This window comes from Phoxinus phoxinus (genome assembly GCF_949152265.1).
Source record: "Phoxinus phoxinus genome assembly, chromosome: 8".
Classification (NCBI taxonomy): Eukaryota; Metazoa; Chordata; class Actinopteri; order Cypriniformes; family Leuciscidae; genus Phoxinus; species Phoxinus phoxinus.
In genome coordinates, this window is record NC_136883.1 from 22,597,832 (window position 1) to 22,669,920 (window position 72,089).

Genomic DNA, 72,089 nt, shown 5'->3' on the forward strand with positions numbered 1-72,089 from the left:
TTGCACTCATCAATTGACTTCATTGTAGGTGTGTACCGTTATGAAAAGGAGTCAAGTCGAGCAGATGCCCCAAACACCAGCTCTCTATCTCCATATCTGCACTTTGGGCAGCTGAGTGCACGCCACCTATTATGGGACGCCCGTGGAGCTCGCTGCAGATCTCCCAAATTCCAGCGCAAACTGGCCTGGAGGGACCTGGCGTACTGGCAGCTGTGCCTTTTCCCAGACCTGCCCTGGGAGTCCATCAGGCCACCGTATAAGGCAAGATTCCCATTTATTATTCCCACTCAATGCTTGTGCTTGTATGGAAAGAGCAAAATCATGTCTAGCCAGTATCATTGCAGTTAGGACGGGATTTTGGTGTCAAATCAATCATGTTACTTGAGGAGATATTTATATTGCGCTTTATACTAGATTGTTTCAAAGCAGTTTTTCAGCGATGAACAGGAAAATAAAGATCAATGATGCAAACAGAATTCAAATCTGCTGTAAAGCAGCTCTAAGGCAATAGTGTCATTATTCAGCTGAAGTCAGTTCAGTGTTGATTCAGTTCAGTTTAAAAACTGCATAAACTTCATCAATTAAGAAATTAGTTCAATTACGCTATAAAACAGCTAAAAACAGTGATGTTATCATCCAGCTCAATTCAGTTCAAGTTTTGTTTTCATCCAATACAGTATTGTATTGACAGTCAGTGCAGTCAACTAAATAATACTACTAAAGTGCCGGAGCGGACAGTATAAAGGAACCTAAACTCCATCAGATGGAGAAATGGAGAAAAAAACCTTGGGAGACAGTAGGCCCAATGAATGAACATGGTGTGATTATGATTCCAGGCTGCATCACAAGTCAGATCATTCAGATTTTATTAATGCACTCTCAGAAAAAATGGTACCCTTTAAAAGGGTTATAATATGTACCATTTAGGTAGGCTACTAATATGTACACTTTTGATACCAGTATGTACGTTTGAGGTACTATTATGCACTCTTTAGGTACAAAGGCATACATTTTGAAAGGGTACCGCCCCAGTGACAGCTTTTGTACCTTTTTTTCTGAGAGTGCAACCATCGGCAACATCCTAGAATCTTGGTGGCGACTTTTGCATTGACAATCATCAGAATTTGTGCGTCTAGTAATGCGATTATCATCATTGTATACTCAAAATGTTTTACCCAATGCAGGTTTTGCGCTGGAGTTCAGACCGTGCCCATCTGAAGGCCTGGCAGCGTGGATTCACAGGGTACCCGCTGGTAGATGCAGCAATGAGACAGCTGTGGCAAACTGGCTGGATGAACAACTACATGAGACATGTGGTGGCCTCCTTCCTCATTGCTTATTTGCATTTTCCCTGGCAAGAAGGATACCGCTGGTTTCAGGTGACGCATACAGAACACACCAAATTTATTCTCATAATTCTTTTGATTTCGAGCTGACTATGTAATGTTATGCTACAGCTAATGTAAAACCCCCTAACTATAAGTATTTGAGTTCACCAAAAAATAAAAATTCTGTCAGTAATTACCCTCATGTTGTTCCAACCCCGTAAGACTTTCGTTCATCTCCGGAACACAAATTAAGATATTTTTGATGAAATCTGAGAGCTGTCTCACTCCTCCATAGGCTGCTAGGTAATTACATCTGATCTGTATCTACTAACTACAGAAAGTTAGTAAAGACAATGTTTAAAATAGTCCAAGTGACTACAGTGGCTCAACCTTTGCTCAACCAGTGGCTCAAAGTTTATCAAGCGACGAGAATACGTTTTGTGCACAAAAACAAAACAAAAATAATTACTTTATTCCACTATTCATTTTATTCTGTGTGGGCCTCTGAGTGAGTTCACGAGAGCGCCACGACGCATGCGCGAGAACTGAGAAGATGACGCAGATGGGTCTCGATGTAGTGTTTCAAATGGTTCTAAAGTGTGCATTTCCTGGATATCCGAATCGTGAGAAACCAACGAGATAACGTAAAAGTGCCTTACCAATGCCGCAAAATGAATGGCTTACCCTTCACACTTTCCCATTAAATGATCGGGAGCGTCATCTTCTCAGTTCTCGCGCATGCGTTGTGGCGCTCTCGTGAACTCATGTCAGAAGCCCACACAGAATAAAATGAATAGTTGAATAAAGTCGTTATTTAAGGTTTTTTTGCACACAAAAAGTATTCTCGTCGCTTGATAAACTTAAGGTTGAGCCACTGTAGTCACTTGAACTATTTTAATGATGTCTTACTAACTTTTCTGGGCCGGCAGATCAGATGCAATTACCTAGCAGCCTATGAAGGAGTGAGCCAGCTCTCAGATTTCATCAAAAATATCTTAATTTGTGTTCCGGAGATGTTCCAGAGACATTTATGAGTACTACCTGTAATGGACCATTGAACACAGAATCTCAACAGCATTTCTCCATTTTATAGGACACGCTTTTAGATGCTGATGTTGCCATAGATGCCATGATGTGGCAGAATGGAGGAATGTGTGGACTGGATCATTGGAACTTCGTCATGCACCCTGTTGATGCAGCGCTGACCTGTGACCCCTATGGCACCTATGTGCGGCAGTGGTGTCCTGAACTGAAGGCCCTTCCTGATGACCTCATCCATAAGCCCTGGAAGTGTCCAGCGTCAATGCTGCGTAGGGCAGGTGTGTTATGCTAATCTGCTCACGGTTATCTCAAACTGAGACAGATTAAATGAGATATACTGTTAATATCACATATAAATTGGTCACATAAAATGCATAAGGATGTAATGACGCCCAGTTCCAGGAATGCACTAATATTTTGTTGATAGTACCAGTTTGCAACAATTATTATTTAACACCAAGTTGTCAAAACTTCGAGAAAAAAAAAGAATCCGTCATTACACTACATCCTTATGCATCGCTTTCTGCCAGGACTTTTACGTGCTTTTCCCAAATCACGGAAGTGACGTCGACGTCCGGGTTAGCAGTAGCTTGAGCCGTCAGGCAAGTGTTATTTAAATAAACTCCTGATGTACTTACAAACTTTCCAATCCCCCGTTTTATGAGTACATAACCTATTTGTACTACTGTAGAAGTTTGGTACCATTCCGGGCATTATTAGTGGGGTAATTTACGAGATACAAATTTGGATCCGTTAGGGCCTGCACTAAGCCATTCGGCTGATATCTCTGAATAAGCTCTAACTTTAATAATGTTCGACCAAGGGAAAAAAGGCTTCTGGGGGGGGGGTGTTTGGCTCGAGGTCATGGTGCAAAGGCCCCTAGGTTGATTTTACTCCAAACCATCCCTTTAAGTTTGATCTCTAAATCATTAAAGATTTATGACAGTTTAAGTCAGGTCTGCTCAAGAAGTGAAAAAATCGAGTATAACTACTGCATAAATATAATTTAGTACCATAAAATCCCTTAAAAATACAAATACAAAAAAAAGTACATTAATTTCATAAAAAAAAAATTCAAATACATTTTTGACCATCATGTGAAGAGCAGCAGACACATTAGAGCGATTTTAAACCACTTAACCCTCAGACGGTCCTCGGTCGGTTCTGACCGAAATATTTTCTGTTTTGATTTTTTTTAAATCACAGCTTCATCTGAATGTTATGAAACTTGGTGACTTTTATGGCATTAGGTATGTGAATACAAAAAAAAATTGAGGTCATGATCCGAGCATGCTAAGTGGTCGTGAAAAAATAGTCACACTTGTGGTCTTCGGTCAAAAATGACCGACCCATAGGAAATGAATGGGAAATTTACAAAAATTCAAAAATTCTCCGCATTTTTGTGTGTACAATCTACAAATCGGACACAATCCTAAAAAAAAGTACACCGCAGGAAAGGGGTGAAACTCTACAACATCAAAAGTGCAATTCAGACACACCCAACCACACACACACACATACAAACACACTTTTATACACATACACACCAATAAATTCAGATTACAAAAAATATGTTTTGAATTTTTAAAAATCACAGCTTCATCGGAATGTTACGAAACTGACTTTTATGGCATTATGTATGTGAACACACAAAAAAATTGAGGTCATGATCCGAGCATGTTAAGTGGTCATAAAAAAAATAGATACACTTGTGGTCTTTGGTCAAAAATGACCCCCATAGGAAATGAATGGGAAATTGACAAAAACACAAAAATTCACCAACATTTTTTTTTTAAGTACACAGCAGTAAAGGGGTGACACTCTAAAACATCTAGAGAGAAAAAAAAAAAAAAAAACTTTTTTTATATTTATTAAAAATATATATATTTATATTTATATTAAACATCATTATATCACTAAGCCATGATGACATATTATGTGGATTGTGTGATTTCCACTCTAGGATAATTTTTCTAGGCTTTCTAACACAATGTTTAGGTTTGACTAATCATAATGCAAAAACTAACACTTTAAATCACTATTTCTAAAAATATATATATTTAAAACTTGATAAGAAATAGTTTTTGAGATTGTTTAAATATATATTCAAATCCACAAAAAAAAAAAAAAAAGTAAATGTGTCCATTCACCCAAAAATGAAAATAATGTCATTAATGACTCACCCTCATGTCGTTCTAAGCCCGTAAGACCTCCGTTCATCTTCGGAACACAGTTTAAGATATTTTAGATTTAGTCCGAGAGCTTTCTGTCCCTCCATTGAAGCTGTATATACAGTATACTGTCCATGTCCATAAAGGTAATAAAAACACCATCAAAGTAGTCCATGTGACATCAGTGGGTTAGTTAGAAGTTTTTGAAGCATCGAAAATACTTTTTGGTCCAAAAATAACACAAAATAAGACTTTATTCAGCATTGTATTCTCTCCCGGGTCTGTTGTGAATCTGCGTTCAGGACTCCGCAGTGACGCTGCTGACGGAAGACGCTGATGGCGTGTTATCTGGTGCGCCCGAGCTTCGTTTACAGTCTGAGGAAGACGCACGCTATATTCAAGCTATTCTACATTGTTTGCGTGGATATCATTTTTTTAATGGTGCGTAAATGTGCATGTCGCGGATGAGACACTTTTACAGCGTGCGTTTCCCTCAGTCTATAAATGAAGCTCGGGCGCACCAGATAACACGTCATCAGCGTCTTACGCCATCAGCGTAACTGTGAAGGATTGACAACAGACCCGGGAGAGAATACAATGCTGAATAAAGTCTTATTTTGTGTTATTTTTGGACCAAAAAGTATTTTCGATGCTTCAAAAACTTCTAACTAACCCACTGATGTCACATGGACTACTGTGATGATGTTTTTATTACCTTTATGGACATGGACAGTATACTGTATATACAGCTTCAATGGACGGACAGAAAGCTCTCGGACTAAATCTAAAATATCTTAAACTGTGTTCCGAAGATGAACGGAGGTCTTACGGGCTTAGAACGACATGAGGGTGAGTCATTAATGACATTATTTTCATTTTTGGGTGAACTAACCCTTTAAACTGCTGGGGAAGTCACATGCCTCTCCATAGAGTGCTGTTTATGCCATCTAGTGGTTACAACATGGTTCTACGCTTTCTCTCATACTCTCACCAGATGGCGCTAATCTGCTTCAACCATTTTTTTTTTGGAGGCCTAGACTCTATATTAAACTAAAATACTGCATAAAAAAATTTAAAAAAATTTTTTTTTAAATTATTATTATTTTTTTTTTTTCAATGGCAAAAATAGACCATAAATATTGCATAAATATTAATAAATTCAATCAAATTCTCTCAAAATACAAAATTAAAAGAAAAAATATTATAGAACAAAAATAAATTGCATTGGTTTTACTGGGATGTCCGGTCACTTCTGACCGGGAAGGCCCAGGAGGTGATTCCGAAACGAAGACCGTCAGGTGCAATAAGATGTGACAGGGAACTAAACAGAAAGCCGCCTGTCCGACAGCATGTAAATACTGATTTGCGTTAATTTTTGCGGTTTATTGAGCTTCAAATAGTCTAAATGCCCATCTTGGTGTGTATTTACATAAACACCCCTGCTAAAAAAAATCCAGCATGAATTCCATGTTGGAATTTATATAGTACTGGTCAGATATAGTACTGGTCTAGCTGGTGGTTCAGCTGTTCTCAAGCAAAACTTAGCTGGCGTAGCTGGTCCCGCTTCCCATGATGCTGGTGACTAGCAAACCAGCAACCAGCATCATTTCTAAATACCAGTCTTGAGTATTAAGTTGAGTCTAAAGTGAACATAAATATTTGGGGGAAATTAGAATTTTTACGCTTTAATGTAATCTTAAATAATTTAAAAAAATAACCTTATTTCCAGCAAAAAATTACATTGTGATATATATTGCTATTCTGTTTCACTCTGAAAGATGTCACATTACAAAGGTTTGCTTTCTGTTCACAGGTGTGGTTTTAGGGGGTAACTACCCAGAGCGGGTTGTTACTGACCTTGAGGAGCGACGTGCACAGTCTCTACAGGATGTTGCATTAGTGCGGAGGCGTTTCAGACAGTTTATAGACCAGCGATCAGGCTGTGATCTGGTGCCTCTGCCTGCCAGGCTGGTACAGGAAGCTCTGGGATGCATGGGGGATGTTGTGAGGCATGAAGGAAATGGGTTCCTCCTCCCAGTCATCACCCGCATGGAGTTTAAACACCATTCGGAGGATCCAGACAGGCAGGACAACCCATACGACGCTGTGCTAAAGGGCTACGTCAGTCGCAAACGGGATGAAACCATTGCCTTCTTCAACGAGCGAGACTTCACAGCCAGCGTGATGTGTGAGACTGCACAGCGTAGAGAGAGGTTAGAGAGGGACTGTTGTCTTCTGGAGGGTCTACCTCAGCCCACAGCCTCACGTGGCCGGGCCAGGCGTACCCCAACCAGAGACCCTTACAGTAAAGTGCCTGGGGGTGTCGCTATTCCCCACAGATAACAGAATGACATGTTTTAAGGCTGGAATACACTAAATGACTTGTCCCCCACAATTTGCGGTCTGGATCAGTCGATTCCAGTTGGTGAAAGGCAGCCAGTCTTCAGATTTTTGGGACAGATTTCACACACATGATTTTATCCAGTCAGAGGATATCAAACTTATTTTGAGACAGTTTTTTTACACATACTGTTTTTATTTGACGCACGTCTCCTAGCAATGAGTCTCCTTTTTATACCTGAGCTTGTTTAGAATGAAAGTCTGGTATGAAAGTGTGATGCCAGGTTTTGCTTTGTAACTGAATAACGAAATCTGTTCAGATTTTAAGTCGTGTGGTGTATTCCAGCTCTTAGTGCCTTTAACTTTTTACAGAAAACACTTTTAGATATAGACTATAAAATAGACTTTTTAAAGTCTTACTTTGGTAAATCAGTTCAAATAACCAATTTTGAATCTGTTTTGTAATTAGATGTGCTTTGGTCATGAGTTTATATAGCATACCATTACTTTTCTAAGCTGTCCGATTTAAGGTTTTCACCTGGTGGTTTTTAAAAATTAAAAGGTCCTATTCATTCGTTGCATTGAAGGAGGGTCCTGATATTTAGAAATCAGAACAACAGAGACCTTTGATATTATTTTGACTTGCAAGCAACTATATTAGGAAGTAAATATTATGCATTTTGTTTGCATGTTCAATATAAATGCAACAAGCAAATTTATTGGCCTGTTAGTACATCCATCATGGTGTTGAAAACTGTTCTATATTTAACATATTTATTAATTGTTTTCTTTAAGGTATTTCTTAAATCAACAATACCCTTAATTTGCAGACATTGGGTTCTAGATTTCATACATTAGATCTGAGAAGCACATTTGACTCCAAAAGAAACATGTCTAATGCAATAAAATCATTTAAATCCGGTAAGAGTTTTAAATAGTTGTTTAATGATGTTAATCACATTCACTCAATTGTGAGTCCTCAAAACCAACAGATTTCATAACTGTCCTCAAATTGGACTTTGTGTTATTCATACTTCCACACTTTATTTGTAGCTTATTCAAAGCAATGACAAACTTTCACAGGAACAGTGTGACATCTACAAAAGAGATGAAACATAAGCTGTGCATATTTGATCTTCAAATCTCCGTGGCTAGAAAACAAACAAAGTCTGCTTGTTGTTTTCCAAGCGAAGTGCATAATGTTGTGACCATGTCCATTGGTTGGGTGTGGGTTGAAGGGAAAATATATTTTAGAAGAATATCTCAACTAAATCAACTACAAACAAAATGCATTTGATGAAGAAATAAACATTCCTTAATTGATTCTTTTTAAATTCTCCCCCATATGCAACATGCCAGAAGAACGATCTAGTCCTCTATAGATTTGATGTATCTCTCATAAGCAGCTTCATCCATCAGTCCATTTAATTCCTCAGGAACAGATACGGTCATCTTCATCAGCCAGCCTGCGAACAAAATACACACTTAATGAGTGAGATATTCCTTAAACCTTGTCACAAGAAATTAAAAGATTTCAGGCTGGTTTGCGTCAAAACAAGTTTGGAGGAATGTCTCACCATCTTTATAGCAAGACTTGTTGACCAGTCCAGGGTTGTCTGCCAGGGCATCATTGACTTCCGTCACTTCCCCCGTTAGAGGAGAGTACAACTCACTCGCTGCTTTAACACTCTCCAGAGTACCAAATTCATCTGCAATACAGATTATCAGAACATTCGCAATTTATCATATCATCTGCAACAATTAACTCACACAGAGAATGCACTCTCTTATGCTTACATAAATATAGTTTTACCTGACAGTGATAAATTTGCACCAACTTCAGGGAGCCCACAGTAGACAACGTCCCCCAGAGCCTCCTGGGAACAGTGAATTATAAACATGAAAATGCAGCCTATATAGTTTATATACCTCTCTCCATTTAAAAAACAAGCATTAATAACTCGCCTAACCTGAGCAAATTTACTGATGCCCACTGTTGCCACACCACTGTCCACGCGAACCCATTCGTGTTTGTCTGTGAACTTAAGTGCTGCATGACACAGAGAAAACGGATTTGTTTGGATCTCAGACGAATCAGGTAACAGCGTAAACAATCAATATTTATACATGGACATAAAGATGCATTAAACTGTAATGCAAGGCAATTCAATTATAATTGGGTTGATCGCTGCCGTAGTGAAGCAATTGAAATTATTGCAAGATCAGTTCCTATTACAGATAGACAGACTCTAGCGTATCTGGCATTTGAAGTAACTCAATATCTCTTGTCAATATCAATGTGATCACAAACTTTCACGCGTGGCGCTTGTAAACTTTCATAAGTGTTGATAGTACGTTACCTGCGCAAAATGGAGCGGTTGTGTTCAGGAACCTTTTGTAGCATGTCCTCGCCAGTAGTCTAGCCGGAGTCAGAGGATTTCTTTTTGAGAGTCGAGGTAGAGAGGAGGTCAAACTAACAGAAGCACATCGTAATATTGTGCACATCGCCATTATTCCCCGTACGCAAATAACAATGGACACCGGCGCGCCTCGATGATGTCATTATTCGAATAAAATATGCGCGCCAAAGCAGTGCTTTGAGATGCGTGTTCGGTTTTGGTTTGGAGGGTAAATTAATCTAGTGTAAAATTTGTATTATATTTAGATCTATAACCGGATTGACAGTTAACATGGACATGAACATATTAGATCTTAACATCAAGATTTTGCGTTACATTTACGTGTAGTCCTACGTTTATATGATGATCTAGATGTCAAATTATGCTGTTGTAAAATTCACTTCAACAATTCTGTGGTGTGACAAATTACACTCTTAGTACAAATAGGCATAATTTCTTATGATAGCCTATCATAAAACTATAATAATAATAATATGATTATTATTTTTAGAATGGGCTAAGTTATGTCTATTTTTATAGATGGACAATTTAATAGAGTGAAAATATAATTGATCAGGAATGATGGATTGAATCAGTTCATAAGAAGGTGAATACCCAAAAATAAACTGATCAATTTAGTACAAACTATAAAAGTGAATTTGTGTGCAATATTCGTTTTATTTGACCAGCACATTGAAAAAGACTTATCGCTTTCCGCTGGGACCCGAGTTCAAAAAAACAACAGTGCTTTCATTACATTAATTTGTTAGATAAGTTATTTACATAAAACCTAGCCTATCCATAAGAAGTTTTGTTTATAAACTCTTAAAGAGACATAGCAGATTTCCCCCCTAAAATTATACTTACAGAAAATATCTTAAAATGTCGACCTCTTAATAATCATTTATTCATTCTTACCCAAATTTGAATAACACAAATTAGATCATTCGAGGTGTTAAATTAGCACAATAGAGTCGCAAACGCAATGTAACAGGCTGCTCGAGCTCTTTCCTTTTAGGATCTGTAACGGACGGGTAGGCCTACACCGACGAATTGTAACTATATTACGGTTCAATTCAGCAAGACAATATCCTCAGTAGGCTATGAGGATAAAACATATGAAAAATCTAATAAATAAACTGTGAACTGTCCAAACCATTGTGAAGTTTAAGTAAACTTATGGTCATACTTCACCAGCTGGAATAGGCTATCTATCACCTGATCTAAATGCCATTCCATCAGGAATGAGTGCTCGTGCGCGCAGGTGTGCTCCGTTCTCCTGATGCCGCAGGTACATCATCCTCCTCTGACTGTACAGAAGATGGACGTTTATCCTTCTGTACTCTGGGACAAATCACAGTAGTTTGTTGATCGTACCTCCTAGATTTTAACTTGATTAATCTTCTAAGAATCTTTTTCCAACTGAGAATTTCAATCGATTCTCCTAAAATGAAACTCGTCATTTCATGATCGTTGAAGGACGTCCGTCGCTCTGAGATGAACGAACAGCGGGACATTAAACTGTTTTCACTCTGTACACTTTTCATTTTCAAGCTATTTGTGCTTCAAGGTAAGTATTATTTTAATTCTGAACCATGCTTCATTCCCCCAAAATGAATAGGTACCGGTAACCTTTCTAAAAAATCCTGAAATATCCTTCTTGTTTATCCTACAACAGTAAATTTGTGGTTATAATGTTTTAGCCATAGCACATTTAAAGATTCTGAAAACCTCCTACACTTTTTGAAGGAGATCCCAGAATAATTTATAAATGTGTTGTAGCAGAAAATGTATTTGGGAAAAATGTGTATGGGAAGGTTATAGGCTATTTGATGCCATTTCTGTAAACTCTGAATCGTGTATTATGTAAATCAATCTTAAACTTCGAAAAACTTGCAGTTTACAATTTACAAAATCTTAAAGTGTTCAGTATCCTAAGACTTAGACTAAAGATGGAGCAGCTCTCCTACGTAGTTATTGCCTACAATGGTTTATTTAAAAGCATAGAAATTGTTTTTAATCTAATGCAATATTTACAGACTAAACTTGGTAGTAAGATAAGTTTATAAATATGATTGATTTTACATTGATATTATTTTACTTTTGACAGGATTTATTTGCCAGGAATCAAACTCAGAAAATAAACTCCCCAGGTATGTGTTTTTATAGGTATTAAACCTCTTGTTTTGGCGCTTTCATGACTTTTTCAAATGTGTTAATAGATTGCAGTTTGATTGTACCTTTAAAAACTGGTGAACTTTATCAAACATCCATTATTACATGGAGCTTTTAAGTAGAGAGACAGTGTCAAGTTATATATGTAACCACTGATAAGATGTTAAGTGTTCGGTCTAATGTTTTGCTGTGTAACCATTAAACCATTTCCTTGAGAATCATTTAGTCCATCAGCGTGACTGTGTCGGTATGGCATCTTAAGTGTTTCTGAACCTTTGGTCTCACAGTCACCGCACTTTTAATACTGCTCTCTTTGTGCTACTTTTAAAAGGAGGGATAATGCACTGCGGCAGAAACGGGATCTCTTCCGTGAAGAGGTGAGTATACCTAAGAGAAAGTGACAAGGGACAGAGGGGAGTAACCACACACACACACACACACACACACACTCACAAATACTGAGATACACTCTCGGTGCTGACAAAGCTGTCTTTGTGGAGTTTACACAAATGCTACAGAGACTGAAAGCTCCATTCCCAAATGTCTGCAGTGGCAAAACCATGTGAGGGAACGCCAAGACAAGTTCACCAATATGGCTTAGTGTCCAGACATGGTACTGTTGCCACTATTGCTCGTAAGACCCAAATACTTGGCAAATTCTCTATACATTTTCTCTCTCTCTGCAGACCCTTAGTGCAGTGCTGTCTGATTCAGCTCTCCCTCGAAGAGTTCTTCATAATTATACAGCGAGAGATGCATCAACAGGTATTGCACACTCAAAAATATACAGGATACAGGCTCACTTGATCTTTGATGCGAGCAATTTAAATTATCAAGTTATCCTTTAATACAAAAAGATAATCTAGAGCCAACTTTGATAAAGATTGGTGGGTGGCTCTGGAAGCTTTGAGCAGAAGAACCCAAAGTTGGCCAGACAACTATTTAAAACCAACTACCGGTATATGGTTCTATGATTCACACTGCACCAAGAGACGCGACCAACACGCGGACGCGGACGCCGACAGAGGTTACAGACTGATCCGACCAAAACCCGACGAAGTGTTTGGCATCTGTTGGTGCAGTGTGAATTGACTTTTAGACTCCCAGGCAAAGGAAAATCAAAAATATGTCCGTACAAAAACATTGGGGGTGTGCTACTTTAATGCTTGGCCCCATACTTTTAGTTTTCATTTGCTTTCTTAGTAATACTTAGTGACATTTGCCTTTTGTGTTTGTGTGTGTTGTAGAATATTGTGGGTGTCTTAATGGGGGCTGGTGCCAGGAGGAAGGACGTTGCGATTGTGCTCAATTCCAGGGTCTTGGGGAACGCTGTCAAATCAGTAAGACACACACACACACACACACACACACACACACACACAGGTTATATTAAATTCGAAATGAAGCTTGCTTCGATTTAATTATAGTGAGGTACGTATGGTCTGATATTATCATCTGCCACCCAGTGCTGACCATTAAATGTGGATGAAAGAACCCTGCATTTAATTACTAGAAATCAAATGGCATTGCTCACTGGTTCCAGATAATCTATGTGACTGTCTTACTTCATTTGGTAGCATTGGATTACAGATGTGCTAGGAATATATTGCTTGCCACAAAGAGCTTCTGTATGTATGTTTAATTAACCAGGCAATGAAAAAGCCAGTCAGCTGGTGTGACCAACACAATAACAGGTTCCTGCATATACTGTATTGATATAAGCCATACTGATTACATGTCCAACGGGGAATTGATTACATGGGGCACAAATATTGAGTTAAATGGTTTAATAATCACTAACAAAAAAAGTAACAAGTAAAAGTTACCTTGAAAAAAATCCTGAAAAAAATTATTACGGTTTCCACAAAGATATTAATCAGCATTTTCAACACTGATAGTAATACGAATTTTTTCTTGAGCATCAAATTAGCATATTAGAATGATTTCTGAAGGATCATTTGACACTGAAGACTGGAGTAATGATCATGCATCAAAGGAATCAATTACATTTTGAAATATAATTAAAATATATATTTTTTTAAATTGTAATAATATTTCACAGTTTTACTGTTTGTTTGTACTATATTTTTTATCAAAATATGCATCTAGGAGAGCATAAGAGACTTCTGTCAAAAACATTTCAAAGTCTTACTGACCCTAAACCGTTGACGTTTAGTGGACATATTTTGTTATCATTCAGTCCCATAATTCTAAGGTATTTTCACCATCTACTATCACGTCTTATGGACCCGCCACAGTACTTTTTTTAATAGGTTTTTAATGTTATATTTTTTGTATCAGTTCCCAACCATGGTCAGGATAGGGATGGGATTTGCCGTTCGTGGGGTCAGCATCATTTTGAGACCTTTGATGGAATGTATTACTACTTCCCTGGAACCTGTTCATATATCCTGGCAAAAGACTGCCATTCCACAGAGCCCCAGTATACGGTGTGGGTAAGTTACAGCTACACCAGAATTTCTACAATAGAACACAGGTCTGTTTCCTATGTACAATTTTCTTTTGATACCTGCATTGCAAGTTTATTTCTCTTTGGCAGGTTCATAACAGTCGTTCATGTAGAGGTTCTGTGTATTCATGTCCACGTGGTCTGAGTCTGTTCTTCCCAAATGAAGAGGAAATCTATATTAGTGGTTATCAGGTGCTCAAGGATGGACATAGGTGAGTTTGGATATACTTTACTGTTCTGAATGAATCATTTTATTTTGAAAGGATGCATTACATGTTTTTAAAAGTGATAGTAAAGACATTTAAAAATATTCTATTTTAAATAAATGCAGTTCCCTATCAGCCACCACTCCTTCCCCCAGAGGAGGGCCGAGCAGAGAATACTTTGTTGAGTTTTATTTCTGTCCCCACTCCGGGACGCTGTGCCTCAGACCCCTGTGTTCAACCTCGCTGCCCCACTGCAGGTACGTCTGTAGTCCCTCTGACCCCGCTTGCACTGTCTCTGGAGGCCTGGATAGTGCTTCCCAGGCCGTCTCGCAGGCTCATTCGGACCATCAGACTCCGCTAAGCGATTCGATTCACCCGGCGTCCCATGGGCATTCAGTTAACCTCAGTGCTGGATGAGGATGCTCCTGTCCTGCGTGCAGAGATCACAGTCCTACTGATGGAGGATGCGATAGAGCCGACTCTCTAGCAGATATGAAGTCAAGGTTTTACACCCCATACTTCATTTTACCCAAGAAACCCAAATCGCTGCTACAGGGCAAGCATGTACTGATCTGGCCGGACAACACTGCGGCCGTTGCGTACATAAACCATCAGGTGGTCTATGCTCCTGTTGCATGATGCAACTCGCCCACCATCTCCTCCTCTGGAGTCAGAAGCATCTGAGGTCACTTCGCGCCGTTCACATTCACATGTTGTGAGCTCTCACAACAGCCCATGCTCCCAGGAGAATGACGACTCCACCCCCCCGACGGTCCAGCTGATTTGGAGACGCTTCGGGGCCGCACAGGTATGTTTGCCTCTCCGGACACGTCCCACTGCCGGTTGTTTTACTCCCTGACCGAGGGGACCCTCAGCACAGCTGGCCTCGGGGCCTACACAAGTATGCGTTTCCCCTAGTGAGCCTTCTCGCACAGATACTGTGCAAAGTCAAGGAGGACAAGGAGCAGGTCTTGCTAGTTGCGCCATACTGGCCCAACCGGATCTGGTTCCCAGAATTAATACTCCTCACAAGAGCCCCTCCCTGGCGCATTCCTCTGAGGAAGGACCTGCTTTCTCAGAGACAGTGGTTCCTCTGTCCTGTGGTGGAGGAATTAGGTGGTCTACACCCAGCGGTGGTAGACGCTATCACTTCAACAAGAGCACCCTCTAAAAGGTGTGCCTACGTTCTGAAGTGGAACCAGTTTGTTGAATGGTGTTCTTCTCACCGAGAAGACCCCCGGAAATGCCCGATTACAGCTGTGCAAGAAAGGCTGGAGCAAAGGCTGTCTTACTCCACCCTGAAAGTGTATGTTGCTGCAATCGCCACACATCACGATGCAATAGATTTGTAAGACTATGGGAAAGCATGACCTGATCATCAGGTTCCTGGGGGGCATGAGGAGGCTGAATCCTCCCTGCCCTCACCTTGTACCCTCTTGGGACCTCTCCTTAGTCTTAGCAGCCTTACAGAGAGCACCCTTCGAACCACTGCAGTCAATAGAGCTTACTATCCTGTATCTTAAGATGGCGCTCCTGACTGCATTGGCTTCTGTTAAGAGGGTAGGGGACCTGCAGGCATTTTTGGTCGATGAATCGTGCCTAGAATTCGGACTGGCCAACTCTCAAGTAATTCTGAGACCCTGGGCAGGGTACGTGCCCAAGGTTCCCACCACTCCTTTTAGGGATCAAGTGGTGAACCTGCAAGCGATGCCCCCAGAGGAGGCAGACCCAGCCTTCGCTTTGCTCTGTCCTGTTCGCGCTTTGCTCCTGTACGTGGACCAAACACAGAGCTTCAGGTCCTCAGACCAGCTCTTTGTCTGTTGTGGAGGCCAGCAGAAGGGAAAGGCTGTCTCCAAGCAGAGGTTGGCCCACTGGATAGTGGACACCATAGTCTTGGCATATATCCGGCCTAAGACCAGCCGTACCCCCTTAGGGTGAGGGCTCATTCCACTCGAAGTGTCGCCTCCTGTGGCCTTCTCGAAGTGTTGTTGATGCACAGCGCCTCGCTAGCAGATATTTGTATAGCTGCGGGCTGGGCAACACCTAACATGTTTGCAAGGTTTTACAATCTTTTCCAAGTCACATTGGGGACCCGCTGGGTGACACGCTTGCAGCGCCACTCCCCTCCTAGGACGGGATACATGCTCTATCTGCTCCACAGATGAGTTCCCCACCTGGTAAACCCTGGATGAAATTCCTCCAGCACCCTTGGCAGTCAGATGCTACGGAGGCGTCCGACGCTTGGTCTAGCACTTGTGTCTATGCCCAGAAGGACAGTCCTTATACTAGACTATGTGCCCATGTGTTGTATTTCCCCTACGGGTGATCCCACATGTCTATTATTTTAAGGTATAGCTTCCCTATCGGCGAGCCCATGTCTTTCTCTTGGCAGGGCCCGCCCTTCTGTCTCTGCTCGGTATTAACTTCAGCGAGTTAAAGCTAGGCTGAATGTAGATTCAGAGACCTTCCATATGTAGCTCTGCCCTAATGGTCAGTTCATATGTGTAATCTCCATGTTACCTCCCCACGGGCAGGATGTGGTCTCCGTAGCATCCCTTTCCATTGGTACACTTTTACAGTGTTATCCAATAGTCTAACTGTGTGGGCCTGAAGGAACAGCAGTGATCAACACTTTCTTTGCGTTAAATCCTGTCCTTTCTCCGCCCCAGCAGATTCTGGGAAATTAGGTGGCTTTCGCAGGGTGCTGGAAGAGGCAGCAATTGTGGCGTTTTGGTAGGGATCCCAATTCGTCAGTTCAGTTCTGACATAATGTGGAACCTGACTGACTGATAGGGAACTTCTAGGTTACTAATGTAATCCCCGTTCCCTGAAGGAGGGAACAGAGACGTTATGTCCCGTCGCCATAATAGCTGTACCACAGCCGGGAAACACACTCTCGGCTTCTCAGTGGCACACTTGAATGTACGATGCAAGCGCGCTTCCTGATATACCCGGTCTGCTGGGTGGGGTGCTCGATGCAAATCTCACACACCAATGTCCATTGGCTCCTTTAATTTACACTCGAAGGTGATTGGGCTCCCAAGCAAATCTCAATTTGTCAGTTCAGTTCTGACATACCTTCTCCATTCACTCCTTCAGGGAACGGTGGTTTCATTAGTAACCTAGACTCTCTGTTCTTCTATTTTCATCAAAGAATCCTAAAAATTTATTACAGTTTCCACAAAAATAGTTTTTTTGTGTTTTTTGAGTAGAAAATTGGCATATTAGAATGATTTATGAAGGAGCATTTGACACTGAAGAATGAGTAATGATGCTGTAAATTCAGCTTTGCATTTACAGGAATTAATTACACTAAATTCAATACAAATAGAAAACAGTTATTTATATTGTATAATGATATTATAAAATATGACCTTTTTCTGTATATTTGAATCAAATAAATGCAGCCTTGGTGAGCATAAGAGACTTCTTTTGAAGCCATTAAAAAATCTTACTAACCCCAAATGTGTTGTGAATCTTTGATGAATGAATGAAAAAACGAATGAATAAATCTACTGACGGAGGGATAAATAACTCTGTTTGATGTGTATGGTTTGCAGAAAACACTTATGGAAAACACTTATGCCACTTATGGTTTTCAATAGATTTTAGGTCACGATAGCATGCTGCTGATAAAATTACAGAAAAGGTCTTATGGCAACACATTTCAATATCAAACATGACCGAAATTCTTGTTATTTGTCTGTTTCATGTACGTTTTCAGGCTGAGTCTGCCACAGACAGTACGTAATGTTTTCATTGAGCGGTTGGCTGACTACATCCTAGTGAAGAGCACGTTTGGCTTCTCTCTGGCGTGGGACGGGAGCTCTGGAGTCTACCTCAAAATGACTGAAGCACACAAAGGAAGGCCTTGTGGTCTGTGTGGAAACTATAATGATGACGGATCGGATGATCTCAGCAGCAGCCACGGTGAGACAAACAGGCCTGTACACACACTTATCATCTCAGTCAGCAGCAAATTCAGGACAATTATATCAAAGCTGAGCAGAGCTGCATATTCAGTCTGAACACACCTGGCCTGGCCCAGCGTTTTCCATTTAGGGTTGAGTTGTAACATTTTAGGGACATTTCTATTTAATTCTCAAGAAACAGTGCTAAAATGTAATTTGCTGCAAATCTATTATGGTGACTATATTGCTTTGCATTTTGCAACTTTAGGTGTAGTCTCTGACGACATTGCTGAATTTGGGAACAGCTGGGCAGTAGATTTGCCCCAGGAGAGATCCTGTCCTCAGGTTGATGATGATTTCCCTGGACCATGCTCATCTGAGTCCGATATGGATGTACGTTTGTACACACTGCATTCTGGGTTTAACTGAGATAGACGGGTCTTTTTATGTATGATAGTTTAAAACAAGAGTGTTTAAGAGAAGTCATACATACAGTAAGTAAGTGTGAGAGTGCATTCAGTCAAATGTGAAAATTGCATGCAGAGTATTTTTGGTTATCCACCTTAAAACCTGTTTTAGCAACTTTGCTTGTTTGTGTGTTATCTGAGCAGGATGCCATTGAGAAGTGCAGTGCATTGCTTTTCTTTCCTTTCATCTCCTGCCATGAGAACATTGACCCAAATCCATTTGTGGCCAGTTGTGTTTCGGACATGTGTGTGTAAGTCAAGTGTGGTGCTTTTGTCTAAATGGTGTAACTGAAGTTGAAGCCTGCTGGAAAAAAAAACAAGCTAAAGATGGATTGCTGATCTTAGCTGGATTAAGCTATTCTAACTGGCCTCCCAGTCTGTCCAAATGAGTGTTTAGCTGGTTGACTAGCTGGTCTCAAAACCACTCTAAAACCATTTAAATTGACTAGCCTAACCAGCTTGGCCATACTCAGAGATCAACTAAGCACCTTAACAATAATTTAGATAAAATTATAGGAAACCAGTCTATTTATTATTATTTATATACTATTATAGTATTTACTAATATTTTGAATTATGTACATTTTTAAATATATTTTCATTTTAAATGTAGTTTTAGTAATTTTGTGCTTTTTGTCATTTTTATTAGGTTTATATATATATATATATATTAATTAATCTTAAGCTTTATTTTTATTTCTGTTTTTAGTTTTAGTAATTAGTGATTCAATACTTCAGCCTAGACTTATTTATTTCAGTTACTCAATTATTTCATCTAATATTTATATTTTATTTAAAAAAAAAAAAAAAATAGACAAAAATATGAATTGTTTAATAGTTTAAGTTTACAATAACAAACCTTATTTTACTTACAGCAGTGTTTGGATCACACAAATCTTAAGACCAGTTGTAAAATTCATTGGAGATTTTGTAAATTGATCTTTTTCAATTATTTGCTTAAAAATGTAAGGGTATAGTTAGTTGTACAGATGACTAATTGTAGAACACTTTCAGTATAATGTTATATAAACCTTTGTGCTAATGCCAATATTGAACATTTCTGTTTATTGCATTTAGGATTTTAAGTAGACTTTCTCTCTCTCTCCCTCTCCCTTCTTGAATGTTTTTTTCTCCCTAGCCTCTTTCTGCATTCTACACCTCCCAATTCCAACAGGATTATGTTAATTATAGTAATGAAAATATCTTGAATATAGCAAAAGCTGCAGAAAGAATATTTGTGAACATATGTAGCCTATATGTATGTGTGTGCATGCATGTAATTATGCGTGTGTGTGTGTGTGTGTGTGTGTGTGTGTGTGTGTGTGTGTGTGTGTATTGATTACAGTGATGAAATAGCTGCTGGAGTTTATGAACAATTTCAGACTCAACTGTTGATTGAAGAGGTAGTAAGAGTATCAGATTGCAGGAGCAAGTTGAACAGCTGTGCTGCTCTTACAGTTTCATTCAGTCTTATATCACCATACTAAAAGAGATTTCTTTAGCATTGACTTTTCCCCCCATCTTCTTTCTTAGAACTATTTGTTTTTTTGTATTTTGTGTTGTATTTTTGTGTGTATTAACATTTAAATGTTTTTTATTTCCAGATCAGATGATGAGGAGACCTTTTGTCGGACTTTGGTTGAATACACCAGGGCTTGTTCTCATGTGGGCTACCCCGTCAGAGAATGGAGGGACAGTTTTCCTACATGCGGTTAGTCAGCTTTCTTGTCATGAAGATAACACATGGCATAAACTTTGCAGCTTGTCATGTGATATGTTTGCGTTTCAGCGGACGGATGTGAGGAAAGTTTTGTCCACAGAGACTGTATCAGCTGCTGCCCGCCAACATGCACTTTTGAGAAGGAGTGCTTGGGCACCAATCTACACTGTCTGGATGGATGCTACTGCCCAGATGGTGAGACTGATAATCAGATGCTTAAATAGGGGTGTAATTATACATTTTCCTGAATGGTTTGCTATTATGAGGAGAATGCAAAGGAGCCCTTTTGAGCAATTCATGTTGCAGTGATTTGTTGATGATTTTCATTTTGTATGATTTTTATGACTACAGCTTTTACTCATGGCTTCTCTTTCTGTGTGGCCGCTCTCAGGTCTGATTTTGCAGAATGGCACCTGTATTGCGGTGTCTCAGTGCCCTTGTGTGTACCATGGTACAGCATATCCTCTGGGTCATGTATTGGAGCAGGGCTGCAGTGTCTGGTTAGAAACATCCAATTTTCACTCTTTTACACCTAAAACACTAAATAAAACATATGTTTCTTCCAATGTTTTAACCAGTTGATAATCACAGTAGCTGATAATAGAAAACCCGGTTCCTTATCAAATGTGTTGAATTCATGAGTGAATCCATCTAATGTGAATTACATTTTCAGTGTCTGTATGGGAGGAGTGTGGAACTGCACTGAAAACAATTGCACTGGTAAATAACAACCTTTGTATCGGACAGTTTTACATAATACCATACCAAAAAGCTAGGCATTTTTGTATTTTATTTAAGTTTAACGCAAAGTTTCTTGGCTGAATATAAGTTTTGCGAGCAAACACAAAGTTACTCAAGTTAACATAAAAGTTTTTCTAGCGAACACACTTTAATTTAGGCGAACGCAACATTTTTTCGAGCAAATGCAAAAGCATTTAAATATCAATTTTCCTTCCATCTAATTTTTTCATCACCATGTCTCCTTACAAAATGAGTGTGTGTTCAAAGATTATTTTAGAATAATATGATTTTTCAACCCCTAGCGGAATGCACAGTAATGGGTGACACGCATGTGACAACATTCGATGGGCGGATCTTCATGCACATGGGCTCTTGCCAGTATGTGCTAGTGAAGAGCCGTGGCAGCACCAAGTTTACTGTCACACTACAGTACACTGCCTGTGGAGAGGTAAAAAGAGTGCGTCTGGAAATGTGTGTGATCAGAGATGTCTTGTGTGTGTTTAATTGTGGCTCTCGTCTCTCAGTCTCAGGAACACTCCTGCATCCACTCAGTGGCTCTGGTGGTGGATGAAGACGTCAGCAGACAGCTCACTCTCACAAGAGAGGGGGAAGTTGTTATTGGGGCTAGTATGGCTGTCAATTTGCCTTACTCAGATGGTAAGGACAGGTTCCCAGGTTTACATCGGTACTGGGCCGCTTAAATAGAAAATGTTTCTTATACCTTAGTCAAGGTAGATGCCATATTCAACTTGCTGCAAATGAAAACAAGACTGTGAGGGACGGTCCTCACTGAATTTTTGTAATCTAAACCAGTCCTAATCTAATTTTCTAATTTTTACTATGGGTCATTATGCTTTATTTCACATTTCCAGGTTAAATGCTTAACCTAGAAATGCAGTAATAAATGTAATATGAAAGTTAAATGAGTTAAAATATACATACAGTATATATGTAACCATTTCTGCTACCTAAGTAAACCTAATAAAAGTGTGTCTACTACATAGATAATAAAAAAAAAATACAATTAGAATACATTTGATTAAAAAAAAAAGAATAGAATAAATTTGATTAAAATGTATTTCATATCTCTTTATTTCTGTTTGTTTATTAGACATGGTGAACGTGCGTCGGTTGACGTCTCTGTTTGTGAGTCTGCGATCTGTCTTTGGCCTGAGGTTTCAGTATGATTGGCAGGGTGGACGAATCTACCTTCAGTTGGACAGCACCTGGATGGGCTCCACTCTTGGCCTCTGCGGGACCCTCAACGGAAACCTACGGGATGATTTCCTGTGAGAAACGGAGACTGATCCTCTGAATTTCTTTCTGCAAAACATTTGAAATGTCTCTCAGTATCTCTCAGTATCATTTAGTAGTTCTTGGACTTGTGTGAAGAACTAAGTAAATGTGTTTTTACTCTCCAGTTCTCCTGCAGGCATGATTGAAGGAACTCCACAGCTACACGTCAATGCCTGGAAAGTGTCTTCAGCGTGCACTAGCCCTGTCAACATACCCATTATCGACCCCTGTGAAATGAACCAACAAAATGGTATATATGTTAATAATTTTGCTTGTCCATAGAATCAGGTACAAAAAAAGAGAATAGCTTCCAAAACAAATGCATGGTTTCTAGAAATGCATGCATGATGTGTTTTGTTTCAGTGTTTTATGCTGCCCAGTGTGATGTGCTAGTGGAGGAAGTGTTTGCGCCATGCCATGCATATGTTAGTCCCAGCGTGTACCACCAGCAGTGCCGCTACCAGGCCTGTCGATGTGGCAGCGTCTGCCTCTGCACTGCTCTGTCCCACTATGCATACATCTGCAGCAAGCATCACATCACCATCAACTTCAGAGCGCATGTCTCTGAGTGCGGTTCGTTGGTCTTCCCTACATGTATTTGTCTTTACAACGATCTATTACATGAGTATGTTTAGGAAGTAATTTGTCAATGCATGTGTGTGTGTGTAGGTATGGTGTGTTTAGGTGGGATGATGTATCACCCGTGCACATCAGCATGCGGGAGGACGTGTCAGTCAATCAGCAGTGCGGAAGTGTGTGATGGTGACTGTGCTGAAGGATGCAGCTGCAATGAGGGATCATTCTATGATCACATTCGCCAGCGCTGTGTGCTGCTGTACGTCTGAATTCACCAAACACTTGTACCTTGTACCACCTTGTAATGTCTGAACACCAGCATATTAATGGACATATGTTTCCTTTTTTTAACTGTCTTGGGTTTAATTTCAGCTCCCAGTGTCACTGTTACTTCATGGGTTCGGTGTTTCAGCCTGGTGAAGTGTCCTTCAGTTCATCTGGACCATGGTGAGTGTGTGGACTTGGAGGACATTATGCAATAACTTTCCCAATTGATCAAAAGTTACAGTAAAGACTTTCAATCAGAATCCGAATGAGCTTTATTGCCAAGTATGTTTACACATACGGGGAATTTGTCTTAGTGACAGAAGCTTCCACAGCACAGACAGAATGACAGCGACAAGACAGATAATAAAAAAAATATAAAAATACACAATATATAAAATAGACAATAGACAATGTGTGTATGTACAGGTATGTTATATACAAAAGGAGAAAGAGCAAATTCCCTTTTTTTGCTTTTCAATTTGACCTTTTCTAGAATTTTCCAATGATAAATTATAAAGTTTTGCTCATTTGCTAGATATTTATAATGTTACAAAAGATTTAAAATAAATTATGTTCGTTTGAAATTTCGATTCATCAAACAAATCCTGAAATCAATGTGTTCAGAATAATAATAAGAGATGTTTCTTGAGGACCCGATCAGCATATTAGAATGATTTTTGAAGGATCATGTGACTGAAGACTGGAATAATGATGCTGAAAATTCAGCTTTGCGTCACAGGAATAAATTACATTTTAAAATATATTCAAATCGATATAATAATGAATAATATTACACAACATTACTGTTTTTACTGTATTTGTGATCAAATAAATGCAGCCTTGGTGAGAAGACACTTCTTTTAACTTCTTTAAAAAGTCTTGCAGACTGTTAAAATGCTAAAATTGTTCAAATTAGATTATCCATTACATAAGAATATGTATATACTGTATATGTATATTGGTAATGTATATTTAGATTTGTCTTTTTCTTTAGTCTCTGCAGAAATGGTCGTATGGAGTGTGTGGCAGAAGAAAGAGGTAAACTTTTACTTTTTACTTTTTCTTTGCTCCATTTCATCAGTCTCCCTCTATTCCCTTTTACCTCTGCCTTGCCCAGGAAAAGAGTGTTTTTATCTTAGAGGGTCAGCAGTACATGCCTCAGAGGTAACACATTGAGCAGACTGAATGCCTGACAGATCTGAACTGCAGATACTCGGGTACACATGCACAAAGAAAGAGGGAGACTTGGGGAGAGACAAAGAGAGACTCTTTTTTTTTTTTTTTACATTTCCAATGATAAATTGTAAGGCATTGCATGCTCATTTGCTAAATATGTGTGTGATTTGAAATAGTAATAGTAATTGAAATAGTAAATTTGATTTCAATAGTATTCAGGTGGCTGCGTTATTAATGTGTCCATTTATTTATTTATTTTTTACTTTAGATTAAACTGGTTGCCTGTTAACCCTAATTTCTTTTGATAATTATTAGTGGTGCAGGCATCAATATTATGGGTTAATTTAAATTTGGCACGTAACTCTTTCTTTATTGTTTTAAATGACACCTCACTTCATGTGTCTTGTTGAGGTGAGTGGAAAGTTGAGTCAGACTAGGTGGAAAAAACACACACTGAAACTTTTGCATCAGCAAGCACCACTTGAGTTCCCTATACAGTTTCGTTTAAAGGAATAGTTCACTTCAAAATGAAAATTTTGTCGTCAAGTTGTTCTAAACCTGTATGAATTTCTTTCTTCTGCTAAACACAAAAGAAGATATTTTAAAGAATGTCGGTAACCAAACAGTTGATGGACCCCATTGACTTCCCTAGTATTTTTTTTTCCTACTGTGGAAGTCAGTTGGGTACATCAACTGTCTGGTTACTGACATTCTTCAAAATATCTTCTTTTGTGTTCAGCAGAAGAAAGAAATTCATACAGATTTGAAACAACTTGAGGGTGAGTAAATGATGACAGAATTTTCGATTTGAAGTGAACTATTCCTTTAACAATTCTCTCTCCATTCATTTTTTCAGAGCCTGAGAGAGGAGATTGTCCAAATGGTAAAGTCTACTACAGCTGCAGGGGTCAGAGTGGGCGTGGACCTTCAGGTGTGGGCATGGCCTGTGAACTCACCTGTCGAAACCTGATGCTGAACCTGACCTGCCCTCCCATGACCCCATGTGTACCAGGATGTGGATGTCCTGCTGGGTAATCAATTTCCTTTTTGCATTTGGAACAAATGTTTTGAAAAGTATGCATGTCTATTGACACCAGAGCATGTAATATTACACCATCTTCTTTAATTGGTACAGGCTAGTGATTCATAATGGAGACTGCTATTACCCAGAGAACTGCCCCTGTGCATGGCTCGGTCTAGAGTATCTCCCTGGAGAGACAGTGTCCACTCCGTGCTACCGCTGGTCAGTGTGTTTATTGTTGTTGTTATTTTTTAGCTTAGCTTCCATAATTCTGTTTCCTGTTAATGGGCAATTCTTCAGTTAATGGAGCTTTTCTATTCCCTAGCATGATTTTAAAGAAAGGGGAAATGTATTAGGACTGATTGTAAGAGCTTTCAAATGTTTTTTTATTGTGTCTCGTATACCTAATAGCTCTTTCCTAATTAAGAGTGTTGAAAAGTTACATTTGAGAGAATTATTTGTTTTGGGCTCGTCCTCTACCCAGACCATTTTACTTTTTAATTTATAAAAAGTGTTAAAATCAGGAAAATTCTACATTGCAATTTTCTTAAGAACCTCACAATCATTTTAAATTCAGTTGGAATTCGGGTGTACAAATATGGTACATCTTAGGCTACGTTCACACTTAGCGTCTTTTTTGACAAAAAAAAGTTAACAACGGCGTTTTTTTAGCAAAAAAAAAACCCGCTGCGCGTTCGGTTACAAATAGCAGCCGAGCGCGTCTTTTGTTGCTATAACAACAGCTGCAACAGTAGTGTGCCCACACAGCCTCTTTGTGATGTATGTTATGATAGAGTTGTGTACTCATATCAAACAGCTCCTTGTGCTCCGAAACAAGGACGATTAGTTTTTCTACCGGCACCGTGTCCATTTTTCTTGTTGTTATGGAAACGACAGGTCTCGCTACTCGCTTGTCATTGGTCAGCTGTCAAAAAGGCGCTTGACGTAGGGCGTTCTTTTCAGAAAAGTTAAACTTTTTTCAACTTTAAAAGACGCTCTGAGCTGCAGAAAAAGACGCCGGCGGTGGCGTTTAAAAAAGCGCTCAGGACTTTTTTGAAAAAACGGTTTACTCCATAGGGTTCTAATGTAGAACAGACGCTGGCAGTTTGAAAAAAGACGCTAAGTGTGAACATAGCCTTACTCATGCATTCTGAGTGACTAATAACTCTGTCGGTCTTTTGGAATTCACAGAACCACAGTTACCTACGTACTAACGCTTGTTTCATTCCCCCTGACTGCCAGAAGCGGTGCTTAAGCAATAGTGGATGACTCCTAATATCATAGTCATGAGTAATGCCACTCACCTGAAAAAATAGTCAATGTTTTTCGTGAAGAACTACTAATCTGTCAGCTTGAGGGGTAGCAATGTTTTAAATTGAAGAAGCAGGAAAAAATACAGGGTAGATGCCCTAGTAGCCTCTTCACATATATCCGCCATATAGACTATATAAAGCAGCCCTAGATGTAGACACAGCCCCAGAACCGGATTTATGCATAGGCATTCTAGGCACATGCCTATCCTCACACGTCCAGGAGGGGCCCAATTACAATGAGGAGAAATAATATCTTTTTTTATTATTGTTATTATTATCATTTCACTTTAATGCTAAAAATTAACGCTTTATACTGTATATTACAAAATATTGTAATTTTTAACATAAATCATTATTTATTTGTCTGTCTGTGAGTTTTGCAAATATTTAACTAATGAGAAGTATTAAAAAGAGCTTGTGACCAAATCTCGTAACTCCATTGCCTCCTCAAACTGTCAGTCAAACCTCATAACACTGCCCCATCTCTATCGTGAATGAAGTGCCACGATAGAGATGTGCATGAGCAGTTGTCCACAACCCCAGACTGCTTTTGGAGCAATGTGCAGAAGCTACGTCTCGCATTAAACAAAGTAAAGTGTTGCTTGATTGGGAGTGAGCGAGCATGCCATACAGAGTGTTGTTACAACTTTTGGGGATGCTGACTGCAGCCACTCCTGTGATTCCACTTGGCTTGCTCCACCTCAGGCCTCTCCATTGGTGGAACAACAGTTTGCATTTGAACCCTGCCAGACATCGTCATTAGTTGATTGTTGTCTCACATCATTGTATTCAGACATTGACACCATGGAATCGCTGGGAGTTTCTGATGTCAGGTGTACCCTTCTCGTCGAGAGGTGGTCACAACTGATGCTTCCCTCTTTGGGTGGGGGGTAACATGGAATCACGGGTATTTGTGGCCGTTGATGAATGAGGCATTTATATAGCGCTTTCATATGTACTACTGTGCACCCAAAGCGCTTTACAATCATATCAGGGGATCTCTCCTCAACCACCACCAGTGTGCAGCATCCACTTAGATGATGCGACAGGAGCCACAGTACACCGGCGCCAGTACACCCACCACGCACCAGCTACAAGTGGAGAGAAGAGAGAGTGATAGAGCCAATTCAGTGGATGGGGATTATTAGGAGGCCATGGGCCAATGGGTGGAATGTGGCCAGGTTACCTGGGTTACACCCCTACTCTTTACGAGAAGTGCCATGGGATTTTTATTGACCACAGAGAGTAAGGACCTCGGTTCAGTCGGTTGTATGTCTCATCTGAAGGACGGTGCTCTTTTGACAGTATAGTGTCCCCCTCACTATACTGGGGTGTTAGGACCCACACAGACCACAGGGTGAGCACCCCCTACTGGCCTCACTAACACCTCTTCCTGCAGCAACCTGGTTTTCTCAGGAGGTCTCCCATCCAGGTACTAACCAGGCTCAACCCTGCTTAGCTTCAGTGGGCAACCAGTCTTGGGCTACAGGGTGATATGGCTGCTGGCAATCTCCCGATCTCCAGTTCGTTCTCTCACAAGATTCTAACATAGTCTCTTCCTCGATTAGCATCGCAGAGGGCAGTTCACTTTCCGGGGTCGAGTAATCAGGTAGCAGATGCTCTTTGTAGGCATCCCAGGGGAAGCCAAGAGAAAGGCGATCAGATCCGCCACTAGGTGTCTTTGGATTAAGAGGGCAGTACTGTGGGCAATTGCTGCTGGGACACAGGCTGGAGTCTGATCAACGCCGGCCGGGTCGCCTGGGCGAGGGTGTCTGATGTTGAAAGACCCGAAATACCCAATGACCCCAGGATACAACACTGAGAATGTGTCCCAGCGCATCTGCATGATGTAGGCCTATCTTTTACAAGGGATCTTTTACACCGGGGAAAATGGAGGCTTCACCAGGATGTGGTTTAGAGAAATGGCAGCGGTTCGGCAAAGCAGAAATGGATATTTTTGTAATAAAGGCGACCAATCACTGTCGTTAGTGGTTTGCGAGAACAGAGACATCCAGCCTATTAGGCTATTGCCTGTCTCACGTGTGTCCAAACTGTCTACCTTAGGCATTCACTCCTTTTCCGCTGTTGTGGGAAACATTACACATGATATCTCTGTGCAACCACAGTTGTAGTTTTTTAAAGGATGCTAGACAGTTAAGGCCAGCTCGTAACCCCCATTTTCCTGGGTGGGATTTACTACATGTACTTGACTTGTGTGTTTTTCCAATTGCCACCATTTGAGAATTTGCAGACAGCTGACTTTAAATGGATATCTTTGAAAATTGCTTTTTTTGTTGTTGTTGTTGGCCATTGCTTCCGCTAAGCATGCTAGCGAGTTACATTCTTTGTCTGTTAGTGAGTTATGCATGCGTTGGCTGCCGGATGATTCTGGCGCTGTGTTTCAACCAAATCCATCTTTTATACCTAAAGGTATGCTTCCTCAATCCTCAGTTTATAAATCAGTCGATCAATTTAGCTGCTTTTCAGTCTGCTTCTCAATCAGTCAAGGGATCACCTTTTGTGTCCTTTGTGAGCCTTTAGGTGTTATGTGGCGGCTACCATTAACCTTAGTGTTGTTAGTGCTCAGAATTATAGGAGCTGCTGTATCTGTATATAAGAGATTGTCAAAATGGATTGTGGAGGGGGTTATTATGGCATACAAGAAAGCCCAAAAGCCTCTGCTAGGAAGTATATCTGGTCATTCCACTAGGGCTGTCTATACCTTGGACGGCTTTTAGTGGAGTATCTATGGCAGATACTGTATCTGTGCAGCTGATAACTTGGGCTTCTCCCTGTATTTTACCCACTTCTACAAGTTCAACGATCCAACCCCTGAAGCTGTCAGATTAGCAGTTCTTCAGGAGCAACCTTATATATTTTTCTAAAAATAGTGTTATTAGGAGTCATCCACTAGTGCTTAAGCACTGTGTCTGGTGGCCTGGAGGAATGAAACTAGGAGTGCTAGTTTCTTGTAACTGTGTTTCTGTGAATTCTGAATGACCGCCAGAATTATTTGTCACTCGGAATGTGTGAGCCTTACCTTGACCTATCTAGCTGGCACTGCGATAATCCACTAGTGCTTAAGCATTGCCTCTGCCTCTGGCAGTCATCTGGAATTCACAGAACCACAGTTACCTACGTAACTAGCGATATTATATTTCTGAATGAACATGTGACACTGAAGACTGTTACATAGTAATGATGCTGAAAGTTCAGCTTTGCCATCACAGGAATAAATTACTTTTGAAAATATATTCTAATTGAAAGTTTTTTATTTTATTTTAATAATATGTCACAATATCACTGTTTTTACTGTATGTTAATCAAATAAATGCAGTCTTGATGAGCATAACAAATAAAATAAAAACTTACAGACACTAAACTATTGTATCTAACATTTACGTCCTCTAAATGACGTCCTCACAAGTCAATAATTAACGCCATCACACATTACAAAATCCACTTGAAGGTTGATGAAGGCCATGATCAGAACACGTGATAAATATATTCAAAACTATTTTAAAAATATAGTTTTTCAATAATTGCAGAATTACCTGTGTATGAATGTTTTAAGTAATGTTTAATTTGGTCTCTCTCTCTCTCTCTCTCTCTCTCTCTCCCTCTCCCTCTCTCTTTCTCTCTCTCTCTCTCTCCAGTGTTTGTCATCGCGGGTTCTTTAACTGCACATATTCACCGTGTCCAGCAGTATGTACCATTTACAGTGACCGTCATTACCACACTTTTGATGGCCTGGAGTATGATTACGTCAGTGACTGCCAGGTCTACCTGGTCAAGGTACTTCCTGAGTGTGTGTTTGTGACTTAGGGCATACAAGCCAAAAAGTAAAATAATTTGTAGTGATCGACATTTAAAACAGCTGACATTTGTCCTTTTTGAGATTCACAGGCATTGGCTAATAACCATGGGTAATTCATTTGTGAATTATTAGTAAAGTAAGTAAATATAATAAGTAAATATTGTCTGAAAGAAGCATTCATTTAATTTCAGAAATGTTATGCATGTACACTACTGTTCAAAATTTTACGGTTGGTAGGCTTTGTATAAAATTTCTTTTAAAAGAAGTCTCTTATGCTGACCAAGGCTGCATTCATAAAAAAAAAATACTGTGAAAACATAGTGAAACGAAACATATTATGAAATATTATAACAATTTAAAAGAACTGTTTTCTATTTGAAATTGAATATATTTAAAAATGTACTTTATTCCTGTAATGGCAAGCCTGAATTTTCAGAAGCCATTACTCCAGTCTTCAGTGTCATATTTTGAATGATATTTATAGTGTATTTACCATTATTGGGTTACAATCATTACTGTATAATGCCCACCCTCCTCTGTAGACATAGCCATCAGCCATTTAAAAAGCCCACAATGGTCAGCGATTAATGGTATCATGGTTTCTTGACTTGTAACGTGGTAATAGTGCATTTTTGTGAGGGTAAGCTTAAGAGTAAGTGTACAACTGCTGCATTTAGTGTCGTTTGCATGCCTTGTGTGCTGGTCTTAGGACCAAGTGGAGAGGCTCTTACCAGCTTGTCTTTAACAAAGAGTGTGTGTTTACCAGTTAAAAGTGTTGCACCCCTTAAAACAAAGATTTTTTGACGAATGGCCAAAGAGTGTGTATGTGCATGTGCGCTCTCACACTTTGCGGACTTCAGTAAGGACTAAAGTATAAAGTAGCAGGAAAAGAGATCTGCTTCTACCGCCTCTAATCTTGGGAAAATCAGAGGGGATTTTTAATTAGAACAGGACTGTGGTAATGGAGCCAGAGTTAATGTCAGTCCCAGCACAGAAACTCAGCAAAGAGCCGCACATAACAAAGAGCAATCTGTTCCCCATCAGCCTACGCAATGCAACCTGCTACTGCCCTTAATGACTGAGAAAGTGTGTACAGGTATGCGTGTGTGTGTGTGTGGTTTTGTGTGAGTGAGTGTATGTGTGTGTGTGTGATTTGTGTGTGTGTGGATGCTTAAGGTGCAGGTGAATAGAATTTGGTGTCTCCTAAAGGCCACTGATTCTCTGAGGAGTCTACTGATCTACCCGGGGGACAGACTTTTCCATCACGACAAAAAGAAATGGCTTTAGTCACACACACACACACACACACACACACACACACACACACACACACACACACACACACACACACACACACACACACACACACACACACACACACACACACACACACACACACACACACACACACACACACACTGGTATCCATGTTTTATGGGGATTTCCCAGAGACATAATTATTTTTATACTGCACAAACTGTATATTCCATCCCTCTACTACACTATCCCTACCCCTAAACCTAGCCATCACAAAAAATGCATTTTTAGATTTTCAAGACTAAGATTTTCTTTATTTAGGATGATTTTTAAGCTGTTTTCCTCATGGGCACCAAACAAATGTCCCCATAAGATCAACATTTACTGGTATTACTATCCTTGTTGTCCCCATAATGTAGGGCATACCAGATACACACACACACACACACACACACACACACACACACACACACACACACCTACCCATCACAGAACACTTTCTGCAATTTTACATTTAAAAAAAACCCAAAACAAAACATCACAGTAGGATTTATAAGCCGTTTTCCTCGTGGGGAACACACTAGGTATTGTTAGGTATAATATGATACTGCCAGTGAGCTGATGTACCAGAAATACATTGTCTATCTATTTAAATATGATGTGTATAATTTTTTTATCTTAAAATACTCTCTCCTTTCCCAGTTTAATATGCAGAGACATCTATAATTAAGACATTCATAGGTTGACCTCCTGAAGAGTGTAAACAATGGGGCTCTGAGGAGCTTTCAAAGCATTGTTTGCTTGAGCGGTCTGACATGTCAGCTTCTTGCTCAACCAATGGAATGAGATTGGGTCGGGAATAGACTACCGTTCAAAAGATTTTTAATGTTAATGAAAAAACTCTTATTGACTTTAATTTGATAAAAAATACAGTAAAAACTTAAATTGTAATCATACTTTACAGAATTACAAAGACTTTTTTTAAAGCTTAATTATAATCAGTGATTATAAATATTTCTGTTAACACTTTAGTTTAGGGTCCAATTCTCACTATTAACTAGTTGTTTATTGGCATGCATATTACAAGGATATTTAGCGTTTAGTAGTACTTGCTAAGCACATATTAATACTTTATTCTGCATGACCTTATTCTACATCCCCTAATCCGACCCAAAACCTAAATTTAACAAGAACTATTAGAAAACAGTAATTAGGCGTTTGTTGAGGCAAACGTCGTAGATTATAGTTAGTAGTTAGTGAGAATTGGACCCTAATCTAAAGTGTGATGCATCATATTTTTGTGTGGAAACGATATATATATATATATAAATAAAAATTCTCAGGATTCTTTGATGAATATGTCTTGACTGTCACATTGATCAATTCAATGTGCCATTGCTGAATAAAAAATAAAAAAAACTTACGGACACTTAAAAGATAGTTTAACACTTTTTTTTTCATCCAATGATAGATTGGGGCTGAGGTGCAATGAGGTGTGGGAGAGTTTTGAAAAACCTTTTGGAAACTTTTATTAGGGTCAACTTCATCATATTAAACTCTCATTTTCGTTGGAAGTTTTTCACCGGTTCTGTTTGGTAATGCTAGTTCGCCTTTAAGGAAGTGTTGATGAGACAAAGCATTGAATGCACACTTTACTTGTGTTAATCTTGTGTCTAAATGTAGAGTGTTGGTGATACTGAGGTGTCCATCATGGCTCAAAATAAAGATTGCTACGAAAGTGGGATTGTCTGCATGAAGTACCTGCTCATCTATGTTGGCCTCACCAAAATCTACTTCAGTGATAACTCGGGTAAACCTGTGAGTACAAGACATAACCATCTTCAGCTGTTTAATGGCACATTTGTCCCTTCATAAACTATGAGACTGTAATTATTTCTGTGTTTGCATATCTTGTAGTCTGTATTTACTGTAATCTGCATTTGATTTGAAGTGGTTTTGTCCTTGTCCTCCAGAGCTCATCTACTGTTGTGGGGAGAGGATATGAGTTTCAGCTCTGGGGAGCAGGCTACTACACAGTGGTCCACTTCCCTGCTCAAGATCTGACGGTTTTATGGGACCGCAAGACAACTGTCCATATTCGTGCTGGACCCCAATGGAAGGTCAGAGGTTGTTTTCTTTGAATGAGCAGTACAATGTTACACTGTATGAACCATAACTCTTATTTTAACGTTTTTGACTGTGCTTTTAGGGTCAGATGAGTGGTTTGTGTGGAAACTTTGACATGGTAACAGTAAATGACATGACCACAGCCGGACATATGGAGGTCAGCAACGCACAGGCCTTTGGAGACAGCTGGGCTGTTGGACAGGTATGACACCTAGCTTTAGGATACTACTGTGTGAGACTGGAGTACACTAAATGCACACTGCCGTTCAAAAGTCTGGGGTGGGTCAGTAAGACTTTTTTGTTTTTTAGATAAATCAATACTTTTTATTCTGCAAGAAAGCATTAAATTGATCAGAAGTGACAGTGCAAATTTATTCAATGTAACAAAAGATTTCCATTTCAAACAAATGCTGTTCTTTTGGACTTTCTATTTATCAAAGAATCCTGAAAAAATATGCAGCAACATATTAGGCATCACAAGTTTTCAATATTGATAATAATCAGAAATATTTCTTGAGCAGCAAATCAACATATTAGAATGGTTTCTGAAGGATCATGTGACACTGAAGAGTAATGATACTGAAAAATTAGCTTAGCAATGAATGTAATAATGTAAAAATGTTTTTTAGTTATTTTCATCATTTCAAAAACAACATTTCAAAAAAAGTCTTACCGACACTAAACTTTTAAACTGTTGTGTACCCATAATTTTCCATGTTAACCATAGTTTTACTACTGTGAAATCATAATAACTGCACTGTGCACTTTGTTACACTTTGCTCGGATGCTTAGATTAACTAAGCAGTAAATCTTTTAATTATGTGTGCTGTGTGCAGTGTGAGAGCGATTTTGTAGTTCACAGACCGTGTGAAGGAGATCTCAGCCGACAGCCGTATGCTAAGCGAGAGTGCGGCCTCCTCTACAGTGATGTATTCGCTCCATGTCACAATGTGGTGAGCAGCTCTCCTCTGGGGGTTAACAACACATTTGGCCTACAGATAAAAAGGCCACATCTTACCCACAGACTGCATCAGATGTACACACACACACACACACACACACACACACACACACACACTTTTTAGCTTTGAGATGGTTTGCATTTCTGAATCTGGCCACTAGGGGGCTGTATAGGTTTGCAAAGCTAGAACATTTCATTATCAACACATTCAGGAGAAAGTCATTGTCCTGACTGTGTGTGTTGCATTACCAATTGTGTGTTTTTGACGAGCTAATTGGGATTTTAGATACCCATGTATTGTGCGTAACTAATCCTTGTGGACCCCCAGGTAGATGTGACCTGGTTCTATAAGAACTGTCTAACGGACACCTGCAACTGCAACCGTGGGGGGGACTGCGAATGTCTGTGCACCAGCATTGCAGCGTATGCACACAAATGCTGTCAAAACGGCATCACGGTGAACTGGAGATCCCCCACCGTGTGTCGTGAGTACAAGCACACACCTTTTGACCCGGTCGCGCTGTCTGTCACTGTAGGTTAACACACGTATACAAACCAACATTTCTAATGCAAAACAAACCCAGCATGCCCGTTTGCTGTCAGGATCTGAGATCAGAGTCTAATTCTATATTCTGTTTCAGTTGTAAGTTTCTCACAGTGAAGAAGTTAAATACATTGCAAATGTTGCTTTTTAACCTGGTAATGGTAAAATGATGCATGCAAACTCATGATACAATGCGATTGCCGCTAATACAAGTATGTTTCTTTTAACAGCATATGACTGTGAATATTACAATCAAGGTGGGAATCATTTATTTTGCCTAGAATAATTATGGATGCACCTTTTAGCACCAGAAGATCTTTCCCTAACCTTTTTATTTATTATTGTGTATTTAGAGTTGGGAGAGGGTCCGTTCACTCTGTCCAGCACAGAGCAAAATGACTCCGTCTGTGTTTTCGGGGCAAACGTGAGCAGTGGAGAAGTGTTTCCCCTCCTGAGGATCAATGCTCAACCCAGCACCATTTTCCACTTCATGATGACACCTGGACTATACAAGGACCGCGCTTCCAGTGAGAACACACTTTAACAACAACAACAAATTGCAAACGAAATAGCTTGAAACTAAAATGGTCATTCGCTTTGATGTGAAATGCAATGGTCTGGTGTTTTTGGTGTCTCAGAGCAACTTGGTTTGTAGTAAATGTTGCTTCATACGAGCTCCATCTCTGCAAGCACTGTAAGTTTGGGCCATGCATTTGAAAATGCAACATGTGGCAGCCATCTTCCCGATTTTTAAATGAGGATTGTTCATTTTTATTAAGGTTTTCCTTCTTTTTTGTCCGTAGCACATGTCGCGTCTTATTAGACGATGGAACGAAATTGGCCAACCTCTGAAAAAAAATACTTATTTACACCATCTGTACCATTTGATTACAATCTTATAGCATCTACTGATATTGTGGTTGGTATTTTGCTTTTTAGGACTTCCTGTTGTCTCACTGGAGTCTGCAGAGAGGCCCAACTACTTCCTGTGTGTTACTGGGAACCGTATGTTACGATTGGAACACTGGCAGAGCGGGGAAGAGTTTCGACGGCAGGCGACCTTCATCCACCACCAGGGCTTATGGTTACCTGGCAGATCCTCCTTTGAGTTGCAAAGCCAGAAGGGCGTCTTCCTCACCCTCTCACACACTCACGCACATGCTCAGAACTACGACCTTACGTACAACTTCAAAATCAGCAGCAGTTTTACCATTGAGGGTAAGACCGGTCTGCAAATAACAATGCATCTTATCATCAGACCCAGACAGTTTTTTGTGTGAAAATTTTGAATAAGTATTTAATATAATGAGATGTGGGCCTGCTCATATTACTCATATTACACCGAAACTACACCCGATTAACTCTAAAAAGCCTCTGAGTATCATGTGGTAAAATTTACCCACCAATTTCTGTAATGTTAATGTTATTTTTTTGTGTGTCTGTGTATGGTGGTTGTGTTCCTGCATTTAGAGAGCAGTTTTGTGATCCCTTACCGCTTGATGTGCGAGTGGAAATATCACGCATGTGCCAGTCCATGTGTGAAAACATGCAATGACCCCGATGCCACACGCTGCCAGTTTCTACCTCCGTAAGATCATGCATGTGCTTATACTATAATAATATATATATGACAATTTTACAAAAGGTGCTTGTAATGCTTTACTCCAAAATCAAATAAAAAATATTAAAGAAAATCAAGACTTTGGGACAGTTGTTCTCAACCAGGGGGCGGAGCCCTCTAATGAGGCCTCAAGATGACTAAAAAGTATTGGAATTAATAATTGATTATTAATTGATTAAAATAATCAAATTAAAATGCTAAAAACACATTAAATGATTATGTGAACTAAAATGCATTTCTAATATTACAAATATAATGAAATAAAAATACTTTCCCCCCCTCAATAAGAGCATACAGTTCTTCAAACTTCTGAAGCAACAAAATTAATTTAATTAATATCAATAAAAAATCATTTATATGGGTGTGCCTTCAAATCAAAAAAGGTTGAGAACCACTGCTTTCGGTGCAACAAGGATTTTTGCACTGTTCAGTATATCACGGCAATTAAGCGCAATTGAGTGTTGATACAGTTATTAACACTTTTTTTGAGGATAATGAGAATTACAAAAAAATATTACATTACAACATCTGAACACATATCAGTAATTCCGTTGTGAATATGTGCTTATTTGTCATGAAAATTTCTTAAACAGGCTTCCTAGTCTTTATGCACAATATAATATGACCCAGACATCACAATTTCTTCAAGAAAAGTAAAAATCCAGATCTGGTATGTTATCTTTTGACTCTCTAAACTGGTTTAGGGCTGAAGGTTGTTTTCCACGCTGTCCCAAGTCCATGCTGCTGGATGAAGTGACCAGGCGGTGTGTGTACAAAGAAGACTGTACGTGTGAAACTATAATTTCATCATCTTTCTCACTTTTACAAACATTTCTGCACACAATTAGATTTGTCTTAGCACCTGTCTTGTTTCTAATGTGCTTGTCGCAGGTGTGACACTTTCTCCAACCCCGACTCCTTACATGTTTGTGACCCGATCAAACCGAACCACGGCAGGTCCCAGCTCTGCTCCTACAACCACAACAACTCCCTCCACCACAACGGCAACACCGAGCACAGCTCCGAGCACAACTGCCAGTACTACAATCGTAACTACACCTTTAGAAGCAGATGATTTAATTGGCAGCCCATCTACACCCACATTACCACCAACCACACTCTCTTCAACTTTGGCCACAACCACGTCCACTGAAACTCCAACAACTTCCTCTCCACCAACCACAGAACCCCCTATAGTCAGCACTGCTCCGCCCACCACAACAGCCACACCCACTACACAGCCCACAACTCTTTTTACCACGTTAGCATTACCTACCTCTACCACAGAGGTGCTGACCACACCCGAGGCCACCACCGAACCAGAGACGACCTCTCCGACCACCACCACCATCCCGACGCCTTTTACAACCACCACTGTCATTACTACCGAGACCACAACTTCAGAACCTACTTCAACAACCGTCACCACAGAGACAACATCTGTCTCCATGATGACCGAGGAGCCTTCGACAACCACAGCTGTTTCGACAACCTCTGAGATGATGCCTTCACCCTCTCCTTCGCCCGAGACAGCCGGAATAACAACAGTTCTTACTCCGTTCCTTAAACCCACGGGACCCTGCACGGTAAGAGTTTGTGTGTTAGTGTTGGTAATACTTATTCTGAATATTTCGTTTTATGATGTAATGATATTCATGGCATCACACTGTTGCACGCAGCCGAAAACGAAAACACATACACAGTGGACTTGTGAACGAATGATTCTTTGAGCTGCTTTTTAATTAATCAGTCAAATAGTCTCACAAATCAGTTATGATCTCATGGGTTGTAAGTTTAAATTTGTTTGAATCGGAACTCCCTAAGTGAATCAGTTGAATCTGTCAATCTTACTCCCTGAATTGGAAGTCATTACTTTTGTCATGTCAAACTGAATAAAAGCTGTTACTCAAAGAGTACATAAGACTCAAGAGACCTAAATATGTGTATTTCGTGAGTGGTTGTTCATACAACAACTTGTAGTTATAGATTCAGAATCAGAATCGTTCAAATCTCACTTCTAGTGTCTGTGTTCTCCAAGAAAAAATAGTTTTCCTCTTAGTTGCTGTTGAATCATTTTCTGTGAGATATCAGTGATGGTTTCAACAGTATTAAGTGAGAGCTGACGTCTTCCATTTCCCTCCCTGACTTGGACATCTCTCTGACACATTTACTCACATGCCCATAAATATACACACATCCTTAAGATTAAAAGTTGATCCATATAGTGTGAACACTTCTACAAGCTTTAACTCCTATGTTCTTGAGTCATTCCTGTCCATTTGCCAGGATGTTGACGCCTGAAGGGAAGCATCATGGGTTAAGATGTGGTACAGTGAATAATTGATGAATCTGTTGTAATACATACCTGTTGTAGTATACACAAGAACAGATCACAGGCATAAAAAAAAGTTGTTTGAAAATAATTGATCAATGCATACTACCTAAAAATTGCCTTATAGAGGTGAAATCCTGATGTTCTACTGGGCAGTTTTTGGTGGTAGAATGGTTTATATACTCTCTATTTCATGAACATCTCTGTTTTGTATCCATACAGCCTCCATATTCAATGCGCGTGGATGAGTGCAGTGAATACATCTGTGTTAATGGACAGCTGTTGCTGCATAATTCCTCCCAACACTGCAGATATAACATCAGCCAGCCACAGTGCAACCTGCTGGGCACACCAATCCAGACCAACACAGACCCCTGTTGCCCACTGTGGCAGTGCCCATGTAAGACATACACACTTTCAGTTAATTTACTATTATCTTCACTACCGTTCAAAAGTTTGGGGTCTGAAAGATTTCTCTTTTTTTTAAAGAAAGTAGTATTTTTATTCAACAAGGATGCATTAAACTGATCAAGAGTGAACATTTAATCTAATAAAAGTTTTCTATTTAAAATAAAAGGGTTTTGAACTCAAAATAAAATGAATCACAGTTTCCACAAAAATATGAAGCAGCACAACTGTTTTCAACATTGACAATGATAAGAAATGTTTCTTGAGCAGCAAATCAGCATATTAGAATGATTTCTGAAGGATCATGTTTCACTGAAGCCTGGAGTAATTATGCTGAAAATTGAGCTTTGCATCACAGAAAGAAAATATATTTTCACATAGAAAACCGTTAATTTAAATTATAATGATATTTCACAATATTACTGTTTTTACTGTGTTTTTGATCAAATAAATCCAACCTTGGTGAGCGACCCCAAACTTTTGAATAGTAGTGTGTTGTGTATATAACATTTTTTTATTCAATAACATATAAGCATATATAACATATAAAAGCAATAACATATATTTTATATAAGCCCAGTAATTAATTATTAATGTTTTGAATTAGCTTTTATTTTATTTGATCAGTTTTAGTTTTAGTAATTTTCTTATGTGCTTTTGTCATTTCTATATATCTTTTATTTCAGTTTGTGATTTTAGTACTTCAACTTCAAATTATTTATTTCAGTTAGTTGGCAAGGCAACATTTTTTTATTTTCTTTTACGTATTTATGTCAGCTTTATTTCAATTACTGTAAGCGATTATTTAATAGTTTTAGTTAATAAAGTGTTAATCTGATAAAGTATGTATGTGTGTACTGTCAGGTCGCTGCTCTATAATCTCTGACCTGCGTGTGATCACATTTGATGGGAATAATGTGGCTCTGTATGATATCGGTTCTTATATTCTGGTCCACCTGCCCAGAGAGAAGATAGTCGGTCACATTGAGAAATGCCCAACCAGTGAGGTAAACCCATGCTAACACTCTACGTTTCTTCTAAATATGCTTCTTTATGTTTCTATTAAATGCTTTACTTTTCCTTCCAGAGTGTGAACTACATCAGAAGACCTGTAAGTGTGTTATATGTATTAGCTTATTTATGTTCAAATGTTATTCACCATAATCATCCTGATCAGGGTCATCCTAATTTTCTTTCTCACTTCCTGTTAGACTCCCACTGGTGGAACCTCTGGTCTGTGTTTTAAGAAGCTGAATATTACAACTCACTCGTACAGAATTATGATCAACCGCCTGGACAGAAAGGTGACAAAGTTCACCTAAACACCTTTGTTAAGGAAATGTACTGTAGGTTTTTTTTCATTTAAGGAAATTATTTAACATGTACACTACAGTTCAGCAGTTTGGGGTCGTAAATATTTTTTATATGCTTTTGAAAGAAGTCTCTAATGCTGACCAAGACTGCGTTTGTTTTTTCAAAAATACAGTAAAATCAGCAATATTGTTTTCTGTTTGAATGTTTAAAAATGTAATTTGATGGCAAAGCTGAATTTTTAGCATCATTACTCAGTGAGTGTCACATGATCCTTCAGAAATCATTCTAATATGCTGATTTGCTGCTCAAGAAATATTATAATTAATGAATGCATCTCGTACCTCCTCTTAATCGTGGCTCATAGAAGCATGATTATATGTTGCTGTGGTTTGATCTGACGCAGGTGTCAGTGAATCAGATTACGGCCCGGCTTCCTCTTACCAGACAGAACCTCCATATTGATGACACGGGGACAATGTACATCATCGATACACCTGGTGGGATCAACATAAAGTGGTACCACAGCACTGGCATTATGGTTCTACAGTACACGGCTCCTGATAATACCTCCACTAGGGGGCTCTGTGGTCAGTGTGTTGCACTTACACTTTGTGAAACTATAAAATCAATTATAACACAATTTCCTTTCAGTATCTGTGATCTTATTTTGCACAAATAATCAAAGCATGTGCTTGTGTAAAAGGAAAAAAATGCTTTTATAATCTTTCATCAAAATGTAAACTGTTCTGTCGATTTAACCTAATAATATTAACCAATAATATAATATCCTACTTTTCACAATACAACCAAATCTAGATAATGCATGAATATTACTTAGTTTCATTCTGAAAGCTAATGTGTTTTTACTTTTCTGTGTTGGCTTTTACAATTAAACTGTATTTGGTCAGTTGTGGTCATGTAAGTGTGTTTGATGGATTTTGTTACCAACATATTTAGTTTCCTTTCTCAGGATGTTGCGATGGCAATCCAGCTGATGACCTGCGCCTGCCCAACGGCACTGTGGTCCGGGATGTTGAGGACATTCCTATGTTTCTGCACGGATGGATGGTGGATACGTCAGAGGATACAGATTACTTCCGCAGAGTGGGAGACAACTGCACCACCGGCAACTGCTCCAAATGTTTCACCATGCTCAACCAGAGACCTTTCTCTAAATGTCACCCCAAGGTACTACACACACACACACACACACAAGCTTAAGCATTTACATCCATTGCTTTTAATATAAGCTCATTTAAATAATTATAGATTAATGTTAACTCTAAAATCTCATTTAGCTGGTTCAGATTTAAATCATTACATAAACATTACATTTTAAGTAAACATAATTCAATATATAAAGGAGTTTTACCCCATTTTTACCCCATATGTTATTATTAACTAAAATTAAAACGATTCAAAATTATTTCCGTTATTGATCAATCGTTTTGTAATAGAAATAAAGCTGAAATAAAAATACAAAAATAAGTATTAAATGAAAAAGGACAACTTACTGTTACTTAATATTTATGTTTTGCTAATATTCTGGGGTCATTTAGGGACATTTTATCCCCACTGGATTGTGTACCCATAAGTTCCCACTCACACCGTACATATGACTTGACCATTATATATTGGAATTTCCAAATGCCATTTTGTAGGTTTCTCCTGAAAATTTCTGCGATAAGATATGGGCCGGTGACCTGCATTATAAAGAGCATGAGTGTGACTTCCTGGCTGCTTATGTGGCCATTTGCTACACACATCAGATCTGCTTCAGCTGGAGGAAAAGCAACTTCTGCCGTGAGTGTGTTTACAGAAACTCTACCAGTCAAATGTCTGAAAACGTGTGTGACTAAATGTACATTTCTCAATCTTAACTTTTGACTGGTAGTATATTTATATGCTTTTTTGTTTACTTGTGTTGTTGTTGTTTTTTTTTCATTTCACAGCACTCAAATGTCCTCCTGGCAAGGAATATAAACCCTGCGTGAATACATGTAAGACCCGAACATGTCAGAACCGAGATTACTACGAGGAGAGCACCTGTTCTTCTATCAGAGAGGAGTGCGTTTGTAAAAGCGGTTCCATCCTGCATCGGGCGGACTCGGCCTTCTGTGTCACCGAGGACCAATGCGGTGAGAATGCCACACTGTGCATTTGCATGCAAAATAAAGTGTTCTTGTGATAATGGCCTATGTTATGTCCATGTGATCAGTGTGTACGGATAACGATGGTGCTCCACGTGCCCCGGGTGATGTGTGGAACGGCTCTCTGCGTGGCTGCTGTCTGTTCAAGTGTCTGGAGAACGGTAGTGTGGTTCCTGTGGAACCCGATTGCAGTTATGAACCTGTCCCGCTGTGTGAGAGAGAAGGAGAGTATGCAGTCGCCGTGCTGGAGGAAGGAGTCTGCTGCCCTAAGAAAATTTGTGGTATAAACCTATAAACACACATGGACGTATGCTTCTCAAATCCATCAGAAATAGTATATCATCATCCTGGCACCTTTGGTGTACTTTGTATATATATTATGAGCTAGAAGGCAATCATCTCTAATGCTAATGTCACATGCTATACTCATTTTCAAAAGACATGTTGAAAAAAATAATTATTATTTTACTCGGCAAGGATGCATTAAATTGATAAAAAATGGCAGACATTTGTAATGTTACAACAGATTTCAATTTCAAATCCTGAAATAAAGTATCATGATTGCCACAAAAATATTAGTCTGAGCCCCAATGTTTCTTGAGCAGCAAATCAGCATATTAGAATGATTTTTAAGGATCATGTGACACTGAAGACTAGAGTAATGATGCTGAAAATTCAGCTTTGACATCACAGGAATAAATAAATTTTTAAAATATATTCAAATAGAAAGCAATTGCTTTAAATTGTAATAATATTTCATAAATGTACTATATTTTTTGCCAAATAAATGCACCCTTGGTGAGCATAAGATACATGAATTGGGAGTCATTGTTTGCCACACAACCTAAGGTGTATGGATCTTATGAAATCAAAAATTGAGTTGTGCGGTTGAGTTTAGTCCATGTCTGTTCATTTATATCCCTAAATAGTATTAAAAGTTAACAAAACAGACTTTCATAAGACTCTTGCAAAATGTTTAGATTTGATCTTTCTGTATGTAAATTATTATCATATTTCCCTATCACCTTTTCTATCCTTTTAAATATGTTTATTCATTTTATTAACCTCTTTTTGTTCTTGCCACGAAAATTGGCTTTTATGCTGACATGGCACGAACAACCAAATAAATAACTAAACAAATCACATATGCACATTTAAAAATTTCTTCCAAGAAAATAAACCAAAAATATGTATGAAAAAAAAGCTTGTGTCTGTGTGTGTAGAATGTAACCTCACCATCTGTCAGAGTGAAGTCCCTAGCTGTGAGAATGGAGACAAGCTGGTGATTGGCTACAGCGCTCTGTCCTGCTGTCCCGAATACAGATGTGGTAAGAGCTCATGTAATCCTTTCTTTGATTGGTTGTTTATGTGATCAGTTGATAAGGGTCAGTCTTCTTATTGGTCTCTGTTAGAATGTGATCCGCTGGCATGCCTAAGTGTCCCTGCCCCGATTTGCAGAGAAGATCAGTTCCTGGTGGAGGTCAGAGGGGCACACGTCTGCTGCTACAGCTACATGTGTGGTAATAATACATTATAAATACTTCAATTCAACAGGTGACATTCCATCTCTATGCTGACAATACAGAAATATAAATAAATATATGTGTGTGTGTGTGTGTGTGTGTGTGTGTGTGTGTGTGTGTGTGTGTGTGTGTGTGTGTGTGTGTGTGTGTGTGTGCGCGTACTAAAATATAATGTTGTGTTAATACATTTATAATTAATAATACATATTTAAGATAATTATAATGACTAATTATCAAACAATAAAATCCCAAATATACATAGTTTATGAGATTCTGTTCTAAAAGCTCTAACACCCTATGAAGCCTGTATATATAATTTATTGTATTATAATATACACTATACAGGTGAAACTCGCAAAAGTTAATTTATTTCAGTAATTCAACAATTACATTATATAGACTCGTTACATGCAAAGTGAGATATTTCAAGCCTTTTTTTGTTCATTTTGATGATTATGGCTTACAGCTTATGAAAACCCCAAATTCAAAATAAGAATATTGTGAAAAGGTTTTCATAAGCTGTAAGCCATAATCATCAAAATGAACAATAAAAGGCTTGAAATATCTCACTTTGCATGTAATGAGTATATATAATATATTAGTTTCTTTTGCACGATATTCAAAATTTTGAATATACAAAATATTAATATACAAAGATTTACAAGTATTTATAGTGCCTTAAAATTATAATTGCACATTATAATGCATTGTCTATTAAAATATTTTTTTTTGTGATATTAGGGCATGCTGTAGTAATAATTTGCATATGTTTTGCAGTGTGCGAGTCCTGTATTGAACCTATACCAGTGTGTCTGCTTGGAGAGATACTGGCTGTGGATATGAACACCACTAATCACTGCTGTCCGCAGTATCATTGTGGTAATTATAACAAAAACACACACTCTACTGAAGTGCCTGGCCATTTTGTGTGTCGTAATGAAACCGAGAAACATGACGCGTTCTTGATCTTTCAGTGTGTGATATGAGTCTGTGTCCTGAGGCCAGTTTGAGTTGTGCTCCTGGAGCTGTGCTTGTGAAGAGACCCGTGCCGGACAGCTGCTGCCCGGAGGCACACTGCGGTATTGGACACATGCACACACTTTTACCTAGATATCTAAACTGTAGCTTCCCTTTGACTTCATTTGTTTTTAAGATGATCAAGATAATTATAGTAACTACATAACCCTTACTCAAACCCTCAGATTCACCTTTTGACATTTTAGAAGGCATTATTTTGTCCCTCTATTGTACTTTTCATCCTTTTGGGGAAAACAAAATGAAAGTACAGCTAAACTAAAAACATGCACAAGCTCACAGATACAGAAACATTACACTAACAAGTACCATGCCATCTCCATGTGTTGTATACCATGTAAAATGTATATTTCACAATATTACGGTTTGACTGTATTTTTAATCAAATAAAATGCAGCCTTAGTTAAGCACAAGAGACTTTCAAAAACACAAATATCTTATCGACCCCAAACTAGTGTATGTGTCAAAGTTCCATATCACCATGATTTGCCAAAGTATTTTTTGTATGCATACACACAGTTACATTTGTAACATTTGTTTTTGTCGTTTTTAGAATGTCAGTGTCAGAACTTTACAGTTCCTGTCTGCGCTGCGGTGAGTGTTCTAAAATTCATTCTGTGTGTGAATACATTGTATATAGTCCATTTTGTTGTGTGCATGAATTACATTGCCATAATAAACTGTCCTGTAACCACAGTATTATTCAATGACCTTTGTTTTATAGGGTGAGCTGAAAGTGGAGGATCCAGACTCCGGCGGCCCGTGTGGATGCCCACTGTATCACTGCAGTAAGACTCAAACTAACACTCACACACTCAAAATGCCATGCTATTCAATGAAACTGAAACACAAGTCTGTGTTTATGTATCTCTGTGTGCTTGTGTGTGTAGAGAAGGCAGAAGTGTGTCTGTTTCAGGGTGTGACAATATTGAACCCGGGCCAGTCTATGGTGCAATACTTTGAGGGGGAACTGTGTTACACGGTTCAGTGCCTCACACATAAAGACCCCAGCACCGGGTTCTACGCCATGGAGGTCACCACTGCCAACTGCTCTGAGAAGTGTGACCCTGTAAGTCACATGACTAATACAACTTGCAATATATGAATTAATGGATGTTTCCACATATTTTTCATTATGTTTCATGAAATTTATGAAAGTCCAGGTTTAAAAGGCACATATCGTGGGAGAAAAAATGCTCTGCTAAATAAAATATCTCAATGTACAGTAGAGGTTAGTCAATCATAACAGAAGTGATTTACATATAGAAGTCTTAAAGGTACAGCATCAATTTCAGCTGGTCAGAACGGTTAAAGAGACAGTAGAGGATAGTCATTTAAAACTAAATTAAAGCTGTTTTTTGTGGATTTAATGGTATAAACAAAACTTCAAAAGTGCAGAATAGACAATGGCATTTCCAATATTTTATTTTTTTGTGTGTTACGAATTTGAAATATATATTTTTAAATATATATATTTTTGTTTACATTTCTGTCACTGTAGCATCAGGTTTATGTCCCATCATCTGATCCACATGTGTGCTGTGGCTCCTGCAAAAACATCTCATGCTCATATCCCAGTGAAAACGGCACTACAGAAGTATTTATGGTAATCTGCACTGGTGCTTTTTATCAATGTAACCCCAAACTTACCCTTGAAGGAAACTTTCTGACATTATTTACTGTATTTATGAACATTTTCCCCTTTGAGGATGTTCACAAATGGATGTTTTGTCAGATTTTCTGGGGGCGTTTTCAGCTAACCCCATCATTGTTTTCAGGAAACTGCCGCGAATGCATGAACCTGATAGTTTTTTAAAATGTGGTTTGCAGGCAGGCAGCTCATGGGTGGCTAACTGCACACGGTTCGACTGTATGGAGACTGCGGTAGGGGCGGTAGTTCTGGCCTCTGGAGTTGTCTGTCCTCCTTTCAATGACACCGAGTGTATTCAGGTCTGACACAAATCACTTCATTCCTTTTGCTTCTTCTGTGTCTGTTTGTGTTGTTGTTCTTCTAACTTCTGTGCTGTCTGTTTCAGAATGGAGGCGTGGTTCAGACGTATGTGGACGGTTGCTGTAAGACATGTGAGTAGTGTGTGTCTGGGGCTGGCTGTGCTTTCTGGGAATGCTGGGGGCTGTTTGGAACAGCATGATGGAGAAGCAATGCTGGGCTTACTACTGTAGCTGCTGGTTGCATATTGTGGTTAGATACTCCCTGTTGTCCTGGGGGAAATGAGTGCTGCTGTATATATCTCATGGGCCTTTTCATTCTTTTCTTTCAATTTCAAGTGTGCTTTTCCTTGTCCTCAATTCTCTCTAAAATACAATGATTGACTGTACATGCTGTAATCTTGGATGAAATTTATAGATTTTAGCTTGTGTTGTCGGAAACAGGGTTTCTGTGATAAAAGCCCAATGAAAGTCAGATTGCTATAAAATTCCCCTCTCTATGTGTTCTTAACTCTATCTTTGTCTTTTGTGTAATCTGTGGCTCAGGCTGGTTTTTGTGCTATGGGATTTGTTTGTGGTTTTTAACTGTCTCTTGTCAAAGCTTGATGCTTTAAGTATAAACAATAACTTTAGCAAACCTTGAATGTTGACAACGAGTACTTTAACTAGAATAAGCATAAAAAAGTCATGGGAATTCGTAGGTTAAAAGGTGTGGGAACCCTGTATTTTACAAAATATTTATTTAAAAATGCATAAAACGAATGGACAGCCTTATATTTGCGGATTTAATGCGTTTCATAAAAGCATCGTACACCTAAGTAGATCATAGAGACAATTGGCAACAATGGTCTCCACAATCTATTTAGGCTTATGATGCTTGTGGAAAATGCAAACCTGGCCGATATTTCAGTGTTCAAAAGTTTGGGATCAGTAAGCTTTTTTGATGTTTTTGTAAGAAGTCTCTAATCACCAAGGCTGCATTTATTTAATCAACAATACAGTAAAACAGTAATATTGTGTTACAATTTTAAATAACTTTTTAATATATATATATATACAATATATTTTAAATGTAATTTATTCTTACTCCAGTCTTCAGTGTCACATGATCCTTCAGAAATCATTCTAATGCTGATTTTATGCTCAAAAACATTCTTATTAGCAATATTGAAAACAGTTGTGCTGCTTAAGATTTTTGTGGAAATGGTGATATATATATATTTTAAGATTATTTGATGAAATAAAAAAAATAAACCAAGAAATAATATTTTCCTTGAGCTTTTGATATGTAAGAGGTCGTCATAGTATATAAGAATATCCTGTAAGTTTCAGAACTGAAAACTTCCTTGTTAGTCCAATAAAAGGTTTTTCAAAGTGGGGATCTATGACGTCAAAGGGTATCAAACACCGCCTCCGCAGAAGAAGATCAACGGCTACTTCAACACCGCCTGTTTAGCCCCGCCCACCGATTCGCACATTACATGAAACTCATTACATGAAATAATATGCAAAACTGTTATCCAATCAGCAGTGGGCGTTTACTTCCAAGTCTTCAATGCGGCACGCCCATAAAAACCTAGGCTCAAAACCATGGTAATAAATAGCCTATTACTTATTAATTTAAATGTTTTTGAGTGTAAAAACCAAGCGAACGTCATAAGTTGACCTCAGACAACAATATAAAAAAAATGAAAAAGAGTTCATGACCCCTTTAAAAGAACAGTATTTATTTGGAATAAAAATATTTTGTAACATTATAAATGTCTTTACTGTCACTCTTGATCAGTTTGATGTGTCCTTGCTGAATAAAAGTAAACAAAAAAATATTACTGATCCCAAAGCATTTGAATGGTACTGTATATATTTTTTGCATTACTCATAAACCAAGGAAAGCATATTGGAAAAAGCTGCATGAATCTGTTTAAGACACCGTTTTCTTTGATTATATTGGCATGGCATGCTAGAGGGATTCAGAGGTGTTTTTGAGGAAGAAACTCCACATGTCTGGCATGTGCCTTTGCTGGGAATGTGCTAATAATTTGCTTTCAACAAACTGGTATGTATTTTTTGTGCAAGCGGTGGGTCTGCGCATCTTTTTTCCGCATGAGGGCACTTGCGGGTGCAGGTTTGTGTGTGTTCGCATTGGTTTGGGGGCTCTTGCGTTTGTGCTGGAAGCTTTACGAGCGATTTCAACCAAATGAGTTTGTTACAGACTTGTGAGTTTGTGAACCTGCCCCTGTGTGTTTCTCAGGTGCTGGACTTGGTTTGTTGCCTTTTTCCGTTAGTCCAGTAACACCCACTGCTAGTACTAACTGTGATACAGGTACTCACTCATCTACTGAATTATCTTTATCTGTGTCTCATAACATTTTATGTGTTGAAGAAAATATTTTTTTTGACTTATCTCTTTCAGTCTTGCCATTATTTTCTTTTAGTTTAAGTGAATTGATTAAGTGTGTGAGACGTCTGGGCGTATAATAGGAATTCTGTCATCATTTACTCACCCTCATGTTAGTCAAATTCCTTATACAATTGTTCTGCTGTGGAACACAAAAGCAGTATTTTTGTAGAATATTCATACTGTCTTATTTTCCCAATATAGTACAGTACCTTACATCTTGAAGCTAAAAAAATAATAGAATAAAATTGTTCTATTTATTTACAGGAAATCTTGCCTCAATTCATAAGTGTTATAAAGCCATGTGTTTAATTCAAATATGACAAATATTTTGGTGAAAACATGAAATAAATGTTTTTTCGATTTATGATATGCCAACTTCTTTCTTTTTGTGTTTTCTAATTTATTTATTTTATTAAAGCAAGGTCACTTTTATGAACTGTTTGGCCCCCCAAAAAAAGGCACTGTTGTATTCCATGGAAAAAAGAACAACAATATGGGTTTCCACAACATGAGGCTGGCTAAATAATGTCGGAATTGTCATATTTTATTAATTATTCCTTTAATCCTTGTACTTGTGAACATCCGTGTAACATTCAAACACAGGCACAACTCCTTTCCAAAAAAACTCATCAGCTGTCCCTCCCACCATCTCAGACACACAGCTGTGAAGTCTTGATTTATTTCCTGTTGAAACCCCCTGATATCTTCAAAACCTGTCCTCCGTTTGAACCTCCAGAATCTCAGTGTCAAAATTAATGAGCTGGGAATATACAACACACCGTACACACAGACACACACACACTGCCCTCAAAAGAATTAAATGCCTTTCATTTTATCATTGTCATACAAACAAAAAATACATATGGGTGAAAAGTTCATTTTTCAATGGTGCCACTTGATCATTGTCAGACAAATGTCACCATGGTAACTAACATGTCAATCAAGTGGAGCCCCCAAGGTGCAGTGATAATAGTCACTAAGCCTGTTGTGTTAATGTGGTTTGATGTGTGTGGGCGACTGTGTGTGTGTGTGTGTGTGTCTGTGTGTGTGTACTTGACTCACTGTTACAGTCGCATTTACAAAGATTACACAACTTGGTTTAGTTGTCAATACAGACCTCATGGATTGTTACGATCTATCAAGGTCTAGGAGATGGAACGCAACATTTAGATATCACACACAAGATTTTCTCTTTCTGTCGGGAGTACAGATTACATAGTCTGTATCACTCACTTTTCTTAGCACCTCATGAGGTCCAGAAAATCCTGCTGATAAAGCAGAGCCCGCAATAGGCGGCAATACAAACACCTGATCACCTTATTAAAAGGAGCAAATTGTAATATTCCATATTAATAATCGTGTTTAACTGTAATTCCTGGTGGAAAAACTACATTACCTATGATGCTGTTCAGAAAAGTACACCAATCAGAAAGTCAAAAAAGCAAAACACAAAATAGCTCTTTAGCTCCTCCCACTCCCATTAAGCACTACGAATGATGCAATAAACTTAAAATGTTTTTTAAATATGCAATCAATATTTATAAATGAGTAGTTGTATATTTATCCATCGTTTTTAATTTGATTATGCTGTTCGCAATGCTTCAATGTAGTTCTTTCCCTCCCTGAAGCCGTTAAATACACGGCCTTTTCAAAAACGTTTGTGTTTCAAATCAAAGTTTATAGTTTTGTGATTCACCTCGATTGGCTTGGTTCATGGCTTTAACAAAGACTTTTTTGAAATCCTTACGGGAGAAATGAATGGGGAAAAATACTTGGCGTTTATTATTTAATAATAAATAATTATTTATTAAAAATAATTCAGCGCTGCTGAAAAAGGGGACAACCACTACTGCATTCTATAATGTTATGGCATAAAATATCAGAAGTATTGTAAAGTATTGTATAAGTATGTTGAATGTCAAAATTACAATCTATTTAATTTCTTATTGCACGTTCCTGGTCTCATTGCAAATTATTTATCTGAGCACATTATTCCAAATATTTGTTTTCATAATCCTCAATGTAAGAACTTGCTTCACCTCAACTGATGTCAAATAGGCCTTATGGCCGATTGATTGTTGACAAAAAAATAAAAATTATTCAGCCTTAGGTAATGCAGCATTTCTGAAATCATTGCAATAATTAATGCAGTATAATTGAATGTTGGTTAATGTCATGTTACAGCAATAATTGGAAATAACTATAGTCAGTTCCGGATGGATAAAAAAAAAATGTATGCCCAACATTTTTTTCTATTATTTTAATGTTTTATTTAATACATTTTAAATTGATATTATTATTTAATTTAATATTGTTTAATGTTGCTTAAAAAATGAAAATGTGCATGTTTGTGTTCATTTGTAAGTCACAATTTTTTTTCTGTGTGTGTGTGTGTGTGTAGGCAAAGAAGATGGTAAAACCTGTAAGAGAGTCGCCATCAGGACCACCATCAGAAAAGATGACTGTAGAAGTAATGCACCTGTGAGTGTGAAAGATTCACATTAAAACTGCAATTCCTATTTCATCCATCCCTCCATCCATCCTGGTTGCTAACCTCCTCTCTCTTGGTTTTTTTCTTCAGGTGACTGTGTATTCATGTGATGGAAAATGTCCATCTGCCACCATCTTCAATTTTAACATTAACAGTCATGCACGTTTCTGCAAGTGCTGCCGTGAGAACGGCCTACAAAACCGCATCATTCAGCTGTACTGCACTCGAAATGCCACTACGGTGGACTATTACTACCAGGAGCCAATGGACTGCTCATGCCAGTGGAACTGATTCTTTGTGGACTGTGCGCAGTAAAGTTAAGATCTCAGTGAGAGCACTAGCTTGACACAGATTTTGACTGCATATTCAGTATAGTATCTGTAAAACCGCTAACTACTAACACATCACTGTTTTTGTCTTTGATATCTAAAATGTATCTGTAATACGTTAATCAAACATTCATTAGAATAAGAACAAACTGCTGTTAAATTTGTGTATTGTTTAGATTTTAGAGTATTAACATTAAATTACGTGAAAATTAGTATTAATATTCTCCATAAACATTTGAAGTACACTTATACTTTACATCTTAAGATCTTAACTTAACCAAATGCTTTATTTAAATGCAACTTTGTGCTTTTTCTAACAAAATCACATTTCTTATTAATTAGATGGGGGAAATGTACAAGCCAATCTTAAGTAGTTATTTGATATTTCAGTAACACTTGCAATAAGGTCCCAGTAGTTAACATTAGTTAATAATTACTAACATTATCATTTGTTACGGTATTTATTGACCTTTGTTAATGTTAGTTAATAAAAATACAACTGTTTATTGTCAGTTCCTGTTAGCTCAGGTCCATTAAATAATATTAACAGATACAAGTTTTATTTTTACTAATGTATTAATACATTTTGAAATTATATTAACATTAACTGAGTTTAATAAATGCTTTAGATTTTTTTTTCTTTGTTAGTTCATTCACTGTAAAAAAAATATATGATCAATAATTTCTGTGTTTTTACATTGCTTTAACTCATCAAAATAAGTTAAGCAAATTTAAGTTGAAATTACTTAGTTGATTGTACTTTAAAAAAATTAAGGCTGCAAATTTTTACAGTGTGTTAACTACTGTTGTTAAATAATGTTAGTGATAGGAATCTTGTTGTAAAGTGTTACTGATATTATCTGCTTGACAGGCACACACTTCCTGTCACTAGTTGAGTCCTGTCTTAGCCGTCTTAAAAAAAAAAAACATAACTTGATGAACTTGAATTTTCCATACTATAGCCATATTGTCAAAAATTTGATTTCTGCTGCAAATTATCAAAATTGTGTAAGCCTAAAAAGGATTAGCATTTAGTAAAATACCTAAAAACCTGCATGTTATTGTCAATGTTTTTTAAATAATGAAATAAAAATACAAAAAAAATTGCACTGTGCAAATCAATCATTTAATTGATTTACCAAGCTACTGTATTTTGTAACATACCACTCAATTATCCACAGATTATTATACCGCAGATATGAATAATTTTGAAAATATTTCACCTTTGTGTGTGTGAATATTTCATTTAAGTAATTTCACTGTAAAATTACCAAGTGAACTATCAATAAAACTGCAAAAAAATAACAATGGGCCTCAATCTTGGCATCCATCACCGGAAGAGTAGGATCTTTACCCCGATCTAATTTCAGAAGTGGTTTATTAACTAGATCAGCCCACGCATGACTTGAGTTATATCCTGCTGAGTTGTGTTTTGCTTTCAAGTCGAATAATTAAAATGTTGGAAAAGTTCCTCTCCTCCCTTGTGTACATCTGCTGAATCAGAATTTAAAGGAATGTTGCGAGTTCAATACAGCGAACTGTTGATTTCCACAGAGAATAACATCGAGCTTTACTAGTAAAAACAGCAGTGCACTGACAATAAAAATCTGGGGTAGGACATGGTACTGGTATAAAAAATAAATACACACTTCAAAAGCTGGAGGAATAGACATTTTAAAAAGCTGTATGCCTCAAATAACACGTTTTTGTAAATGAATTAATACATTGCATTCTAACTTCCATTGCAAGTGCATTTAAATGTGACCTGAACCTGAAACATTTCTAAACCTTGCATAATGTTTGTAAATGCCTTGTTCTTGACAGCTAATATAAATTGAGTTTTATTCTCAGTGGGTGATGTAATACATGGAGGAGTCTGGTGGGTGTTAGTGCGGGATTTTGTTGTGCCTGTTTTGTTCACTTCACGACTGACCCTACATGACTCCCACGTGCTGACTCTGTTGTCTTGACAGCCTGCACTTTATTTCGATTCGGTCAAAAATGAAAGAAAAACATGAAGTGGAGAGGCTGATCTGACTGAATGAGACCCAGACGCAGAGCTGCTTTCAAGAGGAGGTGTGGTTGAATCCTCCAGTGTGTTTTGTTATGTTTTAAGATGCTGGCCTGGGCATCTGAAGTGGCAGAGGAGGCGTGCCCTCAAGGAATGTTGGGTATTTTTTTTATGTAAACTAAACTGAGGGGATTTTTTTTAGGTCTAAGATGCCACGGAGTGCTCTTGTGACCACAAAGACTGTTTTAGGATGCTGCTGAAGTTTGACCATACTATTGTTGTGTAGGTTATTATTTCAGTGCAAGCTGCAAAGCTAAAGTCCTTAGTGTTTTACTTTAAGAATATGTTGTCTACGGACACTGGAATTATGGGATGGAGCTCCATGGACAAAGTTCTGGCTTTGTTTTGGCAACTTCTGCACTTCTTTCAGGTAAAAATTCATTTAAACAATTCATCACTTTATCTTCAAGTGCAAAAATGCAATTTTCTGCTGTGAATTCAGATACATTTAAGCTGGAATAGTTATTTAGAAAACTTTAAAGTCAACATGAAATCAAAATTTGACTGTTTTCTTAATAAATGTTCCTCTGCCATTATTCATTATTTAATGAGAACAAACTTTTGATGAAAGACTATGAAGACAATACAATCTTTAATCAAGGCGTAGTAACTTTTGCATCTGAAATGACTTTCCTTTTCAGCCGTGTTGTTTACACTGATTTGTTATCACAAATTTTGTTTCTTTTGTCAAATCAACTTAGAAAATGTGGTTCAGATAACATAACATTTTGAGTTTCTGTTGATTAAACCAATCTCCTTTATTGTATTAACTAAAAAATTTTATTTCAATGAACTCAATATTTACCCAGGTAACTTACTTTTTACTTTTCTTTTTTTTTTACAGTGGATTGACCCGAAATAATGTGAATCAAAAGCTAAATACTGCTTTTTTGACATTATTTTGCAGCCTTTGTAAAATCTTTCAGATTAGTAATTCAGTGGTGCCTAACAATAATATAATAAAATAATAAATTGCCATTATTTTGGCAATAATATTTTTTACCTCCCTCTGGAATACAAGTCCTTTTTTTAATCATCGAATATCCTATGTAGTACATGCAGAAGTTGGATGTGAATATCTTTTCATGTTGATTTTAAAGGTCTTATAGGGAGCGTAATGAAGTAGTATTAAAGGCTTGATGGAAAAACAATGATCTGCACCCAATCCCTAGATTTTTCTTTCCTCTTGTTGTCCTTCAGGCTTTCAGTCTTCCATGTCCCAGAAGTCCATCCTCCGTCCATGTGCTGGTGGCGTTTCAGTGTTTTCCGTCACAGACAGCTAATTTTTACACACTTTCATTGGGAAACAAGGTGCGAAGCAGACACGATCCTTCTCAAATGCTCACACACATTAATAATATGTTTGATTAATTGAGTTTCTCTGTCAGGTGCTGTGCAGTATTGCAGTTTGTGAAGACGTGTGTGAGTGTGTGATGATGACTTTCAGAGGACCACAAGTGTATGAGAAACTGGAATTTAGTCTGCAGTCATACAACAACACAGAACTGATGGATGCCAAGACTTTCCAACTTGGTAACACGCAGCAGCTTCAACCCAAAAATGGACATAATGTTTTATTTATTTAGATTTTATTCATTGAGATTCTACTTTGTTTTAATACTCTTTCTTTGCTCTATTGTTAGTTCCCCTCCTGAGCTCCTCTTTAAGCATGGAGATCTCATCCACAACTGCCATGTTCAGCTGGTCTACATTAGATGGTGGAAATGTCTTGGATGTGTGTTTGGATGAGCAGTGTTGGGTTGCATCCCATATTCAGCCATTCCACCAGGTGAAAGGGTTACAGCCCGGACGCCGTTACAATGTCATTGTGAAAAAGAAAACATTCTTCCCTCAACTCCAAATTAACGTTACACAAAGCCTTCAGCTGGCCATAAAGACGGGTATGTGCAAAAACACATATTAGTGGGTCTGTGATGAATTGCTTGTGTTCTTTTATTGCCACTTTATAGTCACTTTAGTTAAAGGTTTCTGCTAAATACATCAAGGTAAACGTCTCAAAAGTAATGGTTTGGGCTTGATGCCGTAAGATAATCTTATATAGTTTCTCAAATACTTTTTACTCTCCAGTTCTGTAATTACAACTAACATTTATTAATGAAACTTGTCGCGGGATTCGAGATTTTTAGTGAATATTAACTTCAATTTCAGTCTATTTCTCACACAAAAATGACATGTATGACTTCAGAAGATTTGAGATGGTGCAGAAAGACTAAAAACGAGACTGAAACTATTAAACATTATTTTTGTAAATTGAAGTGAAAATGAAACTGAAATAGAATATAAATAGATGAGAACTTTGTTAAAAGTTAATGTACTAAAATGACTAAACCTGAAATAAAAAAATAAGCTAAATAGAAATATACATAATTTTTTGTACAAAACCACATACATTTGCTTAAACTAAAATGGAAACTGAAAATATAATATAATAACTCAAAGCTAAATTAAAATGTTAATAAAATGAAAAGTTGTTTGGACTAATTTGATGGTGCTTTTTTGTCATTTTTTGGGGCAATATACTATTATATTTGACAGTATAAATCATCAGTCACTTTTGTTGAATGAAAAAGTGTAGATTAGATCTCTACTTTTGTGTAATCTCCATTTGTGCTCCATGAAATAACAAAATTGTCATTTGGAATGACAAATGCTTGAAGAAAATGAAAACTTTAGTAAATAGTATAAAAACTTGTAAAGACACACATACACTGACGGTGTAACTTGTCCTCCTGCAGGTCAGTGTCCCGTAGGCTGGCTTGCTGTGGGGTGGAGCTGTTATAAGGTGAGCCCAAGCTTCAAGTCATGGTCTGGAGCGAAGCAAATGTGTGAAAGATCAATCCCAGGGTCACATCTGGCCAACTTAAAGACAGATGCAGAGTTTCTGTCCATCACATCCTTCTTAAAGTCCTATGACCATCTTCTGCTGTTGTGGACGGCTTTGAATGACCGTGAGGTACGTCTAACACACATAAACAGTAATGACGTAGTGTACGTACCTATATTTTTGAAAGACTTGAGTATGCAGCATGTATACTTTGAACAGTGTGTAAATTGTGCGTATGCATATATGAATATGCTTTTTCATAAATTTAAGACATCTTATACAAAATTGGAAATTAAAATGGAAAACAACTAACTTGAGGTCATGTGATGACAATGTAGCATAATAGAGTGCACCAGTGCCCATCCACTTTTTCAGCAGTCTTGGTTCCTGAAGGTTTTCCCCCATAATTCATTTTAAATGGTTTTCTTTAAAGAGTTGAACCAAACTAACCAGTTACTAGGTGAATAACAACATTACTAACTTTTTATTTGCAGCAAAAAGGTATTTGAAAATCAGTGGAAAAGATACTGACTTTATTGGTTTGGGCAGATGCTTAATACGCTTGTTTTCATTCTCTGATTGGTGGAGCTGTCTATGCAGAATCATGGGTAATGTTAGCCTGGCAAGCCAGACTTACATCAAGATGTTTAGTCTGGCAACTCTCCATAGACGGCTTAATCCGAGGGGCGGGATAAACGGTTGTCTCTCAAAATCCTTCTGCACGCAATAGGATAGCGCTACAACCAACCAGAGCAACGAAGAAGGTGACGTAGTCAGAGCGGCAAAGATCCGGTCCAGCAAAACTCAGAACACTTCTTCCTTTTTTAAGAATGACTTAAGTGCCGTTCTTTGCTCTCTTCTGAAAGAAAAACTTAACTCCAAGTCCTCCAGAGTCGCGGCCAAAGCCGATTCGAAAGCCGCTGTTCTCCATCCGCAGCCGCCATTCTTTGTTTTCAAGTGACAGCCGTCGCAACTCTGTCGTCATGTTAAGCCCGCCCCCGCCTACTCTATACACGACGTGATTGGCCTGACCCAATTTAGGTTTTTGCAGCTAGAAGGTCTATGGAGAGTTGCTAGACTGCCCTGGCTGCAAGATACATTTTGCTGCCGCTAGGGTGCGTCTAGATTTCTAGGCTAGGGTAATGTAGTTTTTCACCAGGAATTCCACAGTTAAACACGATTATAAAAATAAAATAAAAAGTTTAAATAATGCAGAGCTCATTTCTCACAGTAGTCTTTCTTTAAATGTTTATAAGATATCCTTAATGAAAATAAATGGGTTTTTTACTATCGGAACCAGGCTGTTGAATTCTACAAATTGTTTTTTTTAGTTACATACTGAAACTTAGGATGAAAAATAGGAATGTAGTAGCCTCTGTTTTTATTATCTACAGACAGAAGGTGAACTCCGCTGGTCTGATGGCTCCGCCTACAACTTAAATATTGAAGTGACATCATCTCTTGCACCCAATCAAACAGGCTGTGTTGCGATGCAGAAGAATGCCACTGGTGCAGGATACTTCTTCACTGCTTTCCCGTGTTACCTGCAGCTCCCCTATATATGTCAAGAGGAGTGTGAGTGAAGAAGAGAGATAAGGGGGGTATGATTTACACAAGCAGGACATCTTCCTCGATCAACATCCACTGTTGTTCTTGGAAAAAGGGGTTGGGTTAGAGTCAGGATTGATTGGGTTGATAGGAATGTTGTTCCTGGACCAACGAAGCTTGTTGATCCAGGAATATGTCCTGTTTTGATTAATTAAACTGTGTGATAAGCATTTTCAGAGAAGTGCCCTGAGGAAGACTGTATTGCTCAGAGGTTGCTCTTTTATAGCTCTGGATTTTCTTTTAAAGGGACTATAATTCAGAAAGCCTTGTTATTAGCAACATTGGTGGCCGCTAAGTGAACTGTAGCCAGCAACTTAATGCTCTTGCACACGCAACGTACTGTACAAGAGCCGATATACTCACGACAAAGTTCTTTCTCGCTCTTCCCTAATAAATAAAAAGAAGATGGAAATACTTTTACAGCGATATACATTACTGTTAGTAAACATCCCGACTCTTTCCACGCTGCTGAGAGCGACATTTAGATATGTAAATTATGTCATGTCTAATATGGCCCTATCATACACCCGGTGCAATGTAGCGCCAAGCGCAATGCAAGTGTGTTTTGCTAGTTTCAGCCCGACGCAGTTATCATTTTAACGTCCTGCGCCACGTTGTTTAAATAGCAAATGCCTTTGCACCCATTTGTGCGCTCATAGGCGTGCTGGTATAAAAAAGAGGTGTGTTCAGGCACATAGTTGGCACGTTGCTATTTTGAGACAACTGAAATAGACTGCGCTATTGACCAACAAAAACCTGCTCTAAAGTCAATGGCGCAATGTTTTTTTTGTTATTTAAAGAGCGCGTTAGTAATGTGCGCCTATAGGCGGGTCCACAACGCGTGTACACTCTGCTTATTACACACACAGGGATGCGCAAGTAGCACCTAAACTAAAAATAAAAGAATTACAATGTAATGAATATTGTGTACATAAAGATATGGTGGAATCTGGTTTGTCCCGTAGATAGTCTACTTGCACTTTAACATCGCGCACAAGCAGATCCGTTTCCTCTCTAGAGACGCGTTCAGTTTTTCCATTTGCAAATTCCGCCATGTAAATAGCGAATACGCCATGCCATGAGCGCAGCTGGCTTTTAAAGGGAATGGGAAATTACACTCTGATTGTTTTTTTTTTGCACGTTTCGCCCAAAACTCACCCATGGCTCATTAAGAGGATAGGGACAACCCTTTTAGACCATGCACCCGGTGCACCGACCATTTTTCCTGTCGTTAAACTAGCAAAAGTGGATTTGGACACGTCTTAAGTGCACTTGTGCCCTGGGCTTTAGACCATGCGCTTAGATCGTTAAACTAGGGCCCTCAATGTCTATGGTGCTTAATTAATCCCTTTTCTTTGCATGCCACATTCTCAGTTGGCATACTTTGCATAGCTATTTTGGCATTGCCCTGAACATTGTATAAGCATTTAATGTGTCATAGAACAAAATAGAGGCTTTCAGGAGAGCGCATAACTGTAGTACTGTATCTTTTTGAATTTCTTGGCAAAAAAAACGTCCCGAGTCCTTTACATAAAAATCTGTCTACTACAGGCTTTCATAGATTACCTAAGAAGTTGGGGAAGGTCTCGTTTTTTAAGTTTCCTTACAAACTGTCCACACACTGGCAAATAAAGGCGATTAATGGAAATTTTTACATATAGCCTCTTTAACTATAAACCTTGTCTCAGAAGTCTATCCGGCATCATTAGAAGAATTAAAAGAAGACTAGAATGAGACAAATGCGGTTATACAATACAATTATAAAGCCATAAAATGAATGTGGATCGGAGTTATTATTAAGTAAATCTAATACTAAACCTATTACAAATAATTTTTGTTAGTTGAAATAAAGCTGAAATAGTATATAAATATTAAATGAAACATTTAAACTTAAAAAACTTAAATAAAAATTAGAAATGTTGCCTTGGCAACTAACTGAAATAAGTTAAGTGGAAGTACTGAAATGACTAAAACTGAAATGAAAATATAGCTCATTTTAAAAATATATAAAAAACTAATTAAAATGACAAAAGCACTTAATGAATGCACTTAATTCAAAATATTAATACAATTAAAATGGTATAAAATAACTGATGTGGATTGCATAGCTGAGATTATTTGGTTTTACAACAATTCAATGAGAAATGTTAAGTTCATATTTAGGTCTCTGACTTTTGATTGTAGACTTTGGTGTCTTGGAAGATCTGAGCACAGTTTGAGACGTTGAGAACTTTTCGTAAACTCTAGAGTATATCCATGAGTTGAGAAACTGTGATTACTGGAATCTTTTTTTAAGGAAAAAAATATATAGAAGCAGTGGACCAAAATGACACCTTCAGCCCATCTCTGAGACTATATTTTGTTGGGTAATAGTACACTGTGATGTCCACTTGTAAAGGGGCACTTGTAAGGACCCTTCTTTAAACTAAAATAACAAATGGGACACCCAGTGGTCTTGTGGACTTCACAGATTGGCACAAAATTGCTGGTCCACTTGAAATGTGACAACTGGGACAGGTATTTGCAGTATAATCTCCATTTACTTTTCATTTATTTTAATTTCTGTCTAAGAGATAACAATATTTGATATTTCATTTGTGGCTTTCTTTTAGAATAATCTTATCTATGTGTGTTTCTGTTACAGTGTTGCAGAGCAGTAGTGAATGGCTGTTCCTGGAGAGTGTGTGTGAGACAGAAGCAGCATTTATCTGGTCTAATGAATCTCACCTTGACTTATCTGCTGGTTTTTCACTCGCTCTACAATCAGAAGATGACTCAATCGATGGAACTCTGTCAAATAGGCCACTCATAAACACTCAAGGCAGAGTGAGAGTTCAAGGTCTGTCTCCTGGACACGTCTATCATTTCTCACTGGTTCTTACACGCCCCAGTGGGGCGTCTCAGACACTTGGACCCATTTTCATCGCCAATACAAGTAAGTTCCTACATCTGCAGTACCAACACACATTAAAGGAATAGTTTACACAAAAAATAACTGGTTTGTTTAATGTTGCAGAGCCAAATCCTCCTCAGAATCTCACAATGACAGCTGTTACGTCCAGTCAGATTGCAGTGTATTGGACCGCCCCTGATTCTACCCAGAACGCTCTATTCAAGCAATACATCCTGCACTGGGTGGATCTATCCTCTGGCAGAAGCCATTCTATTCGGTTGGACAAGACAAATCAGAGCGCTGTGATTGGTGGGTTGAAGGCGTATCATGCTTACAAGATCACAGTTTTGTCTGTCACTGCTCAAGATGTGGAAAGCAATGACAGTGTGTCCGTGACTGTCATCACAGGTAGGTTTTGCAAAAAAAAAAAAAAGTGTGTAGGAGATACTGAGGGGTGAATTCATTTTTGTGTGCAGTATTTCTATCCAAAACTATGCCTGTTTAGGTAATGGGGTAGAATATACAGTTTGTACAGTATAAAAAATCATTACGTCTACAGTATGTAAAGTCCCCATAAAACATGAAAACCCAACGTGTGTTTGTTTGTGTGTATGTCAATTTTGTGTATGTAGACAACCTAGTTTTATTTAAAAGAATTGTGCATGCAATGATTTAATAACACAGTTAAATATAATCTTTAGCATATCTCAAAATGAATATCACAACATTATAATGTACAGTGTAAAAAATGGATGTCTAATTTCACTGGTAGCATTGAAAACATTTGAAATTGTATAGAATATTATTATCAGCCAGTTATTGGGATCAGCCAGAATTTTTTAAATGCTGCATCTAAATGTGGAAAATTTCAGCGTATAGGTCGGATGTCAGTTTATACCGGCTTGTCCTAATTACCCATACCACCTTGTTTGGTGCAATTACCTTATTTGCATATTGTTTTACTGAATGAGGTGATAAAACAGTGTAGACAATGATTGAAAATAAGCAGATGCTTATAAAATCATTCCGAATGAATTCCCCCCTCAATTGGGTTGTAATAATTTGGGTTGGAGATCTACATAGATGTTTTGTGTGTTGACGTCTGTGTGTTTTAGAGGTTAGTCCTCCACGCAAGGTCTCGGTCGATGCTGTGGGTCTGGAGAACGTGACTGTGTGCTGGTGGCCTTCACCTGATGAGGAAGTTGATGAATATTACATCCGACTCCGCCCACAAACAACTCAGGCCCAAACTATAGAGTTCTGGGTAAACGGCTCCACCTGCGTCTCTCTTGCACAGCTCAAACCAGGTGGGACGTATGAAGTGGGCGTGGCTGCAGTGAAGGACAAAAACAGAAGCGCACCAATTATCATACGAAAGACTCTGAGTATGATTCATTTGTTTTTATCTTCCTTTTCCTTCATTTCCCTTGCGATGCCTCTGTCTCAGTCTATAATATGTATTTGTATGCTTGTTTCAGAACCTGGTAGCATCCAGATAGCTGTCCCATATGCAGTTGGCACACATTCTGTGGAGCTCTTTGTGCAGATGCCCAGAAACAGCATTTATGACGGCATCACCATTACTTACCAAAATAATCGATCATGGACGCCAGTGTCCAAAGACAGCACCAAAGTGGTAGTCGGCAACCTGAATCCAGGGACGCTGTATAACTTTTATGTGTTTGTGACCAGCAGAGACACAAGCAGTGACGGTTTTGCTTTACCACCTGTGAGCACCTGTGAGAAAACATTTGAGAAACTTTTACTCTTATTGCTCACATAAGTACTGTACCGGTCAAAAGTTTGGAATCATTCAGATTTTTTAAATGTTTTTGAAAGACATCCCTTATGCTCATTGTTTGATCAAAAATGGTAATATGTGACCCTGGATCACAAAACCAGTCACATGTCGCACGGGTATATTTGTAGCAATAGCCAACAATACATTGTATGGGTCAAAATTATTGATTTTTCTTTTATGCCAAAAATCATTAGGGTATTAAGTAAAGATCATGTTCAATGCAGATATTGTGTACAATTTTCTACCGTAAATAAATCAAACATTTATTTTTGTGAGTGAACGCGGCACAATCGCGAACATAAATGGACAACTTTAAAGGCGATTTTCTCAATGTTTCGATTTTTTTGCACCCTCAGATTCCAGATTTTCAAATAGTTGTATCTCAGCCAAATATTGTCATATCCTAACAAACCATACATTAATGGAAAGCTTATTTATTCAATTTATACAACAAAATTGACCCATGTTACTGGTTTTGTGGTCCAGAGTCTCATATTGTGAAATGTTATTACAATTTAAAATAACAGTTTTCTTTTTTAATATATTTGTTTTAAACATGTAATTTATTCCTGTGATGGCAAAGCTGAATTTACAGAATCATTACTGACGGTCTTCAGTGTCACATGATCATTCAGAAATCATTCTATTATGCTGCTCAAAAGTATGAAATGTTTCTTGAGCGCCAAATCAGAAAAAAAATAAAAATAATAATAATTCTGAAAGGATCCATTAAATTGATCAAAAGTGATCATCTTCAGTGTCACACGATCCTTCAGAAATCATTCGTGCTAATTTAGTGCTCAAGAAACATTTCTCATAATAATATGTAATTTTGATCAAATAAATGCATCCTTGGTAAGCATGAGACTTCTTTCAAAAACATCTTAATGATTAAACATTTTTTACTAATAGTGAATCGAAATATGAGCATACTGCTCATTTTATGCACCGTTTTATTTACAAATAATATGAAACCAAATGCTGGTACCAATATAAGTGCAAATAATCCTACATTGCTGTCACATGACCTCGTAACATTGTATAGCTATTTAATGCAGTATCAGTTATATTTTTGAAAATAAGAACAGTTATTTTTCATTTTAGTAGTTTTGCACAATATGCATTCTCCATGCTTCAGAAATGATACGCGTAGAATGGTAGTATGCTATTCCAAAAATAGTCAGTCTCTGGGACTTAATTTGAATGTGTGCTTCTCTATTTCCAGGTTTGGCTCCTCCCACTCATGTGCATGCTGGTGTTGTGACTGACAGCTCTATAGAGATCTTGTGGGACAGGGCTGAGGGGGACGGTCACCATTATGAGGCGCTGTGTATGAACTGCTCTGATACTTCCATGGTATGATTCTGTGTTTGTGAGTACACATCCTGTGTATGTCTGTTTCTTCGAAGTGACAGATCAGGTTGAAATAGCTTCTTGAGTGGATGATCTCATTCAGTGCGGCATTTGATGGACAAAAAAAAAGGGTAACGCTTTAGATTACAGCCCGGAAATTACTGCGTAATTACAATGAAATTACAGTGTAACTTTCGGTAATTACAGTGTACCTATAAAGTACTTATGTGTAAGTATAGGGGAACAATATGTAAAGTCTTGGGAATAAAGGGGTAACAACCAGGAAAATACTGCGTAATTAAAACTTAATTACAGTGTAACTTTCGGTAATTACAGTGTACCTATAAAGTACGTACGTGTAATTATATAGGGGAACAATGTAAAGTTTTGGAATAAAGGGGTAACAACCAGAAGAAAAAAAAAATGTATTTAGGCAAATTATTTATACTGTAAGTATTTTAGAACTACGGGGTACTTATACTATAATACAATCTTACTTTTGGGAGCAATTTAGCGAGTAGGCTACATACACCTTTTTGTAATAATAGTGTATACAAATACAAGGCTTTTTTCAAATTACGGGGTAGCCTATATATCAGTGCATTTATAAAGTAGGCTAATTTGTTTTTATTGCAAAGGTGCACTGATTAAGTTGTTTCAAGGCAAGTAAAACTACAACTTTTTTTTTTTTTTTAAATGCTGGGGAAATATCTGTTTCTTGTAGTTACAGGGTAAGTATGACATTGCGGGCCGTAAATTAAAGTGGTGCTTCTTACCCTCTTGTTTCTTGTAGTTACAGTGTAAGTATGACATTGCGGGCCGTAAATTAAAGTGGTGCTTCTTACCCTCTTGTTTCTTGTAGTTACAGTGTAAGTATGACATTGCGGGCCGTAAATTAAAGTGGTGCTTCTTACCCTCTTGTTTCATGTAGTTACAGGGTAAGTACAATAAAAACACATGTAAACACACAATCTGATATCACTTGGAAAACTTTATTTGAAAAACAACTTATTTCAAAAAAGGACTTTATTCCTTTTTTAAAATCAACTTTTCATTTCAAATACTAAAGTCCTGACAGAAAGTATACATTTTTGCATGGCTTCCTACTTCCTCCTCCTCCTCTTGTTCCTCTTCTTCTTTTTCTATCATTACACTGATTAGCCTAATCTTAAGAATGAGTCTTTTGCTATTCTGTATTATGTATTAAAAGAAAATAGGCTACAGTACACCCAGAAATGTTCTCGTAATTTACTCATCTTTTCGCTACCGACCAACTGTCACCAGCGTCCAGCGAGTGCATGAGAGTCGGCTTGGCTTCGTGTTTGGTGAAGCTTCACGCGTTCATTACGTTCTCGCGGGAGTTAGATGTGAAACTCGCGCGAGAACTGCCATCTCTGTTCTTCTGTATTGTTTGTTTTTCATTATTATTATGTGTTATTGTTTGTATTTTGTTGTGAGCATTAATAAAAAATAAAAAAATAAAAAAATCGACATTCGGTTTCTCGGCGCGCTTACGTCACGCGTGTCAAGCGTGAACTCAACCCTCTCATGCACGCGCAAGTGACAGTTGGTCGGAACGGAAGCGATAGTCTTTAAAATGTTTAAATATTTGGTATTTTTCTTACAAACACTTATCGTCTCACTTCAGAAGACATTGATTCATCCATTGGGGTCGTATGGATTACTTTAGTTATTGCTGTATGTGCTGTTTGATGTCAACTTTTAGGAACACATGGGCTTGCATTATGCATTCACAGAGATTATATATTTTTCTAAAAAAAAAAAAATTGTGTTAATCTGAAGAAGGAAATTCATATACATCTCTGATGACATGAGGGTAAAAGATGAGGAAATGGTGAGGACATTTCTGTACTGTATTTTCTTTCAACACATAATACAGAATAGCAAGAGACATGGGATTCCTTCTTAAGATTTATCAGTGGAAAGAAAGAAGAAGAGGAACAAGAGGAGGAGGAAACCAAGCAAGAGAAAGTGTTGTAAATCCGTTTTAAAAAAAGTTGTTTTTCAAATAAAGTTTTCCAAGTGATATCAGATTGTGTGTTTACATGTGTTTTTATTGTACTTACCCTGTAACTACATGAAACAAGAGGGTAAGAAGCACCACTTTAATTTACGGCCCGCAATGTCATACGTACCCTGTAACTACATGAAACAAGAATATATTTCCCCAGCATTTAAAAAAAAAAAAAAGTTGCAATAGTTTTACTTGCCTTGAAACAACTTAATCAGTGCACCTTTGCAATAAAAACAAATTAGCCTACTTTATAAATGCACTGATATATAGGCTACCCCGTAATTTGAAAAAAGCCTTGTATTTGTATACACTATTATTACAAAAAGGTGCAGTGTATGTAGCCTACTCGCTAAATTGCTCCCAAAAGTAAGATTGTATTATAGTATAAGTACCCCGTAGTTCTAAAATACTTAATAATTTGCCTAAATAATTTTTTTTTTTTCCTGGTTGTTACCCCTTTATTCCAAAACTTTAAATTGTTCCCCTATATAATTACACGTACATACTTTATAGGTACACTGTAATTACCGAAAGTTACACTGTAATTTTGTTTTAATTACGCAGTATTTTCCTGGTTGTTACCCCTTTATTCCCAAGACTTTACATATTGTTCCCCTATACTTACACATAAGTACTTTATAGGTACACTGTAATTACCGAAAGTTACACTGTAATTTCATTGTAATTACGCAGTACTTTCCGGGCTGTAATCTAAAGCGTTACCAAAAAAAGTGCCTAGCAATCGCTCATATGCAACAATCACCATCATCATTAAAGTGAATTAAAGTGAAATTGTGCACAGAAGATTTTGAAGTCAACGTTTTATGCTGTCCTTAAGTAATAGATACTCAAACAAGGAGAAATAGTTTGTTTACTACTTTGTTGTGTGTGTCTTTTAGGTGCAGAAGGTAGTAGACACTAGAGCAGTTTTTAAAGACGTGATGGCAGGAAAGCTATGCAACTTTTTAGTCCGAACCGAGAAGGAATTTTTCAGAGACAGTCCAGCAGTGATTATCGCCATCAGAGCTGGTAAACATACATTCACACAGGCTTAAAAGTTCACTACCGTTCAAAAGTTTGGGGTCAGTAAGACTTTTTTTTTTTTTTATTCTTCAAGAGTGCATTTACTTGATCAAAAGTGACAAGCAGTAAAGACTTTAACATTGTTTCAAAATATTTCTATTTCAAATAAATCCTGTTTCAACTTACTAATCATCATCATCAAAAAAAAAAAAAAGCACAACTGTTTTCAACATTGATAATAATAAGAAATGTTTCTTGTGCAGTAAATCGGCATATTATAATGATTTCTGAAGGATCGTGTGACTTAAGACTGGAGTAATAATCCTGAAAATTCAGCTTTGCACCACAGGAATAAATTATATTTTAAAATATATTAAAAATGGAAAAGTTTTTTTATTTTTTTTATTGTAATAATATTTCACAATATTTCTGTTTTTGCTGTATCAAATAAATGCAGCCTTGGTCAGCATTTAGACTTCTTTTATAAACATTAAAACTCTTCACCCGAGTTTTTGAATGGTAGTATACTTACACTCAATACTGTACTTACAACAGCACCCTTTCCACTGCAGTAATTTCTAGAAAAATGTATGGAATTTATAAGGTCTGGAAGTGCAATCCTGTGATATTTCCAGGAGTTTTATGAACCCTGCTTGATCACTTTAATTGCCTTGTGTCTGTTTGTAGCTCCCAGTTCGGTCACCTTGTTGCCTGTGCAGAGGACATCAGCATCTCTCAGTGTGCTCTGGAGGGCAGGCCAGGGGGTCAGTGACTCATTCATCCTGTCCATCAGAAACTCAACCTTTATCCTGCAGACCAATCAGAGTGCGTCTGATGACAGGTGCGGATTTAGATCAGTTATCTGCCCTGAAGATTCCTTCTTTATGCGAGAGAGGTTTGGACTGCAGCTTGCTCTCTTTTTAGAACATTTCACTTCGACAACCTGTTGCCTGGAAGTGTGTATACTGTTGAAGTGACCAGTGTTAGTGGAGACAGGCGAAGTTTACCTGCTTCTGCGATTGCTAACACACGTGAGTGTTACTACACTTATACATTGGTACAAAACTTAGCAAGAACTTATCATCTACTACTCTCTCACACAAATCCACATATAAGCTCTGTTCCTAAATGTAGTGCCTTGCTGTACTGCCTACATAGACAGCTGCCCTCTAAGCTAGCATGCTAACTGAAACGGGACTCATTCGAATCACTTCACTTAGGTAGCAACTCCATTCGCATTTACTTACGAATGCCCGACAAAAAGTGCTCTTCATGTGAAGCCAATTCAATAGAGTTTGATGTTAGTGCCACTAAGCTAAAGCGATACTACAGTAAACATAAAAAACACATAACATATAGGCTATTAGGATTAAATCTGTTTATCAATAGTTTTTGGTATTGAGTAATATTTACACTACCGTTCAAAAGTTTGAGGTAGATTTTTTTTTTCTACAGTCTCTTCTGCTCACCAAGGCTGCATTTATTTGACCAAAAATACAGTAAAAACAGTAATATTCTAAAACATTAATGCGGATTTGCTACTCAAGAAACATTTATCTTCTTCTATTCTCAGAATTGTGAGATATAAACTCGCAATTGCAAGAAAAAAGTCAGCCTTATAGTTTTTCCTCAGAATTGGACTTTATAAATCACAATTGCGAGTTTATATCTCACAATTCTGAGAATAAAAGTCAGAATATTGAGAAAAACAGTCAAAATGATCTTTTAAATTGTTTTATTCAGTGGCGGAAACAAGCTTCCATAGCATTGCACATATCTTTCACAGAAAAGCCAATCCCAGAATATACTACAATAAACTCAGAGGGGGTGTGATAGCAGGTGAGAATTTGTTTTTAAATATTTTTACAGAAAATAATTATTTTATTCAACAAGGACACATTCCATTTATTGAAAGTGACAGTAAAGACATTTATAATGTTCAAAATATTTCTATTTCAATTCTGTTCTGTTGAACTTTCTATTCATCAAAGAATCCTGAAATTTTTTTATCAATATTCCACAAAAATATTAAGCCGCACAATGTTTTTGATAATAATAAGAAATGTTTCTTGAGTAGCAAATCAGAAATAATAAGTTACTATATTACTATTTTTATTGTATTTTTGGTCAAATAAATTCATAAATGCAGAAGAGAATTATTTTTAAAAGCATAAAAAAATCTGAACAACCTCAAACTTTTGAACTTTAGTGTAAATATTACTCAATAAAAAAAGTCAGAATTGTGAGATAAAAAGACTCAATTACTTTATTATTATTATTATTATTCTGTGGCTAAAACAAGCTTCCATACAATTCTACTCTTGGATTGGCCAAAAAGAAGGTAGAATAGCATAGAGACATGAGGATGGGCTCTTTGTGTTAGGACAGTGTCAAATACAAACTTCCTGACAGCCTATATAGTTAAAATTATTTGGTATTATTATTTTTGAACAGCCTGTTCCTATGATGCCTTATGAGCATCTGTGATGCCGTAAATGCCATCTATGTAGGCAGCTCACTTGGGTTGGAAACAGAGCTGTAAACTCATAGATGCTTTCAAAAAAAAAATGTTGTTTTCAGTTCCAGAACCTCCTGATGACCTCACTTGCATTGAACAGGAAGTGAGCAGCATGTACGTTATATGGACACACCCACCAGGCAGAGTGGATGGTTACAGGGTAGGGTGACTTTTGATCATCCAATCAGTATCGAGATCTGTATAATGTAATTTGATAGTTGTATGTGATAGTGTATTTTCACATTTTGGATTTCTTTGATTGTTTTGATAGACTGAATGGGTCAGAAGGTTGAAGAGGTTATGTCGAATGAGTTATTATACTTTTTTTTTTTATTGTAAGCATGACTAGACTAGTGTTGGGGCCTTTGGACACCTGTTAAAACTTTAATACAGACCGTCTCAGCTGAAATGTAGCCTAGCAACAGCCTGTAGTCTTGTGTGCTCGGGTTTCTGCCTTTCTCATAATACATGAGCGCCAATCCTTCATTTTACCTCACAAAGAGAGAGAAGGTGTTTGAGTGTATGATGTTAAATTACAATTTTACAAACTTGAGAAGATCCAGTGTAAAGTCCCCTTGGAAAAACCTGGGCTAAAGTGACTTCTCCTACGGTTAATGAGCTCCTCACTTCTATGGTCACCCCTATTCTAGATTGGCCCTGCCAGCATCTCAGATCTTTGACTGGACCACTAACATCATTTTTTGATTTGTTAGCAATTTTATGTACATTACCATTCAAATGACTCCTGGTTTCACAGACAAGGTTTAACCCTAGTTTAACCCCTGGCTAAAATCCATGTGTGAGCTGTTGTTGTTGTTGTTGTTGTTGTTGTTTACTGAAAGCAACTTGCACTGTTATATATTAAAATATATCAAGTGTCATTATTTTGTCTCAAGATGCACACCAGTAATGTTTTTCTAAGGCACGTTTATAAAAGCTGCCTTAGAAAAAAGGCCTAATCCTGGCTAAATCTAAGCCATGTCTGTAAAACCAGGCCTGGGGATAGTAATTTTTTTCATGTTTTTTTGTTGTTGTGGTTGGAGAAAGTCTCTTATGCTCACCAAGGC

At 37.9% G+C, this 72,089-nt stretch overlaps 3 protein-coding genes across 3 annotated transcripts in view; 2 read left to right on the forward strand and 1 right to left on the reverse strand.

Moving 5' to 3' along the window:
• The window catches only part of LOC307003418 (deoxyribodipyrimidine photo-lyase), a 10,912-nt gene extending 3,407 nt beyond the window's left edge, over positions 1-7,505 (forward strand). The window contains exons 5-8 of the mRNA XM_079621781.1: positions 29-261; positions 1,185-1,379; positions 2,422-2,647; positions 6,354-7,505. Of these exons, the coding sequence (XP_079477907.1) occupies positions 29-261; positions 1,185-1,379; positions 2,422-2,647; positions 6,354-6,883 (1,184 nt within the window). The 3' untranslated portion in view covers positions 6,884-7,505. The remainder of the gene's footprint in view (positions 1-28; positions 262-1,184; positions 1,380-2,421; positions 2,648-6,353) is intronic.
• Positions 7,506-7,794: 289 nt separating this feature from the next.
• Positions 7,795-9,510, reverse strand: gcsha (glycine cleavage system protein H (aminomethyl carrier), a). The gene is made up of 5 exons (XM_079621782.1): positions 9,241-9,510; positions 8,851-8,930; positions 8,694-8,757; positions 8,458-8,589; positions 7,795-8,346 (listed from the first exon to the last, which is right to left on the reverse strand). Exons 1-5 carry the CDS (start codon positions 9,389-9,391, stop codon positions 8,249-8,251), a joined length of 525 nt encoding a protein of 174 aa, XP_079477908.1. The 5' UTR covers positions 9,392-9,510; the 3' UTR covers positions 7,795-8,248.
• A 2,104-nt stretch (positions 9,511-11,614) lies between these two features.
• otogl (otogelin-like) lies at positions 11,615-54,161 on the forward strand (the record flags this gene model as incomplete). The annotated part of the gene is made up of 56 exons (XM_079619987.1): positions 11,615-11,628; positions 11,786-11,831; positions 12,141-12,219; positions 12,702-12,794; positions 13,756-13,910; positions 14,015-14,136; positions 17,855-18,060; positions 18,310-18,434; positions 18,653-18,759; positions 20,113-20,219; positions 20,298-20,423; positions 20,620-20,728; positions 20,902-20,948; positions 21,272-21,417; positions 21,494-21,626; positions 22,081-22,258; positions 22,391-22,515; positions 22,629-22,838; positions 22,935-23,100; positions 23,214-23,288; positions 24,103-24,146; positions 25,141-25,315; positions 25,420-25,527; positions 30,275-30,413; positions 33,376-33,510; positions 33,666-33,812; positions 33,902-34,021; positions 34,656-34,772; positions 35,109-35,265; positions 35,555-35,581; positions 35,678-35,851; positions 36,264-36,542; positions 36,795-36,912; positions 37,650-37,729; positions 37,837-38,531; positions 39,500-39,677; positions 40,550-40,692; positions 40,773-40,796; positions 40,897-40,989; positions 41,403-41,586; positions 41,970-42,187; positions 42,661-42,802; positions 42,952-43,137; positions 43,218-43,430; positions 44,373-44,477; positions 44,562-44,669; positions 45,450-45,551; positions 45,647-45,751; positions 46,261-46,301; positions 46,432-46,495; positions 46,598-46,776; positions 47,209-47,313; positions 47,538-47,657; positions 47,744-47,789; positions 52,457-52,536; positions 52,637-54,161. The coding sequence occupies 56 exons, from the start codon at positions 11,615-11,617 to the stop codon at positions 52,835-52,837; spliced, it is 7,521 nt and encodes a 2,506-aa protein (XP_079476113.1). The 3' UTR covers positions 52,838-54,161.
• Positions 54,162-72,089: the final 17,928 nt, after the last annotated feature.

Bases quoted from the DNA above. Each gene is read 5' to 3' on its own strand.
- gcsha (XM_079621782.1), bottom strand. From the start codon at position 9,391: ATGGCGATGTGCACAATATTACGATGTGCTTCTGTTAGTTTGACCTCC. The intron at 8,758-8,850 runs GTTAGGCGAGTT...CACTGTTCCCAG, and splicing joins GCATCAGTAAATTTGCTCAG to GAGGCTCTGGGGGACGTTGT. The intron at 8,590-8,693 runs GTAAAACTATAT...TCTGTATTGCAG, and splicing joins TGCAAATTTATCACTGTCAG to ATGAATTTGGTACTCTGGAG.